Raw genomic sequence first — 59,541 nt, forward strand, 5'->3', positions numbered from 1 at the left:
CTGTTAATGTTTAATGCACCTTTTCTCCTTCAATAAAGTCATAGTAGGGTCCCCGAGTGGCTCACATGGTAAAGTCAGACTGTACTGAACTGTACCTATCTAGAGTGCCTGGAACAAAATGGCTGCAGTGCAATTCGTATCTACTCCCAAATTCTGACGTCATGATAAGCAATGCAATAAGAAGAAAGAAAACATACCCAGTGTGTTTCCAGGACCATAACAGATTCCTTCATCTGGATTCAGGAAGATATTAGGGGGGCAGTTTAAAATGAAATAATGACAGAACCGTACTGTATGGAAAGCAAGCGCACATCAAATTGTTCAAATTGGGAGGGTTTCTGCGTACTGTATTGTGAGTATTTTGCTACTTTCCTTTTCAGAGTGATTTCCTTGATTACTATTTTGAGTACCTGAAGCAGTTCAGGAGGCAAAGAAAAGTGGAATGAGAAACCAACAGCGAAGCAGGCAGCCATTTCTGATCAAGAATTAACAAAGACACCTCGACCTGCTCGTAGCGGAGATCTGGATAGGGGAACTGCAGTCTGAGGAACAGCTTACCCAAGTTAGAATCATGCTCCTGCTCCTCGTTTTCATATTTGTCCAGATGTCGATTTGTTCAAATACAAGTGCAAATAGATTTGGTTGTTGCTTCAGTTTCTTTAACATTTCATTTACGATAAGATATATTTTGAGCAAATGTTTTAATTTCCCGCACTGTCTGAACTGATCAGCCGAGCAAGTCAGGGAAACTCAATGGCCTGTAGCGCTGCAGCACTCGCATGTTTAATTTTTTTAAAGCTGTGTAGTTATTTTAAACCCCGTCTGTGCCGTAAGGCAGCACAGACACCTCAACACTCGCATTGTCCCTTGTTGATGTTGGGGTGAGAGGAATCTATTCTGAACTGCGGACAGCTCAGAAAAAAAATGGGCATGATAACTTCTGGCCGCTGCATGTTACTATGGAAACAAGAAAAGGGGCGTGGTTCCATGAAAGGATTGGCTCTGCGAGATCAACAGGGTGGTGCAGATTCTGACAGTTAAGCAAAAAGCTTTTATTACAAAACCGAAGTTCTTTTATAGAACATGTCAGTGATGCCATTTAAATACGTGCATGAGCCTATTGACAAAAACATCTGTGCTGCAGACGTTTTCAATTGGTCAGTCTAACCCACCATATTACGAACACACTGGTCTGTGCTCTTGTCGGTTTAAAAAGTTTTCATTTTTCTCATCTCTTATTAGCACTGAGCACTAGCAAAATGATCACTGGTCCCCCTTTTCCTTGGTTGAAGATCTTTTGCGTGCTAGTTTTTATTAACTATGCAGTTATGTCACAGATAGAGCTATAGAATTATAAGCTGCTGCTGCATCCCAGCACCTAAAGTAAAGGCTTTCTGTGCTGCAACCAACTAAAGGTCTAATAGCACGGATTGTGAGACCTACAGTACAGCATCTCAAGTGATTAGGTACAGTACTAAGAAGGAGTTTAATAGATTTGACCTCATGGTGCAATGCACAGTATTTAAGATGGTAGCAATATAATTTCATGATCTGGGGAAACCCTTAGCCATAAAACACTATTTAGGTAAAGCAAAAAGATCATCTTTTTTATTCTTCAATCACACTTAAGCAGACTGTGCACATTTAGTCATGAGGATACAGCTGCTTTCAGTTTGTAGAACATATTTTAATGCCAAAATAACAGTGACAGTAATGTTTCCACTTTTTTTAATGCAAAATGAATACTGTTACTAACATAGAATACAAAGATCATCTACAGACATAGTTAGGTACACAGGTCAAGGTTAGATGTGCCAGTAGATTACCACTTTGTTCTTATATCTGGGTCAGAGTCACATAGCTTTTACAGTTAATCATAGCAAATAATCATGCCAATAAAACAAAGGCAAGTACATATATACACAAATAAATTTAAACTGAAGTTATGTACAATTCACTTTTTTTTTTTTTTTAATTTCATGTTTTGTTTTTAAACTGACAAGGTCTGTTCACCGGTACATTTTAAACCCTCAGCGATTGCTGGTTCCTTTCTTAAACAAGACCTGGCACTCGAGGGGTTCAATGCACCCCCACCTGGAAAACCACAAAAAAATAAAATAAAAAGATGGGTGTAATAAAAAGGCACATTTTGGTAGCTAATGAAACTGGCATGCATCTGGCACAGGGTAAAATTATCAAGCATTGAGACACCTTGGAGGTGACTGCATTGAAACCTTAGACTATTGTACAGGTGTTAGAAGAGACCTGGTTTAGCTGTAGTATATCACGGTTTGCTGCAGAGCATTTTAAAGCACTGTTTCTGATAAAGGCAAAGGGGAAATCAACATCCAGTTGACATTAAAATGCACTTCATGGTAATTACCCAAGATATAATGGAAGCTACACTAGATACTGTGATGCAGATATATTTATTTCTTTTCAGTGCTGTGTCTTTTTAGGAAATAAGACCAACATTAAAAGTCTGTAACATCCATTCCAATCACTTACATGCTTTCCCACAGCGGTACTGAGACCGCTTAATTGAAATTTAATTTAAAATAGCAATCTGGTTAAAATTATTTCAGAATCTGTACATTCAACTTAGATCTCTGTACCTGTGGTAGGAGCAAACCATTAAGGAAACACAAGTGTTTCACCGTTGCCAATGTTGACACAATACTTCGATACTAAAACATTAAGCAACACTTTGCAGCATACGAAGGTTGTGGTACTGTATTAGCAGGCATGTCTTCAGTAATAAACATTACTATTCAAAGTGCAGTCTGTGAAGACAATTAAGAAAGATCACAAACGACTTCAGCTACCAATCACAAAAAACAAAACAGCGACCTATTTTTTAAAACAATTACAATAGGTGGAACAGGATCTTTCAGGAATTCTCATTTTGGACAGACCATAATCTTCATAATGATGACCTGGAGACACATTTATTAATTCTATAGGGTGATGCAAAACTTTTGTCCATAGCTGTACAGGCATTTAATTTTGGCTTCTCTGCTCCCTACCCAAGTGTCTTAGTTTAGAGACCTTTCAATGTTTTCGACAAAGGAAATGAAAATGACAATGTCAGAACTCTTGTCGGGCCTAACTTAGGCCATGTTATAACCCTTTACTGCCCTGGGTATGTTCCTATACCTACTTAATGACTTCTCTCAATGTCAAATAGACTGCACACTGGGAAGCAAAGGGTTAAAAAGACAGCACTTTTTGTTAGGGCTTACTGGTATAAAAGAAATAACACCTGCATTGTTTCTCAATATGACCACATTTTCTTTAGCATTACTACATATATAATGTTTACTTGTCTAAAAGTTATGAATTAGTGCCACTGAAAGTTGCCTGTATGAAAAATCATCATGGATCTATAGATTGTATTCATACGCCACAGACATTAGACAGGGGAGCAGAAAAAATAAAATATAAACACATGTTCAATTTAAGCCTAAATTATATGCAACTAAATGCAGATTTATCCCAAAAAAGGATCTTATGACAACGTTAAAAATAGCTGCAATCTGTAAACATTTTGTGATTCACATATTATATAAACATAAAATACTAGTGCACTTTTTTTAGTGTTCAGCATATTAATGTTACATATTTTAACTGGGGTTTATTCTGGACAGCCATACAAGACTAATGAAATGCAAAAGAAAAGCACTGACATTGTAAAAGTAAAAATTGAAATACAGTCCATTTTCAAACACAGATGCCCAATGTCACACTGTATACAACATTATAAAATTGCCCCTCTCCATGAAGTGTGCCTCAAACAGGACTTTACAGTAGGTTTGTAATCTTTTACTATACAGTAAACTTGCACTGTTCAAACTGTTTTAAAAAAGTAATCTACATTATTATTTGTTGTTGTTGTGTTATAAAGTCACACATTGTGTTGCTGCTGTGGAAAATCATGTACTGTCGAACAATGAAGCCTGTTGGACAAAGATACCAGATGCTGGCCAATTCTAGAAATAGCACTGTTTTATTATGATACCAAGGAGGGAAGCCCTTGGTAACAAATTATCCTATATTCAGAAGGTCATGCAACAACCCCAACCTATAACAGTGATGACAATAAGACTCCAATTGCATAGCAGTTTCACCCATTCCAGGTTTTAATGTGAGCTTCTCTAGCCCCAGTGTACAGGTAACAATCTCTGGTGTGCCATCTTAAACTGATTGTGAAACCATGAGAGGATCAAAATGTATGCACTGGGAGACTTATTTCCATCCTTGTATTCCGACAATCTTTTTGCTCATAAACTTACATGTTGCAATGCTTTGGTGTAAACAGCATTTCTATAGCAACACTATGACTGGCCCAATGTCACACGTTTCAATGATTCAGAAAGGGCTAAACCATTCTAATATACTCCTTGTTGTCCTGAGACATTCAATCAATGAGTATATCCCCTTTCAGAGTCATGATCTTGGTAAGAGTAGCCTCTTCCGTACCTTTTAATCCCAGCAAAAGCAGCCGATTGTTATTGAGGTACCATGCAGTGAGCTTTATTAAAAAAAAAAATCAAAAAAAGCTAAATGGTCTATCATACTACAGCCTGATTCGCATGTAAAACTCACCACATGAAGCAACCTCCTCTGAGTCACACTAAACCAGAGGGTATCTGTTAAATCTCAACACAGGGACTTCTCTTTCACCAAACCACCAAATGGTTGTTCATTCAATTTGCTTTCCACTTCCCCAACCACAGATATACTTGTCAATTTTAACAAAACTGACAGCCTATTTTTCAGGAGATCCAGATGTCTTGTGACATGAACCGGAGGTAGCAGTGTGGAATTCCACCTGGATTCAGTTTCACAGGGCTGGCCTGTGACATGGAAGAGGCACTTTGATTGTGGTGAGCTTTAGTCCTTTCACAAATCAGGCCAAAGACATGTTATAGAAAAACGTGAGACTCTGAAATGAAGTCTTCTCCTCGTGAACAGCTGAATTTTAGCACAAGGAATGCATCCATCTACTTGACTTTTTGGTGCTACATGGTTCCACTTGTTTTCCCTCAGCTGTTCCCAGATTAGCTGGTATCTGCAGTATAGAATCTTCTCTACTCTGTTACAAATAGCTGTAGTCATCTAATGATAAGTCTCTGGGTGTCCTTTCTTGAAATGCTTGGTAACAACGTAGCCTAAATAATGATATGTCAAAGTGCTTTAAATGCCCAACTGCCATGACTAGTAACATGACAACAAAAGGGTTTTATTAACACAAACATGCACACAATAATTTTAGTATGTTGCACGGTTCCAAGTTGGAAATGCGATAGAGTAATGTGTAATATAATGAACGACGGCAGCTCACTTTAAAAGCTGTATATGCCAGACATGCATTATTGTTAGTGTTTCTGTGAGAGGCGAATGCAGTGAGGTATATCAATAATCCAAATGACGATCTAAAACTACATCGTCTTTTTTAAGGCAGAAAGATGAGAGCAAGGCTTGTGATTCTTCACAGGTCTGCTAATTCTACTTTGAGTTAAATGACTACACTATATAATAAACTGATTGAATGTCCCACATTTTAGCAGTTTAGTTATTCCGCGACAACTGGGATTACGCCACAGTTAAAACGTTCAGGGAATTTTCTACATCACCAGCAATGTAACTCTCAAAATGTCTCATCGTAGCTATATTGAAAGGTGGGTGTTTTCAAAATACATTTTCTTAGTGAGTGATTACACTCACAAAAAGGCACAATTCTAATAATTAGAATATAATAATTTAATCAAAATGGATTATCAATATACCTTCTGACTTGGTTGGCATTATCTACTTGTATAGGATATCATAGTTCAATTAATGTAATACATTTTTTTTATATATATACATTAAAATCAGGTGTTTCTCATTGATTTTCTGTAGCAGTGGTAAAAAAAAAAAAAAGCGGCAACCATTTACACACTTCTTGGCAAATATCTGAATAAAAAAAGATCACTTTTTTGTGAGTATTTTGGATCCATGTATGTTGCTCTTTGGTGTGGAGGATACCTGTATATCACTCCAACGTATATTGATTGCTATACCTTAGATTAAAAAGTCCATGAAGAATTTGATTCCCAAAGTCCCTTTTTTGATGAATAGCAAGTTTTAAAGCAAAGGAATCATCTGTAGATCCCTGGTGCTGCATGTTAGAAGGTGCCAGTTTTCTGCTCCTGGGTTTTTAGTTCCCATCACTTTTTTTTTTTTTTTTTTTTTTTTTTTTTAACTTTTTTTTCTTAAGTAGAATTGTTTTCTTTTTATCTATACAGTCTTTTAAACAGGTATAAACCTGTTTAAAACTGGCATGTTGTCCTCTTTCACCGTGTGCAATGTAAATCTGGTCCTATTCACCGTGTTTGTTCGCGCCCCAATGGTTCACCAAAATGAGTAAAAAAACTAAAACTAAAAAAAAAACAGGCAGGTAAACTCCTTGGTTTACTGTAATAAAAAAAAAAAAAAATAATTAAAAAAAAAACAAAAAACTATCTTCTTGAAGGTTGAGGGTTAGGTCACAGGTAGAACCTGCACTGGCTCCCAAGTCTTTAGTGTTAGCAAGGCCGTGTCCCCGTCCCTCCAGTTAGGACGAGTGGGCATTCTCCAGCAAAGCTGGCCTGTCCCGATGGATTGACGGAAGGGTGTGCTCCCTTTTGTAGGTTTTGGGTGGAAGCTTGGGGATGGTCTGGGAGGTGCTCTGCCGGGGCGGGACGGGAGGGCCGGCCGTGCCGTGGGGCTCAGAGTCCTGGGATATCAAGGGGGGGGAGGGGAGGTGCTTGCGGGTGCCCAGCGGGGAGGGCGTCTGCGGGGGGTGGGAGGTGAAGGGCAAGGGGCTGCTTGGGAAGAACGTCTGGCTCAGTTCGCTCCTCCTCCCCAAGGGTGGGGGCTGCAGATTTATTGGAGAGCTGGCGAAGACATCTGGTGTCCTCACGGGCTCCCGCGGTGGCAGCGTGGGCGGACTGTCCGGGGGCTCCGACACAGAGGTCTGGTCTGGCAGGGGGTACCGCGGGGAGTACACCTTCGACGTGGGCTGCCGGGGAGGAATGGCGGGAGGGCTGTCCAAGTGCTTAGTCATAATCTTAGAGAGAGAGAGAGAGAGAGAGAGTGTAAGGAAGGGCATAAGGACATGCTTGTCACATGGCAGTACAGTGTGTGGACAAAGTCACGATGCATCTCACTGACCAGTAAGTTCACCATTGGTGAGCTCCACATAGAACCACCGGCAGTTACCGTTGCAAACGCTGCCAGTGCTGGACAAGGAAAACTGAGAAATGCTTAAAATAAAAAGTGTTTGTACTTTTGTATTACTGGACAGGGATCTTGGTACCAAACACTTATACAGCAAAATACAATAACTTCCAGTACCGTACTACTACTCAATCCTTTTATGCTATTAACGAACAGGGTCTCGGAATCGCCTAATAATTATCAACCAAGAAGTTTGAATCTCTGGACAGCCACTGTCTCCTATTACCTTGGTATCATCCCTTGCGTAAAGCTGACTAGAATCACTAGAGCTGTGCTGAAGGCCACTCTTCTCAGGACTGCACCCTGGAGCTGCAGCTGCACGGCTGTTGAAGCCACTGGTTTGGTGCAGAGTGCAGATTGCACATTCCTACCTTTGAAGGAGAGGACTCTGCCGGGGCCGAATCTGGCCGCCTCCTTGGGGGGACTGGTGGAGGGGCAGGACCGTCCTCCTGGCTTCTGTTAAAGCTAACCATTGACGAGACAGAAGAAGATCCTATTGGAAATAAGAGCGCTTACATGTATCACAACATACTGCACTGATTAAGAAGCTAGAGGCTGTTTTAGCAATATGCTACATTTTAGTAGCTTTCAGTAGATTTTTAGGTCACCTGCAATCTTTAACAAAACAAATAAAAGCAGCTAAACAAACACACATTGCTAAAACATGACCACACCCCTAACTATAATACATATAAATACAAAACATGTCATTAACATGTGAAACAAGTTGCTCCTTTTTTTGTGTGTATGGAGCCACATGTAGTAAAAGTGATGTTTTGTCTAAGTGCAGGAGGCCGATTCAAATCAAAACAATGGTCAATTTTAAAAACATACCATAAATTTGAAAACATCAAGTCCTAAATTTGCATGACTTTTAGATTTCCGCCATTGATCACTGGTTTGATTTGACAGGAATGTTCAATATAAAGCAGATTCAAAGAAACCACATGCACAGGGTTTCACTGCACTTATGCAAGTCTAATCATGCATAGGAGTGGCTGGGTCTGTGGTACACTGGAGTAGTAGATGTTAGAAATTAATAGTGCACATCCTGGCCAGTCTTCTTTAGCAACTACAGTAGTGCTGGATAACACCAAGCTCCAGAGATCCTCAGTATCATGTGCACAAAGGGTACACCTTGCAGGAACTGTTGCCAAGGTAACACAGACTCCTCAACACTATGCAGAAAACTGCTTTATGGTAGATTAATTCCAACAATGGACAGCACTCAAGTTGCACTGACCTTTTTGGTGTCTAAGTTACTTAGAACTACAACAGCAAACAAATTGGACTTAAAAGGATTTTTTTAGGTTAAAAAAAAAAAAAAAAATCACATTAACACAACATTTCAACACTAAATGGGGTATTTTAAACAACACAGTAAATTGATTATTCTGAGTAATCAGAATTTGAGTAAAGAAAGTTTTACTGTATTAAAAGCTTATTTTTTTATAGAAGCTTTCACAGTTATTTAGAAGAAAACTCTAAAACTTGTTGCAAGTCCTTGGTGTTCATTTTTTGGTGTGGGATGAACCTTATTCACACATACTATTAATATGCTCACTACAGTATATGGTTGGTACATTTACAGAAGTGAAAATGCAGTGAATCACACTCTTTGTCGTTTCAAATTATACAGAGCTTTTAAATCAGACCGCACATAGAAATGTTTGAAACAGGAGGGAGATTCAGAACAAAGGCTTGGCTGGAGGCAAGTGGCAGATGGTGCCTCTTAAAAGGGTTAGCCATATGTTATAAACATACAGAACCCCTCTTCCGTTTATAGGGGAAAGAGTTTGCTATTAGACAAAAAATAAGCTTCACAGGGAAGAAGCTTGGTATCTGACTACTTTTACTGTTCACATACATTTTACTGCTAAAAAGATCAATGACAATCAGTATTTTCAATCCAAACACAGACTTAAAATGCAGAGCTATGCTATGGGCGTAACTCAGACATCAAAAAGAACTTTCAGAACACACTTTTTTGGTTATACAGCTTAGAACAGGTTTTACATTTGGGGCACAACTCTCTGTGATTCTTCATCCAGGGCTCAAATCAGTCCCATAATGAACTGTTTGGACCTGGAAGACTCAGTTAAGTAAATAAAGACCTGTCCTGGACTGGAAGAGCCACAGGAGTGCGTATGAAGGCATTTGACAAGAACTTGGCTTCATAAGGAATGAAGGGAGCCCCTGGTGGTTAGGCATGCATGGCATTGGGTTTGTATGCAGCAGTGTGTCAGCAGCAAGGAGGCTACAGCTTGACATAAGGAATGCAGTTCTGTGATGCTGGACTGAAGCAGGCAATTGAAACCCGATACTAACTTGGGCCTTGTGGCAGTGAAACTGGGGCAAAGCTGGTATCACTGCCTGTGAAAGGAAACAAGAGACACCCTGAGAGAATGCTTTCAGCTAAGCAGTACTGGCTACTGACATCAATGGCTGTTGCAAGATGAATACTTCAAAATATCAAAGAGGAAGCAGTATGGACTAGTAGTTAAATGGTACAACTGGGTGTGAACCTCTCTCCCACACCAATGGAAGCCAACAATGACATGCCTGTTGGATTATGTTGGGTAAATTAAAAAAAGCAACTACAGTCAAGCCTGTATTTCAGGACCACAGAATAGTTTCCTACACATACAGTATACAATTGTACTGTTTAGCCAAATGTATACAAAGGCCCCTGTCTATAGTAACTCTTTCTAGGCGATCCACTTGAGCAAGTTAGGCATTAGCTTGAAAGAAACACAAGGTTAAATTTAAGAAGATATATGAAATAAAAGCCAGGATATATTTCAAGGCAGCTGACTACTAAACAAGCTCATGGTGATGTGGTAAACATTTTCTAATCCCCCTGTATAACGCTCTCCACTTTATAAAACTAGTCAGGATACTTGGAGAGAATGCGCTCTTTGTGTTCTTCCTTATAACCAGATTACAAGGGCATTATGGGGAAAATGACCACACAGTCTATAACTGGACACCTTATAACAAAGGGATGACTGTAGAATCTAAAATGCTAGCAAGGGCAACCTAGAACAGGCTCAGCAGACAGACTCTGTTAGACGTACTTGAGTGGAAGGGGCTGGGCGGGCCCGAGTCGAAGACGCTGCAGATGTCCGTTGTGCTGGATGCGGCAGACGCCAGGGGAGGAGTCAGGGGCGTCCGAGGGGAGTTAGGGGCCGATGGCGTGCTTTCCATTTCACTGTCGGGGATTCGGCTGTAACTGATTTTGCGCGGCTCATTCTGCAGCGGAGTCGGGTGTCTCATGGTACTGGTCCTGATGATCGAAGGGCGTACGCCAGGAGACTTCATGGGACAGCTGTATCTCTTCGCCTGCAGGGAAGAACATTAGTGGTGAATTGGGATGCTAACTGGTGCTACATTTTCTCTAGTTTTTGCTTGTTTTATGGTACAGACTGAAGGGGAAGTATTCATAAAACTCTTAAAAACCAAGTTCCTGAAGTGTGTCCCTAACTGAGGTAAAGCTTCACAGTAAATCAGCAGTTTTAAAACGTCTCCTTTGAATTGAAAAGGGTTAACCTTGGTTTCCCATACTTCACCACATTCTGTTATGCTTTCACCATGATGGACAGCAGTGACATTAAGATGTACAGTAATGTTTATGAACACTTCCAAAAGTTCACAACAGTCTTTATTTCAAGTATTTACAGGACAGTCCATTGGTTCTAACAGCGATACAACATTGCTGCAGGGATTATACAAAATTACACAAAGCCTACACAATATTTCACACACAGACATACATTTTTATAACTAATACATATGGTAGCCCCAGACAAAACAAAACACATCTTATTGACTTCTAAACTGATATCAATTAATTGTTATTCCAGTTACACTTACAAATCTAGGTAATGACTTGGCATTTCGAGGCTCTATTTCCAATGATTTATTGAACAAATAATCAGCAAATTCCTTTTCCATTTTATCTTCCATGGGATTTAAATTTTCAAAGAACCTCTGGATTAAAAAAAGAAAAAAAAACATTAAAAAAAGAATGAAAAAAGATCTCACTGTTGAGATACACATTATCTGAAAAAAGAAATGATCAAACACACGACACAAAGCAAGACAAAGATCATTTGAAACTGTATTCCCTGATATTCACTACTACAAAAATAAAGTCAATGTGAATGTTATTGTTTTAGATCTATCCTCGCTGTGATCCATTTCCTACTTCTTTGATCTATTAACCTCTGTTCATTTTTACAGTGTCAGTTTTGTACAGGTTAATACAAATGTGTATCACAGTAAATTTTGAACCATTTGCAGTACTGGAAACACTAATACCAATGATGGGGGCATACTGGAGGTAAATCTGCCTCACAGTGACACCTGCTGGATAAGGGCTGAACTGCAGTCAGGGAAAACCAATAACTGCTTCCTGCTCTTAGTGCAATTAATCTTGAGTTCCACTTATTCAAAAGAGAGACTTGACCATTAATGTGAATGGAACGGATACATACATAACATAATATGAGCTGCTAAAGAGTTTTAGTTAACACATTTTGTTTTGCTTTTGGCATTAATGTAATGTTAATAAGTGGTCAGCTCACAATTGATTTTCCACTAAAATCTAAATGAGGTTCTGCCGTTGGCCCTTTCTGTTACGACTTTGTGAACCAAACTTTTTTAAAAAGAACTGGACCACAAAGGTCACTTCCTGTCAGGCAAAGGGATATGCACTGCTGGAAGGTAAAGCGCCATTTAAAATGTAATTTAACTGGAACACTACCTGGTCCCAATAAAACAACGCACTCAATGTTAATGAAGGTTTTTCAAGCTGCAGATGCTCATAAGGAATTTGTGGTGGTTTTCGGTCTTGTATTGTGTTTGGTTACTTTCAAGGTTGGATCCAGTTAAACAGCCTACTTACATCCCTATTAGTCAGGTTACTTAATGTTGTGATGGAATCCACCATTTTATAAGGTACAACCTGCTCTCAACACAGAGTTTTCCATACTCACTCGGATGTCGTTTTCCACTCGTAAGCAATAGGGCTGATTCTGGTACTGCTGAATCTCTCCTGTAATTTCAGCAACTTTCCTCCTTTTACTAAAGTTTATCAAGTCTTTGCCATGTCTCTTCAGAAAATCTGGGTTGCCTTCCTCAGTCTTCAAGATATTAGTTAAATAAATTCCTGAGTAAACAGAGAGGGAGGGTGAAGAGACAATGCCCCCGCAACATACAGTGTACAGAGGGGTGCAATCAAGATGGGATCTGGAGTTCGAAACCCAAACGAACAGTGAGCCTGGAATTTATAAACAGGACAGGAACAGTGCACTAAAGAAGTGATAAGTCTAGCTTTAGTATTAGCAGTCTACTTTCCAGGGTCCAGCACTGAGCAGGGACACCCATATCTATGGTCACCTCTGTCCTAACTACCCCTTTTGTGCGGGTTTAAAAGGTGGAAGAACCATCAACTGAAAATGCCTTTTAGTCGACCACCAGCGCCACCCTTGTGGGAATCTACTTCTCCTTGTGCCAGGAACATTAAATAACCCTATAGACCGTTCTGGGACTAACCCCTCTGCAACAGAAACCACTTACCAAAGAAAGGCACGCAAGGTGGGTTGATAGACCTGAGCTTAGCCAAATACTTCTTATAGTGGTCTTCACTCAGCTCGTGAGCTTCCTCTAGAATCCTCCTCTGCCGGCTTGGGATTTGCTAAAGAAGAAGAGTGAGATATTAGGCCTGGTCGTACTGATTGAAAAGGTACATTATCCTGGGAAACCCTTTCTCTGCAATGGTTTCTAAAGCATACCTCAAACGTGTGGTCCAGCCTGTACACGGGGGAGGAGTTCATGGCACTCACAACCTCCAGGACACCATTAAAGTTGTTCAGCTCCTGGAAAACCTGCAGGATCTCGATTATCCGAGCCACCACTGCCGACCGTTCCTCCAGGTTTTCAGTCTCCACGATGCTCCTTTAATAAGAGAGAATGACACAAACATTACACAAAGCCATGCGTTAGAAACATTACTGTGTGTGGATGTTTGTTTCTATGAAAGATTGTGAGGCTCAAAGCTTCTGAATGCCTTGTTGGATTGATGTGAAAACATACGGTTTTATAAATGACGGGAATGACCACACACAGCTGCAGATTGTTACGAAAACAAGTTCCCCCCTAAACCCTGGAAACATACAAGCTGGCCATTAGGACCTATGAGTATATTAGTTTGCGAGCGCACATCGGTGCGATTGGCTGTATTAGGCAAGCTCCCTTCAAGTTGTTTATCTTTTTCATTGCATTCAACTCCAAGGCTAACCTGCATCAACATCTCACTGAATGTACTGTGTGAAGAATCCCTTAACTTATGATGAATTGCTTTGTTGATCGCTATACTTGTAGGTATGACAGAAATCTGAACTGTCTAAACTGCTGGCCTTGAACACTTCCTTCATTTGACATGCAAATTCATGTCTGGAGCAGTCTGGCAAAATGCCTTTACAGGAACTTTGTATTGTGCTTTTTTTGGAGAGGAAAAATACAAACCAGCAAGTAAACATTTAACAGAATTTACACCCCAAATAGTAACAGACTACTGCCTTCCTCTGCACTCTACATGAGTATTAATAGTTGTGGAGAATGTGTCAGCTCTAAGGGATATTCAAAATATATATATTTTTTTATCTTTCCTAGACCTGTATAGTTGTCATCAGTCGTCACAAGGTCACCTGGCTACAGCTACAGCTGTTTCCCGGCCGATGGACTCCCTATACAGGGTGTATGAAGTGGAGGAGCTGGGCCTGGCCCAGTTTCCACCAGTGGAGGCTTCAATTGCATTGACAGCTGCACATAGGCAGCTTTGGCTTTCCCAGGCACAAGGGGGACAAGGCACCGCTGTTGGACGTCCCTATTACATCAGGGCAAATGTTTGGTTCTGTGGTGGATGAGATGCTACAGCGCTCTCACCACACACGAGAATCCACGAAGGAGCTGGTTCACCTGCTTCCCAAGCAACCACCTCCAGTGTGCAAACCAGTGGCAAGCTGGCGACCAAGGCCTCAGCAGCCTCAGAGACCAGCACAGCTGGATGCGTCTGTTGCCAGAGGTGGTGTTCAGAAGACTCATAGGTTCCACCGCCAGGCTCAGAGATGAAAGCCTCAGGCCAAGCCACAAGCCCAGCAGCCCTAGGAGTTTGCTGCCACAGGTTCAGGGCCCCTTCTCAGGGAGCCATCTGGAGTATTGGGGTCAGTACACCACAGACATCCGGGTCCAGATTACTGTTCAAACCAGCTACTCACTGCAGTTCAAGCACGGTCCCCTTCCCTTTCGGGGTGTGACTCCAACATCAGTCACGGACCCACAAGACGATGCTGTGGCGTCTCAGGAGGTAGTAGCTCTGCTGCAAAAAACAGGCTATTCGAAGAACAGACCCCCTCCAGTTGGACGAAGGGCTTGATCCAGGTACTTCCTAGTGCCCAAGTGGGATGGTGGCCTCAGTCTGATTTCTCGACCTCAGACAAGTCAACCAGCATCTGAGCCAAAGCAGGTTCAAAATGTTGACAATGCAACAGATGTTGCAGTCAATCAAATACGCCTATTTCCACATCCCCGTAAAACCGGCGCACAAGTACAACCTGCGGGTCGCCTTTCAGGGAACAGTGTACGAGTGCCGTGTACGAGTACTGTGTCCCTAGAAGGGAGGACGTCACCACGGACGTGTCCAGCCTAGGATGGGATGCTGTGTTGAATGGCCCTTGGCAGCGTCTCCACATAAATGCTTTGGAGCTGCAGGCAGTTTAGCTGGCCTTGCAGCATTTTTTGTAGGAGGTTCGAGGGAGTCATGTGCTTGTCCGTACAGACAACATAGCAGTGATGGCTTACATCAACCACCAAGGCGGCCTCAGTCTCCATTGAGTGGCACACAGACTATTGCTCTGAGCACACAAGAACCTCTTCTCACTGCATGCAGTAAAATCTATCCAGGGTAACAAACTGGGTGGCAGACCTCCTCTCAAGGGCAGTTCACCCCGAGGTGGCGAGCCTCATTTGGGAGAGATTCGGGAAAGCAGAGATAGATCTCCCACTGTCCCCTCCGGTTCTCCATAAGAAGCGGGGACCCGCTGGCAATAGCAACTGTTATGCTTTTCCACCGCTTGCCCTGCTCCCTCTGCGTCTGCAGAAAATTAGGAAGGACAGTGCCAAGGTGCTCCTAGTAGCCCCTTACTGGCCCAGGAGACTGGTTTTCAACCTTGATACAGCTCCTGAGTGGTCAGCCGGCGAGACTGTCCAAGTGCAGCAACCTGCTCAGTCAGGCACAGGGGACCTTCTGGCATCCCGACCCATTGAGCCTGCAGCTCTGTCCAATAGGGTTATTGACACCCTACCAAATGGCAGAACAGTGTCCACATGTTCCCAGTACAGGCACAAGTGGAGTGTCTTTCAGACGTGGTGTCTGCCTTGTGGGTTCGACCCTATGACTTGTCCCATGGCAGTTGTACTGCAATTTTTACAGGGCCTCTACATTAAAGGTCTACCTGGCTCACTGAAATAGAAATGTAGACATTAAAGTCGCTGCATCCATGAGTGCAGCAGGCTTGACGGAAAAATGATGCCAAGATCTGTGTGTGCAGTCCTTTTGTACCCTCAGGGGCGGGCATGACTGCGTCACAGGCTCGGCCGAACAGCTTTGGTATATAATATTCCAGTTTCAGAGTCTTTAGGATGTAAACACCCATTAGGTAATGGTTATAGTTCTAGTTCAGTGAATCAGGGTTATGACAATAACCTAACGTTACTTCTTATGTTTAAAAACTTGTGAGAACTCCAGCACTTCAAATATAAAGTATTGGTGCATTTTAGCACTTACTACCTTTGCCACCTTTCATAACACTTCCCAACAGCACCACCTTCTGGAAGGCAGGAAACTCTGCAGGTTGCACCTGGAAGCAAAAAATGTTTCATTAAATCTAAAGCTTACTTCTCAAACCACAGTGTGAGGTTGGTTGTGTGCCTAATCATCTTGAGGAGGTTGGGAGAGTTGATTTCCTTGTCTTCTTTTGTCCACACACTGCCCACCAGCTCTGACGGCTGCACGGCCCTAAAAGATGAAAGAGTGTACTGGTTTACTGGGCCTGAAGAGCTAGGCATGGAAGATGGCACAATATGGGCATTTGACATTCAGATTGAGGTAAACTGTTTATTTTGTGTGCCGATTTAAATTTCGATGCCAGTTTTTCCGGTGGTAGGCAGAGATCCTCAGAAATCCATTTACTTTGAGCCTGATTCAAAACTGAACATAGGACAGACAGGTCAAGGCCAGTGTCCTGTGAAAGGACATGTCCACTGAAAAACAAAGGGGGAGTAAGTTGAAACAAGTTGAAAAAATGAAAACACATCAGCTGTCAGTTTACCTGGGCAGCCATATATGTTCAGCATGCGTCCCTGAATACCACCTTGGCCTGTTTTTCCACTATTGTGAAGTATTGTGTGTTTTATAAAATTAGAAACAATAGGATGCTGAACAACAAACAAATGTACAAACAGACAGTAATTGTAACTCCAAGTTCAGCATTAGTCCAAAAACATCCTGTGGACAGTCAGGATATTACAAATAAAGCACAAAGTACATGCCCACCCTGTGAGACCCTCCTTCCATTAGAAGAAATGCTCATCAATACATTTCAGAGGTGGGGTGTCATTTATTCTATTTGGCAGAATAATATTGTAACAAATGTGATTAACAACAACTACAATTATAATCGAATACTGAAATATTTTACAACTAAACACTACAGTAATATTAACCTAGTTTTGTAATTTATCCTTCATGAACGCCAACATTCATCACTAAAGAAAGGAACTGACAGGCAGTTGTGAATACCTGTAGAGGTCCGATTCGAGTAAGGTGAGCTGTCGTGCGATCTCAATGGGGTGCAGCGTCAGCAGGTCGAAATGCTCTGTCTGGCCAGCTTTGCTTATGTGCCATTCTATAGGAGGAGGGGAGCTTTCAAAGGTAATGTTGTGACTTGGTCCATTTGCTTGCGCCTGTTTTTTCCTCTGGATAATTTTAGTGATAGATTCAACCCATTTTCTCATTGCTTTACCTGAAACAAACCAGAAGTTACACATATGGGTAGGAGCATCTTACACTTGTTAGAATGTATCCATAAAATAATTGGCAAACTGGCAAAGAATGCTCTCTATATTTGACACTGCAGTCAAAGCTAAAGAAATCCACAATCTAGTTATCTTAATGCCAACTTCTCATCTACTAATGCTTCACCTTTCACCAAGAACAGCGGTCCCCAGAAAAGTCTGAAATGTTTGTGTGTCTTCTATAAAACCACACATTTATTGAAAGTAAAAACTCTGACATACAAATGCTGTCTACGTATGGTATGTTTTCTCGCAATACTTTTTAAATCTAATACAAACCCTTTAGCAAATTTAAACCTTGAAACTTAGGTAAGCTTGTGTTATTTGGTTTAAAACAGAGTATATGGTTTTCCTCATGGCTTTTCATATTCATACCTTTGACCTTTCCTATGAATTCTTCTAATTCACTTAGCAGGCCGGCGTCCCTCTCAAAATCGTAAAAGTGGTGTTCCACCCAGTGCCTGCACACATTCAAGACTCTGAGGAAGAGAGATGCGAGTTAGACACAGCGAAGCAGGCTGGTTGAACAAGAGACATCACTTCTGAATCAACAGGTCAAGATCTCTTGTTTCAGGCCAATTCAGGGGTACAGCCTGTCTTTGAAAATGTTTAAATTTTATTCAGTGTGGATCTTTCAACCAAAGCTTTTTTTTTTTTTTTTTCTTAGATAAAAACAAAAGCATGCACACTTTTTTAAAATGAAATTTACCTTCGTGATATCATATCGGTTGCAAGAATTAGCTATGGAGTAGTGAAAATTGGGTCTCAATTTGTTTGTGGACCCTGGAGTAATCGTACATTTCCTTTGATGTGTGGCTGTTGTATACATAACTTTAATTAAAAGTCAGGTAATAAGCACTCTGCAACGTGGTATTCATGTCACTACAATTACATAAAACCACAGTATGCAAATGTGTAGCAATCAGGACTCCATTAAAGAACTTCACTTCTTGTCTCATCCTGTCTTTTTGGATAGCGCACTCGAATCTTTTGCATGTTCTTAAAGACTGCAATAAATTTACTGAGCAATGGGTCTGAGAGGGAAAGAAAAATGGATAACATTTTGGGGTACCACCATGAGATGGCTTCCTGATTAAAATATTTGCACATATTTGAAAATGGAGGGAATAAAGGGCAGCAAATTCCCACACATGTGTACCATTACTTGACAAGGGATATCCAACAGTGTATAACTTACTGAACTCCACAAGATGTCTCTCTCACTTTAGGTGAAGGATGGACACTAATTGTCTAATTAAACTGTAATGGACATCTCGACAAAATCGTTTCCATGATTTAATGTAAAACATACTCTCTTATATTCCTTCACCCATGGCTGCCTACCTGAGCTGCACTGGCTGGACGTACTCCTTCCTGAAGCGCTTCAGCTCTGCGCTCAGGGGCTGGTCTCCATTCTCCACAGCAGCCTTGTCAGCCTCAGTTGGGTTGGGCTCTGGAATTGCAAACCTTACAAGAAACAGGGCGCAAGTCAAACCTCATACTGCCACAGGGAAGGACACAGAAACAAACTTAACTACTGGGGCTCTCGAAAAACAGCCCTGTCCGCATGCAGAGCCAGTTAAAAAAGCGACTGCCAGCCTTGGGTGAAATGAAACGTAGTTTAAAAGCATCACTTTGTCTCAATTACTTACCTAGCTTTTAGTAGCTTGAGAAGTTCCTGTGGCTTGCAAAACGATCGGTATGTTGTTAAAAACGTTCGTACAAAATTAGGATCTAGGGAAAAAAAAAAAAAAAAAAAAACACAGGTAAAAAAAGTAGCAAGTTTCCTTTTGGAAAATGTAAAATCAAGCAGGTCACATCCTCACCCAAGTAATTTCTAATTAAGCTCCAATTAAAGTGCGGCCAATTAAAATCATAGCTGCAATGCTGTGTCTTGTCTGTTACCCTTAGTGTACTATATTGTTCAATAACTATTTGTATTAGTTTAATGTAATGCCTGAACAAAACTGACACCCCTTCTACAGCGCTGATGTCTGGGGAAAAGATTGTGTTCTCCCTGGTTTTGTAATGTAAATTTGTGGAGTTTACCGTTCGCTGTTACCCTGGGCATATTACACATGTGGTCATGTTACTCATGAGTGTATCTGCATAAATATACAATTGATCAATAATAAAAATAGTTATAGCTTATAATAATTAGGAAACTCTTACAGCTTATAACAAATTAGGAAAGTCTCTTGCAGCTTAAAACAATTAGGAAAGTCTCTTGCAGCTTACAACAGAGAAGGCTCTACTTCTAATGCAATCAAGTGGTCACCATTCAGAAAATCCATGCTGATTTTACTGAGTTCTATTATATATTAAACCGACTCAGATCAATTTTGCTGTTTGGCTTGTATACACTGTGCAGGGCTTCAGGGAAGGAAAAAAAAGCAACATTTTAGCAACAATAAAAAGATGTAAACAAACATGTTCTTTGCACTGGTGAGACTATTTCAGCAGTGAAACATGATCACACAATGGCTGGTGTGTCAACAGCCCTCGAACAGCAAGCTGGAAGAGATCCACAGCAAACGGCCTCCTCGGAGCGTCTGATAAGGCAGGGGACCAGGGGTTAGTCGCCGTGTTTGTTCACATGATGAATCTCTAGCAAGCCATTCAAACTGGCCGACGTGTAACAACAACAGACTCAGCACGCATTTACAAACAATCTGCCTGGGATTATTTCTAGAAAGGAAACAGACATCGGGCTGACGCACAAGGTCCACTTTGACACATCAGAAGACTTTTAAAAATAGAGCAGCAAGCTGGGAGCGGGATGTAAAGCGGAGGTCTTCAAAAGTGCACTTTCAGCTCTTGTTTTTTTAAATGGTACCAAATCCTTAGAAAAGCAATTTTTACAGGATTACTAAAGGAAAAAAAAAACATGGTTTACAAATGAGCACACAGACCAACTGCCTTGGTGGGTATGGAGACAAAGGGTAGTTTCCCTTTGCTTTTTAATGGACCGGTCAATGGGAACACTGATCAGTTCAATGAGAGGTAACACTCTTATAGGTACTGATAAAAGCTGACACAAGTTGGAGTTAGAATTGTTTGTAAAGGAGAACAGGGTTGGGATCAATGCCTTTTGATCAATTGCAATTTAAAGTCTTTCAAATGAATTCCTTTGAAGGACCTGCAATTGGAATTGATTAGAACTGGAATTGGGAATTGAATTTAATAAGGAATTAGAATTGATCCCAACCCGGCAGGGTAACATCCATGTTTCTTTCAACTATCTGCCCTGAAAAGCTCTGATTTTACACCCCAGTGAATCCCCCTAAATTTAATCAATCACGGATATTTGGGGTAATACGGAGGTAGATGGTTGATCCTGTTGTGGCCCATCCTGGTGGAGGAAATGTTGATCAAGTCCCTGTTAGCCCATCATACACTTGAAATACATTTCTTTATTTAAACTAGAATCAAATCAAACACTGATACCAATTTTCTCAGTTGTTAATGTGAAACGCACCTCTGTACAGCACGAGTCCTGTTCTCCAAGCTCTCAATACTGGCATTAACCACTCAAAAACTACAAATAAACCACAGATTGAACGCTGCTTTCCATCATTACTGTACCTTTACAGTCGGATTAGATTTCTGTTGGACTAAAATGTAACAGGAATTGTTATTGTTAACTGCTCAATATTTTAAATGTGCAGCCCAACCCTGGAGTAGGCAGAACTCAGAAAGGACTCGTTTCTCATCCTGTGTTAAAAAGATCTAACAACCAGAAAGGCTAGCCCTGAACCTTGTTTGAAGTGTTCAGTGGGATGGGGATAATTGCTTTGCAACTGCTAGTCCTAAGGCCACATATAGAAATGGTATTACTGTACTTGATGTTAATTAAATTAACTTTCCCTGAATTCCAAGTCCTGCCAGCCCACTTGCTAAATGAAACATCTCTAGCATTATTAATTTCTGAAACCGTGCTACAGTTACAGATGGTGAGAAAATGCATGGGCAGCTTGTAACTAAATTCCACATGGACACCACAGAGCTAGGGCAGAAACTTGTTTTAATGCAGAAAAAAAGGTCACAACTGAACCTAAAACCTTCATATGAAGTCAGTTTTGTCATCCTGTTCTGGCACAAGAGGTAAACAAGGTACAAATGAACTCCTACTCTAGTCTTTTACCAGTTCCAGCAGACATAATAAAAGCACAAATCCACTATTCAATGGATTATCACATTTTGGGAACTTCACTTTTACATTCCATAGGGTAATATGTATTCTGGCAGAATACAAATGGTTAAATTCAACAGTAATACAAAAAGTGTATAGAAACTTTGGCAAAACTGAAACCGTCATGTCTTCTGCAATCGGTAATTGAATCTGTTGTGCAATTCTATTTATCAGCTATACAGTTATCAACCTATCAAGGCTGAAAATGACACAAACAACATATTCAGTTCACTGACATCCTCTTGTTTTCTAAATATTTATGGAAGACATACAAAATGTTTTAAAAAGCACACTATTGACAAAATCAGAGGAGAGCAGGTGGAAATAAAAATCTAAACGCCTATTAAATCTACAGCTGACGTGTGAAGACTCCAATGTTCTGGCTGTACACACTTTCAAATGAGAAAATTGGATATCCAAGTGCAAAACTGAACTAAATGCTGAATGTTCTGTCCTAAAATGTATAAACAGTCTCAATTATATTTGGGTTGGAAGGATCACTGGTGCTAGAACGGCAAGCACTAAAGGGAGCAGCATGAGAAACACAGGCAGTAACTTTGTGCGTTTGCCTTAATAAAATCACCTCTTAACTGCTGAAAACTCCCAATTAAAAAAATCAATACAGGTACAAGCTGAACATGTTCATGAAGACCAGAACAGACCCGAACTTACAAGAGAAGCAACAGTCCACATCAGAGTTAATCAGAGAAATTATTTTCACAACCAATCAGTCATCTAAAGGTTCCCATTAGTTAACTTGGGTATGTTACAGCTATTTTGAAAACCATAAACAACTAAATGTATGCATCAATATAGAAAAACAATTACATAGTAATGAACAGCAAGCCGAATATTTAAAACAATTCCTAAGCAAGTTTAAAAAAAAAAAAAAAAAAAAAGCATAGACAAGTATGTATTGAATTGTCTTTTCTTTTTTGCATTCTTTCCTTTCTTGTGCCCCCCTCTCATGTGCCAATCTCACCTGCATACATATGGTAGGTGAGCCTCTCAATGAGTTTCACCACGGTGCCAGCCTTGATAATGGGGATGCCCGACTTGGACTGCACATTCTCCTCGAAAACCACGTTCTCCTCGGAGTCGGGCTCTGCGAAACGGTACATGTCTGGGGTGGGCAGCCTCATCTGCTCCTCCTTCTCCTCCTGCAGCATGGTGAGGTCCAGCATGCGCTCCAGGGTGCTGCGGTACTGCAAGGAGATGAGCGCCGCCATCCAGTTATTCTTCTCCTCGGCGGACTTGGCAGCAAACACCACGCTGTTGTCGTCCTTCAGGATGATTTCGAAGGCGTGCCGGTACTCGCCCGTGTCGTCCTTGTCGTTGATCTGCACCTTGCGCATGAAGAACTTCTCCTTGAGCCGGTACTCCGCGGTGCCAACACCCGGGAGCCGGGGCTGCCCGTGGTTGGACTTGCAGCAGATCATCAGCCCGTCGAAGAGGAAGATATGGCGCTCGTGCTTGGCGCCCACCCGCGTCAGCGTCCCCTCCATGATGAACTCGTTGCAGCACTGCCCGATGTCTTTGCCCTCCCAGCCGTCGATATTTTTCTGGATCTCGTTCATCTTCTTGATGGCCAGGTGCTTGCCCTTCATCTGCTGACTGTAAAACCGACAGGCCGACTCGCTGTGGATCGGAGAGAGAAAAATGCTTTGGTTTTGTTATTTTTTGTTTTTTTTTCCCCAGCAAAGCAGAATCTTCAAAACATGGGTCCAACACAAGCGGACATTGCCTGCTAGATAACAGACTGTGTCAATGGTCGAGTGTCAACAAAAGATTTGAACAAAGGCATTGGCATTTTAGTAGGTTTTAGAATTTGTTCACTCTTGACTTCTTCTTATACATTCACATTTACTCATAAGCTGTATTCGTAAAAAAAAAAAAACAAAAAAAAAAAAAAAACAATTGTCTAAATCAGAAATATAATGCTTTCCCTTGTCCAAGAATGTCTGAAAAGAGACATCACTGAAGGTTCAAGTCTTTTGACAAGAAGCCCCTGCCTTAAGCTACAACAAAACAGGAGTACTGTAAGGAACACCTTTACATCTAGTGTATACACTCACCCATTCATTTAATGAAAAAGTCAGTCTCCCACAAACATCAAAACATACTTACTGGTAAAATTTAAAAATGCATACAGTAATTCTGTAACAAGCCTGTTTAAAACCGCTACACAACTTTCTCATTACCAGAAAACCAAAAAAAAAAAAAAAAACCTAAGAAAAAAGCTGGACTTAAAATTGGGAGGCTGTGATGCCGTGGTATTTTTTGAAAGTTTAAAATAACAGGCCCCTAACTCACACCCTGACGTAACTTCCTTTTGACAATAGAGCAGGCCACCAAACAGGCTGCACCCTCCCTCTCTGGTCTCTCTCCTCAGGAAACTGGGAGAGACTGAAAAAGCCCATTACAGGAGGAGGTGGGTGTGTCAGGTGGTGTAACTGAAAACAGGGACAACCAAAACAAAAGACACTTACCTCAGTCGCCGCTTTGCCAAGCTTTTGGAGCATATCCTTTCCATGCTGCTCTGGAGGTTAAGCAGGGCTGTTATCGCCTGTTTCAGACATTCCTTGTCCTCTTCATCTTCACTCTTTTCTTCTAATTGCTGATCAGAAATAAAAAAAAAAGAAATGGCAGTGATGAAAGGAAAAGGTTGGGATTGAACAACAGTAAGGCCTTCCTCATGAGTGAGATTATCCACACCCAGCACACGGTCCTTGTCTACTAATCTCCCCCTCTGAAAACGAAAGGGGCATGCAACAGCAACCAGAAGAGTGGAATACAGAGGATATTTCCTGCTATGTGAAGGCTTTAGCCCTTCTGTGAGAGGGAAGCAAGAAAGGAATGTAATGCATGGGTGCACTCAGCCTCATAGAGAAGCTAAAACAAGAGGCAAGGAAATCAAACAAAAATAAAATAAGACAGCTGCAGCGACTGAAGTAGAAACTGTAGTGGTGTTTTTTTCTTACCACCAAAGACCTTTATATGAATCTAGGAAAGAAAACTCCACTCAAAACAGCAGACCAGTAAAGTAATCTGCTACATATTCCACTATCTATGCTCATTTTTTTCATATTTAAGTAAAATACATTGAGAATCGTAATTAATTATCTTGGACGTAGTCTTTTAGTAAAGTTACTTTTTGCTGAAAGAGTTGAGCGGGGGGGACCAAAAAAAACAGCATTTTCAGTAAAACATTTAGTCCCCTTGTCGTTTTTAACTGTGACAACTGTGCGTTGGTTTAGAAATCTGTACAGAAAACAACTGCACATCCCTGGTGGTCATTTTCAAACTCTACACAGCAAAAAAACACCAAAAACATGCAAAATGATACACTCCATAAGCCTTCTAATTCTCTGTATTCATTAATTTAATCATTCAGATCTGTTAAGAGGTCGCGGAACAATTTGTTAGAAAACATTTCCAATTAAGCGTTACTGCTGAAATGAAACCCTTTCTTTACAAGAACCAGTGGCATATATATTCTGCACCAACAACTCAAAACATAACGAACATTTTTCCACTCCGAAAGTAGATTAAATTCCCTACCTTGCGTATGAAATGTGTGACACTAAGACTTTGGGGTTCACATGGACAGACCCTTGTGACCTGGAGAGGTTTTAGCTGAATAAAATCATAATAGCTGTAAGCATAAATCACTTGAACTTCGTCTTAAACCATTATACTTAGACAGCTTGTATATGCTAGCGGGTGGCTTTCTTTTCCAATTGTTCAATTCTTTTCATGTTCAACACTGAAGACCATCTATGTTCAATTATGGCAGCATAAACTGCCTCTACTGTCTTAAATATATCATACAAGACTTTTTCCTCCTTAAAATACATTTTTAAAAAAATCTATGAAAAACTTCATCATCCATGTGATCCAAATTAATTATGCATTTTACATTTCACAGACCTGTTCAGTTCATGGCAATTTTGGCTTATGAAAATATATTTTTCATGCTTTAGGATATAATACTTTCTTTTAATATTACAGAACACACACCGCTTGCCTCAAATAAAACCGCAATAACGTATACATTAAATCTGTTTGTCCCTTGAAAGCAACAGGTACAAGTCTCACCTCAAGATAACATACGTTGTCAGCAAGTCTCAGTACTCAAAGGGCAACAGGTCATGGAGCTGCCAGTATTGTTCTGTCACCTCTTTTTCTTCAGTGAGGAGGAGGAGGATGATGATACAGCCTGCTGAGTGCTCGAGTGCCAAAGCATGATACCGAGCATGAAGCCACCGTGAGCAGCAGAAGGCTGGTTGCTGCCACCATGACAACAGGCTTCTGGCACTTCATACGCAAATGAAGCCCACAAGGATACAATCCCTGCCTAACACTCATCGAAAGACATGCGATATCTCCATTCACAGCACCAAAGAACACAAAAATGAAGTGTTGGCTGTGGTAGCAGGAACAAGCAAAACTGCCTTGAGGATTATGGATTGTGTAAGCCCCATAATCAACAGGTGCTTACAACACCAAATCTACCCACATGCACAAAGCATTACTGTGCAATATCACATGCCATAAAGCAAGTATTACAGAGTGAAGTGGTAGATAAAACATAAGGGGTAGATGCAATAAATGACTGTATGAATGAACGAACAAATAGTACTTTACTGAGTTTACCCCAGTACTGACACACTGTTACATAACCAGGTTAAGATTTATACAGTTTTACGTTGATTTATAAGGCCTTTAACATGCTATTGTGCTTAATTGTCTATTAAATGCAATTACGTGCATTGTTTATTAAAAAGTTTTCACAGTTTTAAAAGATGTTGTATTAGTATGCATAATGTGTTGGCCCAGAGCAATTCCTCCAAACAAACTGTGTTCAAATTATTTAAACTGCAACAGAGCAGTTCATTTTTTGATTGCAGTGCCTTTAAACTAAACACTTCAACTGGGAAAAAATAAGCATTTTTATCTGAGAATCTGCTACTTGTAAGGGAGTCCAACTTTACATACCGATACAAGAAAATTCAATTTTACATGATTGTTCTTTGTGTTTGTAGGCTATGCCCTTTTAAGCAAAGCGTCACACATTCTGCTCATTCATACCCTTCTATAGCTTCAAACCCTTGACTGGTCTTTGTTTTTTGCGAGATATATAGAGAAGGTGGAATGCACTGTGGAATAACTGCGGCTGAGTCAGCACAAGGCGATACTGAATGATTCACATCACATTCTGAGAGAAACCGCAGGCGTCTCTGTTGGTTAATTAGTGTGCCAGCCGAATCCTGGAAGGGACGTGCTGACGTACTTTCAGAAGACACAGGGGAGCAGCGTGACTGTTCTGCAGAGAGGTTAACTGGGCAGGCATGACAGCAGCACGCCTGTACTGGCTAGTTTATTCAGTATCACACAAATCAGGATTTCTCTCAACAATGAGGGCAGAAACAATGTCATCCTCAATAAAATCGATGGTTAAGGTACTCAATTCTACTTTATTAGCATTCCACTGACCGTTACGAAAACGTAGTCATTTTGCAGTAGTACAACTACAAGAAACTAAGGATACTGTAAGTAAACAAAATGTTTCAACTAAATTGTGTCTAAGAAAAAGGCTTTGAAACAAAGCAAACAGCCCATTAAATAAAGGAGTAAATTGGCATGTTTGGTTTGGGGTATAACTTTTAATTTAGAAGCTCCTTTAATAACACATTGCTTCAAATACAAGCTCTGCAGCACAACAATGACACTGACTATGTGCAAATTATTCCTCTCACTCATCTTATAATTAATAACAGCATTGCCAGATCAGTAGAATAACTTCATCAGCCACAGTGAGTTATTCTCTAGTGACCTGGCTTTGAATGCATGGTGCTCTGGTTTTGCATGTTTAAAACAATCCAGTGGATCATTACCTACTACTTCTCAGGATTTATCATTTTGTGTATGGGAACCAACTATATACTAAGCTCCACTGAAAGCAATAGTCTGGTTTATTGTACATGAATTGTATATCTGACCACTTTATTGCTCTTCCCCTTGTTCCTAATCACCGGGAAGATGTCATGCACCTGAATTTGAACAAAAAAAGCCAACAATCTGTTATACTTAAGAGAAATTCTGTGGGAAGTGATTTTTAGCAAGTGTAAAAATATGTATTCACTTACAACTGGTACTGATGAAGGCACTAGCCATAATGTTTGTCACTTGACTTCTTAATACAGTACTTTTATAGCCATACAAAGGGTGATAACCTGCATTTTAGCAATATAAATTTTGAGCAAAGTTTAGGCAAATAATAAAATATAAATGATTTTATTAATGCTAATTAGTATGGCTTTCAAGGAGTATGAACTGTACAGTATATGGTCACATGCAGGGTTGTTAAGTCTGGACCATTGTTGAGGGGTTCCAAGTGGTGCAAATATTCCTTGAATTATAACTGGTTTTCTGTGGATAACCTGGTCAGTCTGCTAGCCCAGGACAGCACTCCCCTAACACTTCTCGCACAAACAAGCACAATAAATAACCAAGCCAGGCATGACATCAGCCATCTCTGTGGCTTCCAAATAAGAAGAGCTTGTTCTGGGCATGTTGCTCTGTGGAAAAGCCATCCTGCTGTGCTAAGTGGCCAGCACTTTGTTCCACTGTACTGTGGGAGCTGAATAACAAACGAACTTGGTCTCCTGTGAACGTGTAACCGCACAGCACTTCTCTTCTTTACATGAACATCAACAGTATGTTTAATTGCTCTGAAATGTGTACATCTGACCTGGCGTACTGTTGCAATGTTCCATTTGTCTTTAAATCAATATTCTATATGAGGGTGGTGTGCCCGGTTGTAATTAAGCAGTTAGTGCTGCAGTCAGTCACCCTTGTGAGGGTTTTCTATCTTGTGTAAATACTGAAGAGAACTAGAGTGTCCATTAGTACAGGGCCTGTTGCTTTACTAACTGAGCAGTTTCCTAAATGGTATTACATTTCCGTTTTTATCAGTTTAAAGAAATAACAATGTCATATATTTAGCATCACATTGTAGCAATCGATCTACGTACTGAATTAAAGTTTTATGGTTTGGTTTTTTTCCTCCTCTATAGTCTATGAACAAGAGACTTACAAGAGGCTGGCTTAGGCTAGCACATGGATTCACCCTGCAGCAAAATTCAATACAAATAAAACTTGCGATTAACACAAAACATTTGAATACACATTAGAATGCAGCGGTTGTAAACAGGATCGTTCTATTAACACTGTTTAAAATAACATATATAAATATATATATATATAATAGATATATATATATATATCTATATCTATCGTATATATATCTATATATATATATATATATCAAAACAGTATGACCTAAACCCAGTGAAAATCCTCTTTTACTGTTTATAATTTTTTGTTTTCATTTTTGAGGGCAGCAAGTGATTGATTGTGTTGGTCCTCAATCAGCAGGTGGGCGGGTCTTTACGGAGTGCCCTTCAGTTCAAAAACATCTGCGGGAGATGGCTCGGGGCTGCTGCAAGGCCATGAGACTCCGTGCTACGGAGGTCTGGAATCCCGCTGGAGACTGCTGACTACTGCATGGGTTAACCAGGGTCAGGGTTCTAGCATTCACGCAAGAAACTGCAGCCACTGGCGGGCGTGTGTACACCGAGGGGTAGGAACGGAGCTTAGTTTCAGGCAACAACAGCCTACAGTATAGAGAGAATTGGACTCCAGCGGACCTCCTGTTTACGGGAGTAGCTCTAGCGGTTTTTACAGCACCTTTTATTTGTAGTTTTTTGTACTGTGTTTTATTTTGCATTTTTGTACAGCTTGCTGTACTGGCCCTCTGTGCGTTACCTTCGCTAGTAATGTCACATAACCACCTTTGTTATCTTTCGTTTCTGTTTTGTATGAATAAATCCTGCGCGCCTGTGCTGGCGTTTTCAACTGCACCTCCACTGTGACTCTGTCGCGTTAAGCAAGTGAGCGGCTCAAAGTGAGAACGCTCAGAACGCACACTGAGCTCATTTAAATGACTTAACGTTCTACTCCACGAGAGCGCTGAGCGACATTTAAAAATGAAGAATAATAATTCTTTGCTTGTTTGGGTTTCTGAGGTGATGGTAGATGAAATGGCCGTGTGACGTTATTGTTCCCTGCTGTACCTCACTGAGTTTGGCGCTGTGTTTAATACCGACAATAACGACATTAATAATGAAAATTATGAATAATATTAATATTACAAGCCTAATAATACATTAATAACCGTAAAACAGATCTACGTTTTTAAAAATGAAATTAAAATGATACAAATTCGAAAACAACAATTTTTACCATCTTATTTAGCCAATTAATACATAACTTCATAAGTCGAAACCAGTTCATCGTTCCCGACAACCGTATCTGTCAATCCTGCCTGTCATCTCCACTTGTTTCCTGCAGGTGGCCATTCTGTTATCTCACTCTGATCACTGTTGAGAGCAAGTCGTTAGGTTGATTATTTTACTGAGCCGCTTGCTCGCTTAACGCACCCACTCTATATGCTTAATCAGCGGATACTAGGGCTGCCAGCTGTCTGGGTTTCACCTGGACAGTCCAGGAATTGGCAGGAATTAAACCCGGACGCCCTAATGTCCGGTTTTTAAGTGAAATTCATAGAAAAATCACCAACCTTCCTTAATATTTTCTTTGACATACATTGGTTGCTTAAACGAATTCCAGTATCTTGTTAAAAAAAAAAAAAAAAAGGTTTAGTAATGACCTGTAGAGTCTACTTTGTCCCCAGCATTTGAATAAATGTAAACAATCCAAGTGAGGGGTTGCAGTCACGTGACCCCAGCAGGCTACATGCCGGTCAAAACAACCATGGTGGGTAATGCAAACGGTATCTTACACAACAAAAAAATAAATAAATAAAAAATAATGTATTTACAACCACAGAGCATACTTCTTACCACCAGTCACTGGAATTAGAAAGATATAATTTATGAATTTGTGACTCCTAGGCTACTGTGCACTTTCAGTGAGAGAGCACACTGACGTGATTTGACCAAGTTTCAAGAAAACGGATTTACCGGTACATGTTACCAAATAAGAAAAAAAACACAATTTCAATAGTTTGTTACAAAATACAGTACTAATATGAATTATATACAGTATTTCTATGTTCGTATATAAACGTTTAACATCTTTTTTAAATAGACTCAATTAAAACAATGTATATGAAATATTTGGTATAAGAGTATCATAACGTACAGAGATAAAAAAAATAAAAAAAATAACTTGTTTTACGAAGCGTCAGTAACTAGAATCTGTATATTTCTTGTAAAATCAGTCAGCAAGTGACGGCTAAACGGTTAAGCTGAGGAGACTGCGCTATAAAAAAAGGAGCACAGCATTAACAATATGTAAGGACGTGCATAACGATTTCTGTTCAGTTTTCAAGTTGCCTAAAATTATAGGTAGATGGATGCGATTTGCAATTATTGTGCTTTTAAATATGTCATAAATTATGATGTTTCCATAATTTCATATTAGTTCAGTAAAATAATAAAAATAGCATAATTCATTCTGTAAACGGTAAAGGCATATTCTATGTAAGGGCTGGGAATCATCAACCCGCTTAATTGTGTTAAAGTGCCCTACAATATACTGCAGTTTTGATAGGAAAACGGATGAGAAATAAGTCTGGGATTGGTCTGTGGAAAAGGTGGCAACCCTAGCTGCTACCCACACACCTGACAAGAGCAAGACCCTGTCAATCATGTTTTAACTACATACCTATTTTTTATTAAACATTATCTGCTTTTTTTTTTTTCTGCTTTTTTTTTTTTTTTTTTTTTTTAAAACATTGACATAAACAGACCTTGCACAGAAAAATAATGTAGTTAACATAATTTCTCATTAGCCACAGTAATGGCAACGTACAGTCCCCCACTCTCTTTAATTAACTGCCTATTTACAGTAAATACTACTCATGCCCTCTATAACACACATACACAACCCTACTGCTGTGGTGATGTCATAATTGCACATACAGCAATCTAGCCATAAATAAATAAATAAATAAAAATAAACAAAAAAAATCTATCCCACTGCACTGAAGCAGTATACAACAAGCTTGGGGTTTCAAGCATTTAAAACACTAAGCAAAGCAGATTCATTCATTCAAATCCATTCAAAACCAAAACAGCACTTGCTCCAGTGCAAAGTTTGCACCACTTGAAGTATCACCCCGCTTAATATCATAACCCATTTATTATCACCATTTTTGAGAAACAGCTTGCCATGCACCACAGGTTCTTTGAGAAATTGCCTCTCTTAATATCATCTCACAAACCCGCTTATTGTCACGTTTTGTGCCACTTGTAAAATGCTGCGTGGCTGGGCTTTACTGAGTAACCACAGGATAGAATTAATTTCCAACGCAACGATCAACCAATAGTCATCTCGGCTAATAAACTGACATTTTGTGCAGCCTGTCAAATGCTGCATAGGCAGTCTTAATGGGATACAGTTCACTTCACACTGATAGCTCTCATCAGTCGACAACTCATGCCTTTTTTAGATAATGACACAAACTGTTTCATTCCAGTTAATGATACAAAATGTATATGTCCTGTAGGAAACTATATGCATTTGTTTAAATGTAATGAACGACTAAATGTACAGTACTAAAACACTGCTCTTGAATTCACTGTTTAATTGTGAGTGTGTGTGTGTGCCGCTCCCCCCCCCCCACCCCACCCCACACTCATAATGTGCTCATGACCTGCTTTATATCACAAATTATGCCTGCACTGCACTCATGATATAAAGCGAGTTTTCCCAGGAGATAATGAAAGCCCTTGGGGTGACACAAGGCATGAAGATGCACAGCACAGAGAGTGCCAACAATCTCCAGGTCGACCTCCTTAGTCTTCCTTTTGCTTTCCAGATTATGTTCATATGAGGGATTTACATTTTTATTTCCCAAAATAAATGGCAAAGGAGAAGGAACAATCAAATTCTCAACAACAACAAATATTAGGTTTGTGGAGCAGTAAAGTATATAATGAATCTCAACAGACCAAATAATAAAATTGAAAACACAAAATGTAGGTAATTTATGGCTAACTCATTTTCAAACAGTGAGCATTGATGTCATAGGAGACAAAACACAGTTAAAAATGTTAGCTTACCTTTAAAATTTCAAAGTAGTGTAGACAGTGGTAAACTGGAGTTAAAAGCAGTCTGGGGAGGACATACTGGACAGCTTCTTTAAACCCTTCACTTGCAGACTGAAAGAAAAAAGGATTGTATGAAGGGGGACACATTTTTTCAAACCTGCAAAACCCATTGAGGTGTACAAGACATAAAACAGCACAGGGTGCTCTAACAGCAATAGTCGGCATGGCAACACACTTCACTTTACATACATTTACCATTACAACCTTGTAAAAAACGAACAACAATATGAAGGAGCTAGATGGAGCAGAAGGCTTATTCTAGACTTTCACCTCCGAAGGCCCAGGTTTAAATCCATTTCAGACTACAAGTAAATAGGTTAATGGTCTTAATTTCCCCTCCAGGCTGAGTTGTCAGTTCTAACTAGAAAACCACCACAGAATTTTGTAGTCTCTGATTAAAACCCAGGACAGATGTTCAAGTCAGTTGTGGAGGTGCACTGGTTGAAAAAATCGAGGAAAGCTTTCTCAGTTTGTGCCAGATCTCTGGCAGACTGCAGCTACTGCCTTTGTTGATTACCTTTCATGAACAATAGACAGGAGACAGCCTTGTACAAACTGCATAAACACCTTGTACCATTTAACGAAGTGCAGTATCTTCATGAAAATCTTACATCACATGTTTAGGTAAGCACAGAAGACATGAAAGTAGCGAAACAAATCACTTCTCGGTCGACGGTTGGCCGACTAGCTTCTCTTATTCCCTTCTCCCTGAGGAAGTGAAGGGGTTGGGCATGGGGTGAACACATACCTGTAAATAAAGAGCTGCCCCTGGCTTTGACAGCTGGCTGAGGAAATGGTCGTGGAAGCCCTGCCTGAGGATGTCCTGTGCATAAGTTTCATAAGGATCGAAAGCCAGCTCCTGAAACAATACGTTCACTTGTACAGAATGCAGGTCAAGAAATACACATTTCAAAAGGCAGTAAATGGTGGATGATTCTCATTTATTTATTTATACATATTTCACTCTGAAGAAGGACCTTATAGAGCACTGGACAAAATAAATTCTAAATGACTGAATAAAACGTAAACGGGTAATGAAAATAGAAGGTAAATAGGGAAACGCAGGGTAGGATGGGGGTCTCTTACCTCGGCCAAATCTTCAAAGCAGCTTCCTACCAAAGGATGAGGACTCCCTTCATCTGTCATCTCTACTGTGTCCTCAATAAGGCCCAGCAGTTTAACAGTGAGCTCGTGAATATCTACAATGCGGCTGAATATGTTCTCAACGTCCTAAGAGAGGAGAAGAATTAAATGTAGTTGTGCTGGGAGGTGCAAACCCATATAAAAAAAAAAATACTATATACCATCCAAAAACTCTATAGTATCCAATAATCTACTACATGTTTTACACCAGAATATAATAGGAAATTGTACAATAGTATTTGAATATCTGAATGTATTAGGAAATGGGGTTTAAAGGGCTAACAAGGTTTTAAAGACACCCCAAAGATAAGTTGGTTCTTCGCCTGTATTTTATACTTCAATTTAGAATATGCAGGTATTTCAAACACAATTCTATATCTAAGAAGTTGCTTCCATGTGCAGGTGTTCAACCAGACCATATGTACCACAGCAAATGTACCAGACTTGAGCACTTATCCATAGTATTGTATTGCATAGTATTGTAAATATTTGCATATCCTGAACCAGACCTAGGGTCAATTACAGTTGTAATTGTGCGGTTCATAATTGCAATTACAATGTAATTGTAATTGAACCTTGACAAATCTACATAATTGTAATGAAACCCTATAATTGATCAATTAGTTATGGATTTATTTGTTATTAATTCAATAAAAGGCCAGCGATAATGTTAATAATGTCAATGTTGCCTAACAAGAGGAGGGTTTTGTCAAAGGAGAATACAGCTACGAGGTAAGCAGGAGAGAGACACCCACGTGTGGGGAGAAGAGCTTGGTGTTGGAGGCGAAGGGTTCCCTGAAGACTTTGATGATGAGGTTGAGGTCCCTCAAGTACTGCCGCACCTCGGCCATAAAGGTCTTGACCAGGTCGTAGTACATCTGCTCCCCAGAGGCGGAGGGCTCCTCGTCCATGAGGGCCCACCCACTGATGTCCTCCTCATCCTGGTGGAACATGTCCATGAGCACCTGAGAAGGACAAGACATGTACTAGTCAGAGAGGGAACAAACTAAGCCACCTCATCATAGGGAATTTACCAGCACTCCAGCTTGATCTCACAGCTGGGGTTAAGCATAAAAATAATAAACACAAAATAATAAATAAAAACTGTCTCCATGGGGATGAAATCCAGGTGGCTATGCTGTTGTTTATCTAGTGATAAAAGTTAGAGTTACCATAAATAAGTCAATTTGACATCTCATATCTGTGATGTCAAAATGTTTAAATAGATATCAAATATAAAACATAATCTCCTGTAATGATCTTAAATGTGGTCACTATTTATAACAGTTTCATAGAAGACCCTGGGAATTTACAATATTGTAAATTTTTTTGGTAAAAAGAAAACATACGTCTAATGTTAAAACCGCCTGGGTTATTTATTTGAAGCTTTGTTACAGTAGCTTTTTGTTGGTTTGATGCCGGTGTACATGTTTGGTAATCTCTCGTTTAGCTGAACAATGTGTCCTTATGAGAAATTTGGAAGGAAAAAAGACTGAAGAGCCAGCTGACATGCATGGTTACCTAAAGTTTACACAAAAATAACTCCTAAAATAAAAGCACTTGGATCTTATATGGCATTGTATTTGTGAACAAAAAGCCAGCTTTACTGGGTTAAAAAATAAAAAAGGTTTGAAAAGCTCACTGGTCATTAAAGAGATGATGAATAAGCACTAACTAAACTACATCACAGAACACTCCGACACCTGTTACAAAATGTAAAAAAGAATTAGGGCGTTCATTGTTCTAGGAGTGGAATACTAGGATTTTCAAGGAGGCTTCTGGTTTTGCGTGGATTGAATTTCCATTACACAGCATTCCAGCTGCCATCATTAAATTAACCCAGGGAAGGAGGGCAATATCTCTCTGATCTATGACTAAGAATGGAAGGGCTTCAAAAGGAATGGAGAAGTCTAGTGAAGACTCACAAGACCATCAGGCCTTCAGTGAAGGGTCAGAGTTATATAGTTACACAATTCATCATACTATCCCTCCCCACCCAATTATGTTTCTTCATTGTAGCACAACAGCTCACGAGAATAAAAGACAGTTCTGCAGATGTCAGCTTAGTTCGGGCCGTTGTAGCATGGCATGGTGAGGTGAAGCAGCCACTGCCGATTTTACCCTCTCAACCCCCCCCCCCCCCCCCCCACAGCAGTGCAAGGGAAAACACAACACTCTCCATGGGGGCTACAGCCAAGATCGGCACGGCTCACCTGGCACACCATGCTGTCGTGCCTTTACCAGGAGAGCCACAGTCAAATCCTCACTCAAATCATTATCAAACAAAGAGTGTCAAAATAAACAAAATCCCTAGGTTCTGCTCTAGAACTGAATACCAAGAGACACAAAAGGGAAACCGGTGTTTGCGCTTAACAGAGTAGACTGATGTGTTTTTTTTTGTTTTTTTTCTTGTAAATGCACTGAAATTCAAAACTACATACAACAGTATTCAGAAGATATGGCTGGTGTGTTCTGGAATGTTTTGACTTGGCATTAAATGAACAAATAACATGAAAGCAAAACCCTATTCTTAGCCTACACTGATGTGAAGAATGTGAGCAGAGCATTTTCTCTTTCACAGTTGATTATATTCCAAGAATAAAAAGCTTTTTGTGGGCAAGAAATGTGTGTTGTCTGAACATTCTTCTACCATGACGGCTTTAACTCAGTAAAGCGTACTGGAGGTCTGCAGTCATTGTGTGAATTTCTCATTGTGTTACATTACTCTATTTAGGTTTTGCTATTTACTCTTAACCAAATAATAAAATCCTTTGCTGCATCTTTTGGGATGTTTAAGAAAAGCAGCGTGCGAGTGTATTTGTATAAGATTGCATCCAAGCGGGTGGACATGTTTCTGTGTAAAACATGCCTAGGTAAGTGATCCTCATGTCTACATGTATGTATGCCAGTTGAGAATTACAGCAGAGATTTGAAGGGAAAGGTTCAATCTAATATTTCTGTGTTAAACTGCATTGACAATACATTTAGGAACTTCACTTCTAGTTGCCTTGGCACACCTGCGTAAATGTAATAAATGCAAATAATTCTGCTGCAATTTTAATTATAATTATAACTGATCTCAGGCCTGGTGTCCTATTGCTGCTGTCTTGCAGAAAACCCTTTTTATTTAATACAGCTACCAACTAAATATTAGCCTATGAGTCGGACGCCTGCCCTGTGACTCATCAGCTGTGAACAGAACGGCCAGGGGGAATCTACATGAAAGTTTCATAAAACAAGCCCTTGAAACACATACACTGTACACGTGTTCTTACCTTATCAGCACACATTGCCACCTTAATGTCCTGCTGCGAGATTTCATAGTGTCTGATGTTCCGTACGTAATTCCCAGCCAGTTTCAAAATATCAGCAGAGATGTATTCTAATACTGCTACTATGTAAACTGAAACTTGATGGTCGATTTTGTATCCTAGGACCTCCTAGACATTTGAAAGAAAAGGTAAAATAAAGAAGTCATGAGGGGTACAGGGAGTTGAAGGAGGGTGTGACTGCCAATAGAGTTTATACACGGTGACCATGTCTTCTGTTTTGGGCTGGTCTGTACTTAACTTCAAAGAAAATGTTTTAAAAGAGTTCACGTTTAGTAGAACCAGGTCTCTGTTTAATATCTTGTTTACACAGAGTAAAATGGGGTTCAAACTAGGTGCATACACCCTATTCTAAATCAGGGTTGAGGTTGATTTTAAAAATTAATTGAAAAACAGGAATTCACCCCAAGCCTAATTTCGATCAATCAGTGTTTATACAGATGATTATTTGTGAAGACAGGCAGCATGAGATGAGGAATCCCTGGCTGTACAACTAGGTTTACAAATGCGTGTCTTTTTACTTTTGGAAGATTAGCAGCAGTGTGTGTGTGTTTTTTTTCTTTTTGTCAAACTGAATTAAATATACAGTGAAAATCTGCTGGAAATGAGACAATGGAACTGGAGTATTTATTAGAAGAGAACCCAAAAGGTCTCAGTAAAGTAATTTTAAAATAACTACTGCCCTCTGTTGGCCTCTACCAGTATCACACAAAGTAAAATTGAACTCCACCCAGGTAAACCAAAGTGGTTCCTGGAAACACAGAGTAACACAGGCCAGCACATTACTGGAATGAGATTCTTTTAAGATTGTATACAACAATAATATTGAACAGAAAAAGGGATTTAAATGGGCTTTTTGTTACCAAAACATGACAGCTTTGTTCTCAACCATCTCCTAAATCTGCATTGTCATTTGAAAATCAGCACAACTAAAACTAATAAAAAAATCAACATTTGTTACAATTAAAAAAAAATAATAATAAAAAAGTCTGACCTGGCAACTCTTATTGACTTGAATATCTGGGTAATAAATTGAACCTGTCTTTACCTTTAGAAGAGGGTGAATTTTGTCAACAGGCAGGGCTAGTGGGTTCCTCCTTTTCCTCTTCTCTATAGCAGCCTGTGCATCTGCTATGGCCCATTTGTCGATCGGATGAGGAAAACTTTTCTGCACACGCTCCTGAAAGTGCGAGAAGGCAAATTCAAGAGGTGGTTACGTGCACACGTTTTGTATAACTTGCACTGTGAAAAACCCTTCATATTCCTACTGTTAATGTCACTCTCCTCTTATCACCACTCTGATCTGTCCCTGCCACAACATAATGGAAGTCAATGGGGACAACCTGATAATATTGCTTTGAATATTACCACAGTGCTCTTACTTACAATCAAATGTATCAGCCATACAACTGGTTTGCACCTTACTTAACTGGTAAACAAAAAGGATTCAAAGTTAACATTATTATTTTAATATTAAAATTCTATAAGAAGTTGCACAACATAGCATGCAGAAGCATAAAAACCTGTTGACTGGTCAGCATGTTAAATCCCTAAGTTCACTTCTAAACCAGACACATCACTACATGTCGTAATGTAATGTGTGGTTCAAGTCTAACTCAATATAGAGTTAAAGACAGCTGCTCTTTAAAGCATTGTATTCCATCTGAGTCATCCACAAACTATGCACCAAGACACAACAACTGTTGTCATGTGAATGCTGGAACGCATTTTACACAAAATAAACGAATAAGCAGGCAAGAAATCCACTCTGCTGCGGTGTCAAGGGGAACACATATATCAAATATTACCGAGCAGTCATTGCAGCTTTCCACCAACAGAGGGGGCCCTTTCCTTCAAACACCAGGGAACGTGAAATAAGACCAATGGTGACAAGTCTTTAAAAACGTCTGCATGTACTGTACTGGTGTAACCTATAATACATATCCATTTGACTTGTTCTTGCATAAAACTTGCTAAAAGAATGAAAGACTACAATACTCAGTGGCAATATAAAATTCAGACTAAAAAACAAAAAAGGGCCCAAGATTTTTTAAAGTGAAGTAAAAGTATTATTTAAAAATAAATAAATAAATGCACAACTGTATTGAAGCCAGAACTGGGATCAATCAGAATTATAATTACAATGTTATTTTGTTCAATGACTTGCAATAATGCTTCAGTAATTACAATTACGCTAAAAGTAACAATTTTTTTTTTCTTCAAACAAATGGGGTCACCAGAAATGGTTGAAAATACAATACCGATCGAATGACAGACAGATGCGTAAATGAACTGTAATAGATCAATTATGTATGGTCTAATTACAATTCCGCAGGTGTATCAAGGTTCAACTACAATACATTATAATTGGCCTCAGGTCATTTGGTACCCGGCACAGTGAGTCTGCAAACCAAACTTAAAACAGTAAGCGCTATCTGAAGCACTGTAACCCAATAAGAGAGATTTCCCCCAGCTTTACCGCTGAATTCTCTCCCGCAGTCAGCTCACTGTATCGTACCTCCACATCCTGCACGGTGCGCGGCTGGGCTTGACAGAGCATGCTCAGTAGCAGCAGGATCAGCTCCTCAATGTACTGCAGGGCATCTTCCTTTGAGGACAGCTTCGGGTGGACTTGGTTTAAAACCTACCAAAAAAGAACGGAGATTAGTGCCTGGGGCAGTGAGCCCTGCCCGTGTGTGTGAGTGTGTTATATCGTTATATGTCGCGTGTGGTGTGTTAATGTTGGCGGACAGGTATAGGTGGAAGGGATATAAATGGGTCTGTGTAGCATGAGTGATTAAAATATATAGTTGTATTTAAGCACCCGGATTGCACTTCACGTACAGTATGTGAGCACGGGATTGCACAAATTAGTTCGTGTCGAGATTCAAGTGAATGATTAATTAGTAATATTATATGCGTATTATATATATATATATATATATATATATATATATATATATATATATATATATATATATATATATATATATATATATATATATATATATATATATATAGGCATAATGCAGTGAGTGAGCTTCAACCGAAAGTTCTTTTGTTGTTCTAGGTCCTCCTCAAACAGGATCTTTTCGATTACAATAATGCAGAGATAATAAGCAATAATGCAGAGCCTAATTTTAGTAAAGTCTAGAGAATGCTGGATTGTAGGTGAACATTCTCAGAGAGTATAAAAGGGTTAGGCGTAGGATGATTGCTGTCATTACCAATAAGTCAATATGGGAAAAATTAAAGAGCTACCTGAAAACCCCAAAAGATTTCCAAGCATTTAAGTATTCCAATTTAAACTATTTTTTCTATTATCAAGAAGCACAAGACTCATGGTACTGTCACAATGCTCCGTCGAAAGAAAGAAGGTTCTTTCACCAAGAACAAGCAAAAGAATTGTGAGGAAGGTTAATAACAGTCTGAGACTGACTGCCTAACGATATTCAAAGTGAACTGGCTGCAAGTGAGACTGGGGTTTCCATTTCAACCACAGGTCGAGTATTGCATGGTGAAGGTCTCAATGGTCCCAAACTGATTGAGAATCTCTGGTATGAGGAGGAGTTGAGAAAGCTGTGCACAAGAAGTCCTCGGAATTTGAATGAACTGGAAAAACTTTCTGTTGAAGAACTATCAAAAATTGCTAAAGAATCATGCCAAAAGCTAATTGCTAAAAATCCAAATGTTTAAAGAGGTTATTATTGCTGAAGGTGCCTCAACTAGATATTAATTGAATTTTCCTTGTCAGGGTATGACTACTTTTTAATTAGCATTTTTGCAAAAAAAAAAATTGCTGAAATAAATAACTGTAGTGATGAAGTGCACATGCTTCAGGTATAGTGACTTAAGCGTGTCATGGTCAAGGATAAATGACCTGAGTGATTAAAAAGAAACCAAAAACATGTCAATATCCATCATTTATATACCTTATCTTTTTCTAAAATAAAGTGATAAGTTTCTTTTGATGCTCGAGATATATAACATTATATATATATATATATATGTATATATATATATATATATATATATATATATATATATATATATATATATATATATATATATATATATACACACACACACACACACACACACACACAGTATATTAAGGTAAAAGGCTGAAGTTAATTTTCTTTTGCTAAGTTCCCAAGCCTGCTACTGCTACAAAATCCAGACCTGGATATTTCTAAATAGAAGATCAAATTTCTTAGCCGTTCTTCAAAGAGATGCACAGAAAAACAACAAACTGAACTCAAATGTAGTCAAGTTCTCTCACATGGAGCATGACTTTGCAAAAACACACGCGTGCGCACACACTCTCTCTCTCTATTTTAGGTATCACTCTTACACTTGGCAGGTACTCAGGAGCCAAGCTGCAGCATCATAAACTTTTGGTGTGCTTTATCAGCAAAACAGCTCTCTTCTAGAGTACATTCACTCACTCACATGACCACGCAAGAGGGTTTAGCAGCACTGCAGATAACGGCTGCATATCAGGCATTCCTGCTGCAGTGGAGCAGGAATGAACAAGTAGTAGGCCTCAGTTCTGGTCAGTGCAAAATTCTGGTTACCACAGCAACAGTATCTGGTGGAATGAGGGAATGAGGAGCCAGACTAATAAAAAGTTAGGGTACCACTGCTTCTGTGAGACTGACAACCTGCCACGTTCCACAAAGCAGTAGTGGTACCCCTTAATTATGTGAATTAGTGTAATTTAACCAAATACTGTAGTTATCTAAATATGAAATATTCAGGACGTGTCCATTACCCCACTCAACCCTTGTTGAATTTGATCATGAATGCTTTTGATACTTCAGCTAGCAAATAATTTTTTTCCTCCCACTATGAACATTGCTGGTCTAATTAATTAACAAAGAGATAAGGTACCCCTCAAACAGATCGATTGAATCTAAATAAAGCAGAGCCCCTAATTCACAAAACACAGAGAAAGGAGGCTGTTCAGAAAATTATATTGTTTGAAATTCATATTATTTTGAATTAGTTTTGGTATGTTAATACAAGGCCTATATATCTTTAACATGAGTAGTTAGTAGCTTTGAGGTGTCTGTATATAAAAAAAAAACAAACAAGAAAAACAAAAAAACCCATGGCAACGTCACTGAGCAGGAGTTAGGCAGACATCAAGAGGGTGACGGATTTGGTGTTTTAGTGCTTTTGGTTTTTCAGTTACACTCTCTCATACTTGGGGGCACTACAGTAGTCCCAAGTGAAAGCAATGAAATTATGGGAGTTAGTGGGTAAGCTAACCAATCCATTGCAGTCAATGTCAAACAGTTGTTATAACCCCCTCCCCCATATTAAAATATGGTTGTAATATTAAGTAAAACATTAAATTCACTCAAAGGATTAACAGCCATCATACATTATGAATGATTCTCCTTTAGGTTTATGCTGACAGCTAGTTCTGCCCCATCCTAAAAAGCTTAATAACATCCACAGAACCTGTACCACAGTCTACTGTGCATTCAGGGGATTCTTCAGTACAAGAACCTGGTCTTATTCCTCACTCACAGACTCACAAGCATCAAAAGTCTAATTATCTGGACTGGTTAACCTGGAAATTCAATGCAAAGCGAGGCAAAACTAAATCCATGCAAAAATCATTAATTAAAAAATTCAGATTTTAGGAATTGTATTTTGCATTTTTGATGATTGTTTTTTTTTTTTTTTTTTTTTTCTAGATCACTTGCTTACAAATCTTCAAATCAGCCCCTTTCAAACTGGCATGCCTACCCGGGTCCTGATCTAGGTTCTGACTACCTGGGTCACAATCCCGCATAGTGTGAAACCACACACCTGGGTCATACCCAGGTAGACCCGGGTCCCAGCGACCCACCTCAGGATGTGGGTTGACATGCTTTGACCTGGGTTGAGCAAGACAAAATGCATGAAATCTCTCTCGATTTCCTTGCTCGGACTGAAACCTGGCTCTCTCCTGATAACACTAACTCCTGCTGCCCTGTCCTCTCTCTATGTCCTGTCCCATACTCCGCGTCTCACTGGACGAGGAGGCGGGGCTGGTCTTCTCTCTCCCTCTTTACTCTTCTCTGTCCCCTCTGACCTCTCCTCACTCTGTTAACACCTTTGAATTTCATGCTGTCCAACTAACCTCTCCCTGTCAACTCCTGCTAATTGTACTGTACCGTCCCCTTGGAGCTCTCACTCACTTACTCGATGAACTTGACCAGCTCATCTCCTTCCCCTCTATGTCTACCCCAACGGTCCTGTTAGGTAATTTCAATATTCATCTCTCCAACCCACCCACTCCTCCGGATCCCTTCCTCTCCTTCAATTCCGTTGGCTGGCCGGTGAGGCTGGCCGTTAACGGAACCTCACCTTCTCCAGGGCCCGCTGCCCCTCCATCCTCTCTGGGCCTCTCTGATCACTATTTCATGTCTTTTTCTCTCTCCTCTCTCCCTACTCCACCTACCCCACTGTCACCTCCTGACGTAATCTCCGCTCTCCCTCCCCCTCTGTTCTTACCTCCACCGCTCTCTCTCGCCTCCCTCCTATCAATTCCTTCTCCAAACTCTCTGTAGACTCTGCTACCTCCACGCTCTTCTCCTCCCTTGACTCCTGCTGTCCCCTCACCTCCTGACCGGCCCGCCCCTCCCCTCCGTAACCCTGGCTCAAACTGCGCTCTGCTGAAAAGAAATGGAAGAGAACAAAACTCCCTGCTGCCCTAGACCTCTACCGCTCCCTCCTCTCCTCCTTCTCCTCCTCTCTCCACTGCTAAAAACTTCTATTTCCAATCTATCCAATCCTCCCCTAACAACCCTAGGAAACTATTCTCTACCTTCTCCTCCCTCCTCAACCCCCCTCCATCTCCTCTGATGACTTTGCCTCTTTCGTCTCCTCTAAAATCTCTGATAGCTGCAAACTCTAACACCTCTCCCTCCCCCTTACAACCCCAACTCACCCTCCTTCTCCTCCTGCTCCCTATTTTACTGTATTTAATCCTGCACTTAACCCAATCTGTAGTATTTTGTATTTCACCTGCACTCGTATCTAACCCAGATATAACTATCAGCACTGTTATTTGCTCTTGAACTGCCCCAACAGCAAATCGTACTGTGTTTTGTATTTGCTCTTACCAGGACTGAAGTCATTATATTTTGTATCTTGCTCTTAATTGTACTGTAATTCTTGATATGTATTTTTTGTATACAACCAAGTCGCCCTGGGAAAGGGAGTCTGCCAAGAAATAAATAATAACAACAGCCATTCGTAAGCCGATGAAATAACAAACATCCACGCCTGCGTGAAGGTTTCACTTCTGCAAGGAATGTTTCTGTTTATTCTGCTTAGCCATATTTTTGTTGCTTGGGACACACCATGAGCCAGATTGCAGCAGGGATAAGGAAACACTTGACCAAAAGCAATGTGAAATCGCGTAGCTGACCCGCATGAAACTGGGTCCGGCCCCGGGTAGGTTCTGAGCTGGGTAGAGCATGCCAGTGTGAAAGGGGCTACATCAAAGTCAGATATCCCAAGATGGAGCCATCAGCCAGTATGATATCAGAAGCATGAAAACTAGGTAACCTTGATCTACAACGGCAATGTTTTATACTACTATTCAATACAATTCAACAAGCAGTTCAAGAAAGCTAAAACAGGATTGGCCACAAATGCATAACCTTATAAAAGCTTCACACAGTAAAAGCGTATTAATGTGTAATAAAGCATGGTAAAGCACAGGGAAACATTGTAAAGAATAGCAAGGTATGGTAAAGCATAGTAATAAACATAGGATACCAGGAACCAGGGTATACTATGATAACTGCATCATATAGGCCTAACTGGGAAGATCATGGTAAAACTGTAAAGAAATAGCACGCAAAAAATACTGTGATAAATTTTTACAAGGGTATAGTTGCTATTAAAAGCTTTGAGCTTCACCTGTCAAGTTATCTATGCTTAGTCATAAAGACTAGTCCACTTTTCTGTCACTATGTGACCTAACCAGATGAATAATAAACTCATTCTTTAGGGTCTCTTTTTTAAGAATATAATGTGAAAGGGGCGGTTTACTGTATTCAGGGATTCCATATATTGTATCCCCAGCTGAAGATAACGTACTGTACAGTAAGGGTCTCTCCTGCACTCCAATCTCTTGTTTATTCCATTCCAAGGCCATAGTGGGTGACCAAACAGAAAAGCTGCAGACACCATTTTACTTTTAAGTTTTGGAAAGGTACTCTTATTATTTTCAGCATGCGAAGCTCCACAAATATTTGGCTTGTCATTCCCAAATGATTTACTGGCTTTATATTTGAATAAACATCCTTTACAAAATCAAAAGTAAGCTTTAACTCCAATAGGCCTGTTTCTGAAGCTCTATGGAACATTACAATGCACCACAGTTTACGTGCCTTACTCTGTACAGTACAGTCATGCTCATGTTTTTTAAACGCTACATAAATGAGCGTGATATATTTTGGTTACCGTAACAGTCAGTACCACTGTCCATTTATTACTGTTCCAACTGTACAACTCTGGGACTTGGGGTGGATGAACTAGACAACTTTTAAACAGAACACCTTTGCATGCCAACCAAGCAAAATATAATTGTGCCTGCGTGTGTCCTTTATCATTACCACTGGCTGATTCTAGCATTTCTTGTATCAAGTACATTTTGGTATTTGCACTGTAAAGGCCTCTATGGTAAAATGTCAGGTGGAAACAGCTGACAAATGTGAGCTGACATATTTGTGCCATTTGAATAACTAACAGTTTCCTAGTCCAAGATATTAATATAAAAAACTGTTCACTTTAAATGTCAACTTCTCCTTTAACAAGTCATTTCTCTTTGGGTGGTGCAAATTGCTTTACACAAATGGTTCATTTTCAGTTTCAGAATTAGTCCAGTGATATTTAGGTGACATCGAACACTGAGATAATACCTTCAATAACTCAGCCAATTAAGTGTTACCATAGTACCTAGCCCGCAACCAAACTGTATATTAACTTCTTAGAAACTGTTCATGTAAAATGTGGGCAAGTCTCACAAAACATACAGTACCTGTAGAGTACAGTACAGAGACACCTGCAGGATATCCATGTTACAGATAATATTCATCCATAATTATTCTCATCTTTATTCCTTAAAAGCCATTCCTCAAAAAAGCTGCACATGAATATCCACAGAGCCCTGTTAGGGAATTCTCATTCTATTTTCTGAAGGCAAACAAACAAATAAAGAGAATCACAGATGGCGGTTTGGATTTTGGCCGTAAGCCTGTAGTTTAAAATATGGATGTTCTCACAAGACTACAAGATGGTGTGATTTAGTATGATTTTCGGTTCTCAAAGCCCTTTAAGTGCAGGAGAAGTGAACTCCAGCAGAGTCTAAGAACAGCAAACTCTTCGAACTACTGTTCCAGACCAGCTGCAGGGCGGACACCTTTTCAACTCCAGCTGTTGTTTACACCCCCCCTCGCCCCCCCCCCCCCCCCCCCCCCCCCCCCAAGATATAGCCACTGGAAAGAGGCAACCTACATGCACCCCAAGATGACATCACACTCAATAATATGAGCTAAAGAAGGTCCTTATCAAGTTTCACCATAACTGAACAATCGACTCTAGAGATATACTGCATGCAAAACTATATAGGATATAGTGTGCATAATGAAAACTGCCACTACTAGATCGCTGTTAACAGGGTATCATTTGGAGATTCCAGCCATTAAAAAGCACCTGTATTGAAAAGAAAGAGGGGCAAGCCTTGCCCCGGATTTTCAAAAAAAAAAAAAAAAAAAAAAAAAACGCTGTGTTGTTCAAGAGTGGTGCTTGTCAATTTCTATACCAAGAAGAACAGTCGCCGAATGTAGGAGGCTGCTTGGGAACCGAGGACGGGCCACCATGTGGGGGCGATGGGATTATGAAGATAGCAGGCATCATGAAGGTGCATGCCTTTACTTTACCCTACAGGGTGTAAAAAACTACAGTATGCTGTGGGAAGGTATTTTGGAGAGGGGGTGCTGCTTTTAGGCGAACTAAAGGCCAAAATATTTCTTGGAGGTGTGATGCTACCTTAGCTATATTAACCCTCCAAGGATTTGCTCACTGTGGAAAAGCTAAGCAGAAAGGCTAAGGAACAGACAGAGTCACACTTTCTGCAGTCCAGAAACTCTCTGATGGTCATCCAGGATTACGCAGCCTTGCTCGCTTCTGTTGCCAAAAACAGTGTTTGGGTGGTGGCTTGCGTAAAGTTGAGTTGTGGTTTGCTGCAGCAGAGCGTGCCCAAAGGATAACATCTATACATGCAAGGGGGTGCAAGAATCAAAATAACATTGTTTTTGTTAAATGTAAACATCATCTGTACCACGCATTCTGTTTCGTCTTCATTGTACCTATTTTAAGACAGTCATATATACAAAAAATGAAAGGCAGTTTAATCACATCAGATTCTATAGTGGGCCCCAAGCTTCGCCCCCAAAAAGCTTCTCATAATCATACAGTAGCCCCTCGCTAAACTGGACATGTCTGTCCGACATAAGGTGGTGTCGGGTTTAAAAACAATACAATAAAATCACACACACATTTATAGTGCTCAATGCATTTTAAAAGTAAATCATTGCACTGAAATAACACTAATGTGTTTTGGGTAGGCTACACATTACATTATGTAAAAAGATACATTTGTACAGTAGGACTATAGAATAGTAAAATCGAACGAATACCGAGCACACTTTCATTTCACTTTACCCTACCAGTAACACAGAGTAACCCATGCTGCTACACTGTACACATTGGTGTACAATGCGAATAAAAGAGTATTTTAAATTGAAACAAAATGATTGCAGCGTTTATTATTATTACTATTATTATTATTAACTTGGCCTACTTCGTAGAAAAGACAATTAAAACAAAACAGATCATGTTCCTATAATATGCTCAGAATGAGCTGGAAGGGTTTGTGGTACATGTGTTCCCAACATGTTGGGGAAACCAGAAATGTCTTTTCAAGGCTTGTAAGTACACCCTGACTTTATTGAAAATTAAGTACTTGGGTGTTTGCCTCAAAAATGCATTGAGCACAACTGGCAACGAAGGAGAAAAAGCAGACTAGGAAATGCCACCAACAACTGTGACTGTTTAACACATGCTTTCAAAAGTTCTTAACACATTGATGCATTTATAAGTGTTGGCGTTACCGGCAGCTTTAGTACATCTCATTACCATATTTGAGAACCCCGACACCTTTTGGCAAATGTATGCAGGAACGCTCATAATTGCTCATTTATCTAAGGTTGAACCACAAATAAAAACTGCTGTTGCAAAGTATTTCCTAAAAAGTTGCTTAGTACATTTCACCCTAGACTTTCGACTTGTTTGCAACTGGTTTGCGACTATTCCGACAAGCGCAACACTTTAGTACACCTACCCCTAAATTTTTATTGACAGCACCTCTTAATGGGACATGACTCACAGAATCTAGCTGTACCAAACATGAAGACACTACTGAATCTCAAATTGGCTATACTGACCCAAAGGCATTCAGTGCCATTCCTCGCATATTTGAGGTCAATGCACCACCGCTGTGATATTTCCAGCGTTTGTCAGCTCATCCCACACATCTCATGTTACAGTCTTTCTCGAAATTCAGGTGTGTAAACATTAATGTCCCGTTTCACCGAAGACCTCCCAGGGGAGGGCTAACGAGGAAACCAGGCTTCTAAACTTAAGTTTCAGCAAGAGTGCAGCCAGCCGCATCACTGGAAAGGAATGCCAGGAATCCTTCATGTTGTCTGCAGTTCAACTCAGAGCCTCCTGCTGCTGCTTCATGGCACACATGCAGAGGCTGCCCAGACACACATGTTCACCACGCCTTTTAGTTTCCCCAATGTTTTCATCGACTGAGTATAGGCCTAGCTTGTAGAACTTCATGAAGCTGCAGAAAGGAGTGTTGCTCTTCAATATTTTTGTTTCTATTTAGCTACCATTATCTGTAACCAAGGGTTACATGTACTTGGATATGCATATGAAATGTACTGTATTTTCGCTGAATCTTATTTTTTGGGGGTCATTCCAGTTCCAGTGGACCAAATTCTAGGCAGCCACATAGATAAACCACGTGGCTGCCTTGCCTCGAATGTGAGGCATTTAGAAGTTATTATGGGTTCTGCTTTTTCCTTTGACAATCAGATTCAAGTAACTTCCTAACCTTACTTAAGGTCATCCAAGGCTGAAGCCAATGCTGTCACAAACTGACCTTGAGACAAAGAACCTCGCTTTTGTTGCTTCATTGCACATGTTTTGACTGTTGTAACTTTTTCTTTGCTCAACAGGCACCTCATTTTTATACCCTATTTGCTACTTATATTCCTTTAATCTGACACAGCTGATCAATACATCGGTGCTAATCAAGCTCTTATCACAGTCAAACTGGGAATCTGTGAAACTGCTATGCAACAGGAGTCTTATTTCCATCTCTGTTTTGTCTGTCTGCAAGGTCTTTAATATGATTCTGCAGGACAATGACTACCTCTAGGAGGTGCTCTAGGGACAACAGCAAACTGATGTGGTTAGCTCCTTAAAAAGGAAGACCACAATCAGAATTGAGGTTTTACACAAACTTCCACAGTAGAAATAAACTGCAGTGTTTGATTTCAGCATTACGGCCAGTAGATCTGCATGTAGGTGTTGTATTGGTCTTATAATGGTACACTAGTACTAAATACTGTCAAGTTTTTTTTTTTTTTTAATAATACAGTATATTGTTGTAGTGTAGTAATTAAATGAAAAGATACAGGTGTACAAAATACTGCATTATCACAGTTAAAAGAGCTTTCGTACGACAATGGATGCCTTTAAATTATGGCACAATACTTTATATTTTACTTATTTATGCCTCATTAAACTTTGTTATGTCCAAAAGCCCTTGTGATTACATTACTGCCTTCTCAGCCTCTGCTGCCTGAACCACAGATAACCTGACTAGAGAAGCCGTTCTTTTGGCCAAAATGAAACGGCATACCTCTACAACCTCAGCTACTGATGTTAATATATCAGCATTTATTATCTAAACTAGACAAAATGATAAAAGCTTCCTGTACATAATCATTGTAATAATAATAAGAAGTGTCATTGTTGTTTTGAACGACTACTGCAGATGGAGCAGTGTCTCCAGCCAGCCTCTCTGTATGTGAACTACAAATTGTTGCAGATTTAATGTAATCAAGCCTACTGTAAAATTTCACTCTGACAATTCCTAAAGTATGGAGTACAGAACATTGCCTTGGAATATTCAGGACTTTGTGTTGCTTTAGTGTTGGACAATGTTTGTATAGAGATATTACAGAGTTAAAAATTGTATTATAAAAAATATTCCATAATTAACATATTCCCAAAACAACTTGAACAAAAAATCATATGTACCACACAGTGCTGTATATGGAACTATAAAACACTCAATGGTGGTATAAAGTACTTTAAACATGCAGTGGTTTCCAAATCTATTGAAACCCCTTCATATTTTCAATGCAAAATGCTCTAAAACACAAAACTGTATTACTTTAGCATCACTTTGAAAGTAATATCTGAACATTCTTATCATATTATGTAAAACATCTGAATCTGAAACTACAATGCAAAATAAAAGGTACTACTCATATTCCTTTTAGTTTGCAAATGTATCCCCCCCAAAAAATATATTTTTAAATGTTTAAAATAATAAAATGGAGCATAGCATAAAAGAAAATAGTTTATACAAATTTGCTTCCAGAAGATTCTTCCACATTTGTTTTTTATTCAGATGTTTTAACAACAGTTCTTATCATAATTAAAAACTAAAAGTGTTTTCATATACAGGTCACATACTGTACCCATGGTAATAATACTACCTTGAACTGGAACATTTTGCATCAAAAAGATAGGAGAGGATGCAATTCAAGTCCTTATCCCAAAGAAACTACTATAAGGATAGCCGGATGTCTCAGACATTCACAGTAACAGGATCTGTATGTTTCTAAAAGTAAGGATCTCACGCATCTGCTTTCAACACAAATGGTAATGTAGAACAGCTGGACAACTCCAATACTTTGATTAAAGGTGCTACATAACATTGGCATTGCACTGGACTGTACTCACTATTCAGTAAGCTTTCCAATAAAAAGAGTTTCAGGTTACTGTATGTGATCACCTTCAAGCAAAAGCAAGTCATCAAAAACCTTGACTGGCCCCTGTATGATGTTAGGACACCCTCATTTAATTGTTCCCGTTGATGTAAACAAAACTCATCGCAACTCACATTTCTCATCGGAATGGATCGACGATTTCTTAAAATGCTCACGTCTTGACTGTTTACACCATCTACTGGAGGACAAGTTGTTTCAAAAGAAGCAGATATATTCACTATGTCCAGCATGATAATTTCAACTACATCAGGGTTCTCCATAGGCCAGACTGCACGTTAAGGAAGCAGGAGGCCCTTCTTCCTGGACTGGTGAAAGTGGAATGTACCATATTAAATCAGAACGAGTCATAATAATATGATGACTGGAGTCGCCATTGCCATGTTTCTCATGAAAACTAATTCAATATGGCTTCAACCTCTTCATCTCAAATTGGACGTCTCCTCACAGCATTGTTTTCAAAGGTGTAACTATAAATCGTGTGAGACAACGCAACACTCCTCCACACACGGTTGAGATTCTCTGTCCATTCAAAATTCATTCCTTCAGAAGTGGTTAGATTTTTTGCTCCAATGTTCACATACAGAACAAAATGTGCTGTGCAGCAGATGGAAGAGAGTTGTTACAGAAATCTCCCCGTTTCAATTAAGAGTCGAAATGAAAACATAACACAGTATACAACCTTCCATTTCACTGCTGAGAGACAGCAAATGAGTGCTACTACTTGGCTATCAGCTTCCATTTTTTAAGCTGTACAGTATATACATTAGCACATATGTACCGTGAAGTCATTAAGGGGGTTATTCGCCTTTTTTTCCACATAAATAATTGTTAAAATGCACAAATCATGTTTTAAATGTATTGAAAAATAATTAAAATGGTTGCCAAGAAGAGCTATAAATAGTTAAATACTGTTTTTCCGATCTTTAGGTTTACAGAAAGCTCAAACCAGTTGCTTGTTTTCTTGGTTTTCAGATACACTATTCTTGACTGAAGTTGCTAGAGGTATCAGGATAAGAACATAAGAAAGGTTACAAACGAGAGGAGGCCATTCGGCCCAACTTGCTTGTTTGGTTTTTAGTAGCTTATTAATCCCAGAATCTCAAGCTTCTTGAAGGATCCCAGGGTGTCAGCTTCAACAACATTACTGGATAGTTGGTTCCAGACTCCTAGCAGTTGGCTAACTGAATTTTGTAATGGTTTCCATTTTCCTGTTTTGATTTATCTTACAAGGAAGAATATGTGTCTTTGTTCACGAGACAAAGAATTGCAGCAATAGGTTCTTATAAGGGAAGGCACTCTAAATATTTAGAACAGCAGCAGAGGGTCCGGTTATAGCTATCTGAAAGGGGAATTTGGTAAAGAAAGGCCTCATTGCCAGAAGAGTTTCTGAGAAGCATGAAAACTAATTGTTTTTTCTTTTTCCTCCCTTTAAAAAAAAAAAAACTACTTTTTTTTTTTTTTTTACAGTTGGGTCATCCTGTGGAAAATATGTGATATTAAAAACAGCTAGAAAAAGTTAATCTTTCTCAGACAAGGGTGAACTTTAAAAGAACGTTGTTACGAGCTACTGGATGAAAATATTTTTTTAAAGCCTTGGTTATCTCTTTACCTGGCAGTTCACAACACAGCAGGCTTGCATGTGCCTACACATCAGGGATCCTAGTTTTCCCACCATAAAAAACTAACTTCTCTGATTACAAAAATAAAAAATAAAATTAAAAATCTGTTTTATTGTGCAATTAAAATAAAAGGCTACAACAGTACTAATGAATAACAGTTCACAGGAAGTATTTACTGGTACACTTAAATTCTAAAGCAGTTACATGCTCACTAGTGCCATCAATCAATAATATAAACAAACTTACTATTTTACTTTAAACATTACATATACTTCTGTGTGGTAATAATAAGAAACTACAAATAGTATTCATATTAGTTTATCTCCAAATTAGTCTTTGTCATCTGGACGGTATTGCCAAACTCATTAACTTGATCTTTCGGGGTGATTTTTATGCTTTTCGGCATCTTTAAATAACTTGTTCAGTAGTAATACTGCACTGAATACTGAAGAAAACTGCAGATACGTTTCAACATAAATGTGACCGTGTGCCTTGTTCAACTTTGACCTATGTACATCAGAAGCAGTTTTATTGAACAAGTATGTTTACGTAAATGTAAAGCAAAACTGCCAGTGTTGATGATTAAACATCATAAGTGTACTGACTTGGTTATCAAACAAACAAACAAACAATGCCTCAAGTGTAAAACTAAGAATTCTCGGACAGAAAATGTGTGTTTTTCCGCAGCAAATGGTTTCCTGGGATCCCTGCTAATCATCATAAAAATGTAATGCCATTAAACCAAGAGTCACCTCTGGCTATTTTTCTATAAAACCAAAAAAAAAAAAAAAAAAAAAAAAAAAAAAAAGTTATTAATATGGCCCCTCTTACAGAGTTGGGGTCAATTCAATTTTTTAATTTCCAATCCCAATTCCCGTTTATACAATTCTAACTCCTATTCAGTTTTATGGCAGCCTTTACTGAGGTTTATGCCATAGGCTTTATCAGGTTACCCGACAAGTTCACTAAGTTGTATACAGTATTTGTTTACTCAATAAAGCCCTTGTTGTAAAAAGATTGGAACATGAATTTGAATTGATTAAAACGGAATTGGGATTAGAATGGAATTGGAATTGGAAAAAAGAAATTGACACCAACTTTGCCCTCTTATCTGCAGCATAACAAAAAGTTCCACCTGTTAACACCACTGTCCCCCTGAAAGGCCCAGTACTAGGTCATCCACGCTTCTGGGAAGGTGGTTGCCCCGTTTGTGGTTGTGATGAATAATACATGAATTCCAGGTGAAGGAAAAAAGGGTTCCAGTGTTTGTGTGAGAAAAATAAATGTAGGATCTTGGCTAGGTTATATTACCAAGAGAATTAAATTGGCTACTCTGTATTGCAGTTACCAAGACACTGCTAACACCAGTACAGACGTAAATGAGGTTGAAACAAGGGTGTATTTTCCTCAGCCAATCTTGTTTGCCATACATTAAGGATTTAGCAATCACAAACAAAGAATATGTAGAGGAGACCCTGTGGTATAATGTAACTTTAAAGTCTACTTCTTGTGAGCATTGGGTGGATGTGCAAGGCAATTTAATTGGAGAAGGACTTCATAGTTTGTACTGACTTATTAGGCAAGAGGCCTGCCAACCGACATGGAGCTAGTGGCTTCATGCAGGTGAAGTTTTAGGGATTTCACAGAGTTGTAGCTCCTAATGCTGTATTTATTAGAGGATGGAAACCAAACTGCTACCTCACCCCCCTCAAGAGGGCAGTCCTTCCAGGGCAGACTTGAGCAATGCGGGGTGGGTGAGGCAAGCGAGCTCACACTGTCACAGCTTGTGCAATCCCTGTTTTTTTTTTCCCGCAGAGAAGGACTTCATATGTTCCTCCAGGGCTGGCCTGTGGCAGTTTAGGGAGCTCACAGTGTCACTACATGGGGTATCACAGCTCTTACACATAGCGTCTCCAATACTGGCAAACTAGCACATTTCATAAGCACCAAAATTCATTAAACAAATAACCACCAGAATTCGCTGCTAATTCATGTGGGAGGATAATTTATGGTTTGCTTATTGAGAGCCAGACACTTAGATGATGATGATGATTATTATTATTATTATTAGTATTATTATTATTATTATTATTATTATTATTATTATTATTAAACTAGTAATAGTCGTTGTAGTTTTTTCCTCCGTTGCCCTTCTGTGGAAGGAAGACAACTGCAGGTGCTCCGTTTCAGAACTGGATGTCCTTGTGTGGTCTTAGTTCAGTACTCTGGGGATTTTTCAAAAATTGTATAAGAAAATTACATGTAGTCCTGTTTGAGAAAGGGATGTATGGAGAACGCAACCTGAAAACCTGATTAACTTTTTTTTTTGTTACAAAATATACAAGAAATGTTTCAATTTCACCTCTGTATTGCTTTATTGAAATGAAACCAACTATTTATCTGTTGTGTTGTAGTTTCTAAAAATAAAAATAAATAAAAACATGTGACAAAATGTTACGTCAATAAACTAGTATCTGGCGAGTAAAATCAGCCAGTATTCAATGGCAGTCTTAACGTATCTGTCTCAGCTATTGATGAATATTGAATATTAGGCCTAACTATGAATCAGTTAATAGATCTATGAAAAATAATATTTTTGAGAAGACTTGCATTGCATAGCATTACACAGTAGTAGGCGCTTAATTAGCTACTGGATGGTGTGTCTAATTAAGACTGCAGTAAAACCTGGAAGCCATGCAATGGGAGTCAATGTCCCTCCTTTTACACTAAAGGGCTACAGCTCCACAACACACAAGTTGTCCCTGCTAGAAAGATATTTATAACTGTAGCGTCACTGATCTGACCACAACACAGTGAGACTTCTTGCAGTGTCAATTTTGCATGTGTCAGTTTTGAGAGATTCACAACATGACAAGCCGCTGCGGAACGCAACAAACACCACCCTCTCTGTGCTGTAGCGTCTCCTGAGAAAGGGTCTGTAAATTAACAAACGGTAATAGAACGAAGCACCAGCACTAGTAGTGTTACTACCAATAATAATAATAATAATAATAATAATAATAATAATAATACAACGACTAGCGCATAATAATCTGTACAGTATACTTCTGATATAATATCTGAATTTGAATCACCGATCGTAACGATTAAAATAGCTCCAGCCGACCTGTCGTTGACTTATGCAATGAAAAGCTGCAAGAGCATGACGTACCAAGACGGTATCTGCGTCTGATGCACCCCGGGACACAGGCTTACCTTGTTGAGGGACGGTACCAGCAGTCCCCGCCACTTGTGTGCGTTCTCTTCATTGAAGAAGTCGTACTGTAGCTGTGGAGTCTGCATGGCTCCAGCTATTTATACACACACACACACACACACACACACACAGAGCCAGCCAGAGTTATCCTGCTGTATCTCCAAGGCTTCTCACATCAAAACAGGGTGGAAGCGATGCACTTCTGTTGCGAAAGGCGAGCCATTGACATGCAAGTCCTTCCTCCAAAAACAATTCATAAATATATAGTGTTGAGGTACTGTATTCAATAAATAACCCCTGCGGCTCAAATAGTTATTCCACGATACAAAAATATAAGAAAAAGTTATAGGCCGGTGATCGCCGGTTGCTCCTGCTGTACTGTATGTTCGGTCAGTGTACAGCCTGGTTTTCTAATTTCAGTGCATGGCTTGGATTTGGGAAAAAAAATACAATTATCTCTTCCAAACTGCTTGTTTCCTCGTTAGCTGGTTAAAACATCCGGGTTGTCTTGGTATGATTTCACCACCAAACCGTTGCAAAACGACGATTTTTTCAAAATAACTCATTTCTTTTATTATTTTTTTTTACAACCCCCGTTTTTTGAAAAAAAAAAAAACCCTCTTCTATACATAATCGCCCATTTTCACCGAATCCTCGCTGCAGATGAAGGCACGTTCACCTTCTTATTCTCCACAAACTGGATATTAGGGTTTGCATTGTCTAAGGGGTGTCACCTGCTGTGTTGTTTTGACAATCTGATTCCTCCGATTGTGGTTTTCTGATTTGTAACTCGTTAACCAAAAATGTTCAATTCTGACGATTGTTATGGCTCGGATGCAGTTATAGCTGGAACACGGAATGAGCATGCGCACTGTGCCGCCTTCTGCGTTGCCTAAACCCGAGCTCATCCACCCTCCCCCATAAACGGAATGAAACTGGGGTTGAAAGAGCAGAGGGAAGTCAGACCGAAGCAATATATCTCAGAAGATGTCAAACTATCGACTGGCAGACAACCGGTGCTCAGGAAATAGCTCCACCACTAACTAACTGCAAGACGTGAGGCTGGGACGTTAAGATACACAGGGCTCTTACATTACATTAGCCATCGTGTTTATTTTTCTTTAAGTTTATAAGGGCGGGAGTTTTCAACCTTTTATTGAAACTGTACCCCTCTGTCCGGATTTTTCAGCTCCCCCATTACAATTTTCACTCAGCTGAAAGGTACCACAGTTGAAATAAAATGAAGAATATTCTGATTACCAACCCCCCCCCCCCCCCCCCCCCCCCCCCCCCCCCCCCCCCCACCTCCCCACCCCCCACCCACCCCCCCCCCCCCACCCTCGTTTATATAATTTATGTCACAACAGTTTGGGACTGGCAGACTGCTGGTTTAGGACAGAATACCAAATAGTATAGGCTTAATTCTTAAAACTTTTAAATAACATGTCTTTGAATACACCGAATTAAAAGATAGTATTCGCGAATCTCTTTGGAAACATTCGTATTCGCTTTCTATTTAGCAAAGTTATTATAAGGTAGTCCATGTTTATCAGGTTACCATGTACTTCCCATCGTGATTATGTGTGGCATTTAAAATGTTTACAATATATAAAAAACATTAACCTCTAAATAAAACTATAATAACTAACACTGATAAACGTTTTTTTTTATTAAAGCCAATATAAAATGATCCAAAGGGATTTGGTATAACTTTCTGCCGCTTTGCCCTTTCTTTACTCATGTTTTTTTCCTCGACAGCCGGGGTATTGAAACTTCGCGCCACACTGATTTGCTCGGTTCTCATTGGCCAGTTTCCCTAGTTACGCCGTGGGTAGCTCCAGAATTCGATCAAGATGACGGATCAAGGAGCCTGATCCAAATCGGTTTAATACAACACCTCCTTGTGATCCGACTGCAGTGAATTCGGATCTGATTACATTTTTTGTTCTCTAGTATGTTATTTAGTGGACGGTTCGGTACTGCACATACCGTACTCAAAGATGACATGAAGAAAGCAATCTATAACGTTTCTTTCAGAAGCCAACTCTAGGTAAGAATGTTTAGTGTTTTTATTTATTCGAATATTAATATTGTTTTTCTGCTGACAGTCCTGGGTGGTGTTTCGTTGCGATACGCTTTGATAAATCAGTATTTTTCCTGCGCAAAGGCACCACCCTTCCCCGCTCCCCTGGTATGACGATTCATAGCTGTTAGTTTTTAGTACTTTTCATGTATTGTATTTCTGTGCGGTGGCCCCGATGCCACTGGCCTAGAAGAACTGGAGGTACATGTAGTTCTATCCATAAATTCACTTTTTTGGCGACAGCATTTTTTTTAAATATATATTTTCCTAATTTTTCTTTAAAGAAAAAAAAAATCCAAGGAAGTACTGTTTTTAGAAAATGTGTAAACCGGGCAACTGAGCTTGTTTATTTATATGGGTTCATTTATTTCTCGTCACTGTAACTGCACACTGATGCTCTGTCCAAGTATTGCCCTACCTAGCTTACGTTTAGAGCGCTGTACAGTACAGTGCAGTACTGGCTAATATAAGGGGCCATGTGTATTTAGCGCACAGGTCGACTGGCTACAGCACCGGGACCACTGCGACCTTTCCCTTACTTGGCACTGTGCCAACCTGCCCTGGGAGCTGGAGCTGGCATTGCGCCAGCCCGCTGTTTAGGACTTACGGGTGTTTCATTTGGTCCGCTTTGTGTAAATATCTGTGAGTGCTGCAGCGCTCGGTGGGTAGTTGGTTTCTGTCTGGTATGTTACTGTGCTGTCGTTGCTGTTCGTAGTGCTGAACCCGCTGTGCTTTTAAATTAAATAGCGTGTTATTGGCGTCCTCTTGCAATCCCCGAACTCCCTACGCTATGTTTTAGAACCAGCTTCAGTCGCCCTGTCACCTCAGTTTTATTCTGTTTCACTCAGTTTGACGCTGATCCAGTCATTTCTTACATTATTTACTGTCATCTTCATAAGAAATTGCAAAAAGAATTCAGACATATTGGGGTTAATATTGTGGTTCGTGGTGTAGAAAGAGTTTACCTGAGTGCATCGTTTCGATATATTTGATTGGTCTTGCAGCAGTATGGGTGAATATAGACTGAACGGTCTTGCCCTGCTATATATGTCCACAGAGACAAGGAAGTGTTCCAGGAGGAAGTGTTACAGTGTTTTGATAGATCAGGCTATAGGAGGACTGGCAAAATCTATATTTAAAGTAAAGCCTTCTAAATCAGTGTTTTTAATTGTGGCATCATACCTATCATCTT

At 39.7% G+C, this 59,541-nt stretch overlaps 1 protein-coding gene across 2 annotated transcripts; it reads right to left on the bottom strand.

The window, feature by feature from the left end:
- Positions 1 to 1,586: 1,586 nt before the first annotated feature.
- Positions 1,587 to 57,144, bottom strand: LOC121316886 (son of sevenless homolog 1). 2 transcript variants are annotated; one of them, XM_041252173.1, is made up of 23 exons: positions 56,266 to 57,144; positions 39,784 to 39,909; positions 38,314 to 38,445; positions 37,212 to 37,376; positions 34,692 to 34,901; positions 33,880 to 34,023; positions 33,542 to 33,652; positions 32,746 to 32,844; positions 24,082 to 24,209; positions 22,575 to 23,230; positions 19,053 to 19,134; positions 18,745 to 18,867; positions 17,776 to 17,879; positions 17,126 to 17,348; positions 16,223 to 16,342; positions 13,059 to 13,221; positions 12,844 to 12,961; positions 12,261 to 12,433; positions 11,137 to 11,253; positions 10,341 to 10,605; positions 9,592 to 9,636; positions 7,635 to 7,756; positions 1,587 to 7,093 (listed from the first exon to the last, which is right to left on the bottom strand). In XM_041252173.1, exons 1-23 carry the CDS (start codon positions 56,350 to 56,352, stop codon positions 6,599 to 6,601), a joined length of 4,008 nt encoding a protein of 1,335 aa, XP_041108107.1. In that variant the 5' UTR covers positions 56,353 to 57,144; the 3' UTR covers positions 1,587 to 6,598. The 2 variants fall into 2 exon arrangements, with proteins under 2 accessions (XP_041108107.1, XP_041108108.1); XM_041252174.1 differs by lacking the exon at positions 9,592 to 9,636 and having other exon boundaries at positions 56,266 to 57,143.
- Between the last annotated feature and the right edge of the window lie 2,397 nt (positions 57,145 to 59,541).

This window comes from Polyodon spathula, chromosome 6, assembly GCF_017654505.1.
Source record: "Polyodon spathula isolate WHYD16114869_AA chromosome 6, ASM1765450v1, whole genome shotgun sequence".
Lineage (NCBI taxonomy): Eukaryota > Metazoa > Chordata > Actinopteri > Acipenseriformes > Polyodontidae > Polyodon > Polyodon spathula.

Coding starts and splice junctions, on each gene's coding strand:
- LOC121316886 (XM_041252173.1), bottom strand. CDS start 56,352: ATGCAGACTCCACAGCTACAGTACGACTTCTTCAATGAAGAGAACGCA. Junction 34,902..37,211: donor TGGCAATGTGTGCTGATAAG/GTAAGAACACGT, acceptor TGTCCTTCTCAG/GTGCTCATGGACATGTTCCA. Junction 13,222..16,222: donor CTCACACTGTGGTTTGAGAA/GTAAGCTTTAGA, acceptor CTCTTATTAAAG/GAGCATCGTGGAGACTGAAA.